General features: G+C 37.9%; 1 protein-coding gene across 1 annotated transcript; it reads right to left on the bottom strand.

Moving 5' to 3' along the window:
- Positions 1–23387: 23387 nt before the first annotated feature.
- Positions 23388–54866, bottom strand: LOC108702720 (receptor activity-modifying protein 2). The gene is made up of 4 exons (XM_018238355.2): positions 54696–54866; positions 30054–30131; positions 28146–28239; positions 23388–24838 (listed from the first exon to the last, which is right to left on the bottom strand). Exons 1-4 carry the CDS (start codon positions 54754–54756, stop codon positions 24583–24585), a joined length of 489 nt encoding a protein of 162 aa, XP_018093844.1. The 5' UTR covers positions 54757–54866; the 3' UTR covers positions 23388–24582.
- Positions 54867–72089: the final 17223 nt, after the last annotated feature.

The following is a 72089-nucleotide window of genomic DNA, read 5'->3' as shown; positions in this document are numbered from 1 at the left end:
ATACAGTCTTTTCGAAAGTAGCCCCCGGATATCGAATATTTAATCCAAACGAATTATTCTGGATTTTTGCATACTAAATTTTTTCTAAAATTTTTAGACAGCATTTTCATTTTGGCACAGTATTTATATTTGAGTCAATATATTTGTTTAACATCTGTATCTCATATAGCCATCGAGTCTGTATTTGTATTCCCCCCCTGGTTCATTTGGATTTATTTTTCTTTCGTAGACTGTACTTACCACTGTTGTGGATCTAAGAATTGGGAACTAATTGACCCATTACTAGCACTGGGTGACATTTTATATATATTTTTCCAAGACAGGATTTCATTTTATGTAGATGTATCAATATTATTCTTGTCATAAACTTTATGTTGTGTACTGGAGTTAAATGACACGTCTATGTACCTAAAAGAAATTCTAAACAAAGACTGAATACAACTCGGGGCACATTTACTTAGCTTGAGTGAAGGAATAGAATAAAAAATACTTTGAATTTCGAAGTATTTTTTTGGCTACTTCGACCATCGAATTGGCTACTTCGACCACCACATCGAATTAAACAATTCGAACTAAAAATCGTTTCGACCATTCGATAGTCGAAGTACTGTCTCTTTAAAAAAAACTTCGACCACCTACTTCTCCACCGAAAACCTACCGAGCATCAATGTTAGCCTATGGGGAAGGTCCCCATAGGCTTTCCTAGCTTTTTTTGATTGAAGGAAAATCGTTCGATTGATGGATTAAAATCCTTCGAATCGGTCATTTTGAATGATTTAATCGTTCGATCGAACGATTTTTCCTTCAATCGTACGAACGAAGCAAATGCGGTAAATCCTTCGACTTCGATATTCGAAGTCAAAGGATTTTACTTTGACGGTCGAATATCGAGGGTTAATTAACCCTCGATATTTGACCCTAAGTAAATGTGCCCCCTCATGTCGACGGTCCACAAGGAGGAGTCATAACCAGTGAAAGAAACCCTGCAATTTTGTGAATAACACCAGAGGTTTTTGCTTCTTTTTGACCGGAATGAACTTCCCCAGTTACCCAGATAATTCCCATTGGGCCATCTTAAAGGGTTCCCACAGTACTTCACCATAGTAGCTTTTCATTGACAGGTGTAATTACCTTTGGGGTTCCGTGAACACTACACACACTATATATGCTGTTACCATCTTAATCCGAATGTGAATAGGTTTGATTCTAACTACGGCTAACATATTAAAGGATAAAACTTCTTCCTCTATCTTAGGAGACGCACAAAATCTTAGAAGAGCACCTTAACCCTCACTTCTTTATACGTCGACAAGTGGGTCCAGAAATTTTATGTGTGTGCCTCTACTGAACAACTAACTGCACTGAGCGCAGAGTTCACCATTACTATATTGACTTCTAGGTCATGTAATGAAGTTGCAAAGTTTGTATACCAGTTTTATTCTACCATTTTTTCCACAACTCATCTTTTCCCCCCCCCCCAGAATTCCAGCATCATTGTAGTCGCAAGGGGGCACTGTGACTGATGTGTGTGATTTGCTAATAGTAATGTAACTGCACACACATTGTTTTGCAAATGAGATGCAATTGTGCAGAAGACCATCTGGCATCATTTCCAGGGCTCATAGTGCAGTTGAGATGTGCGCGTTATTCTTTAGGCATATTTGGCTGCGCCTATTGAGGCTGGGCACAAAGGGAACCCTGGAGGTGAACAGTAAATGCTACCTCATGACTGCTTGCTTTGGGTTACTAGAGCTGTGTGCAATCAGGAAGGGGATAGGATAGAATGTTATCAGGGGCAGAGTTTGGATAGGCAGATCAAGGAAGTGTCAGAGAGGAGTAAGGTCCCCATAATTACTTACCTGTATAGCAATCATGTACCAAAGATCTACATTCTTTGTATGAATACAGCAGGAAATCTGAAAAGAATGGTTGCTTCAAAAGTTTGCATTGTTTAGTCTATATGATAATAATGATATCATCAGCATCTACCATAATTCTTGCATTTAGAACATGGTGGCTGAATATCAGCTAATGTGATATGTGAAACAGGAACCTTTATGTTACATTTTCCCCAGATTTCAAGGTAATATAATACAAAAAAGTTGTCATGGCTTCACATATGGTGCACACAATGTAGCACAGGGATGCTGATAAGCCTCAACAATAGTAAAACTGGTAGAGGTATAGGATCTATTATCCAGAAAGCTCCGAATTACGGAAAGGACATCTCCCATAGACTCAATTTTATCCAAATTATCCAAATTTTAAAAAACTATTTCCTTTTTCTCTGTAAAAATAAAACAGAAACTTGTACTTGATCCAAACTAATATATAATTAATCCTTATTGGAAGCAAAACAAGCATTTTGGGTTTATTTAGGGGCAAATGCATCAAGGGTCGAATATCGAGGGTTAATTAACCCTCGATATTCGACTGGGAATTAAAATCCTTTGACTTCGCAAATAGTTCGATCGAACGATCGAGGGAATATTAAAAGGATTTTAATCCAACGATCGAAGGATTATCCTTCGACCAAAAAAAGTTAGCCAAGCCTATGGGAACCTTCCCCATAGGCTAACATTGACTTCGGTAGCTTTTAGATGGCGAACTAGGGGGTCGAAGTTTTTTCTTAAAGAGACAGTACTTCGACTATCGAATGGTCGAATAGTCGAACGATTTTTAGTTCGAATCATTCGATTCGAAGGTCGAAGTAGCCCATTCGATGGTCGAAGTAGCCAAAAAAACACTTCGAAATTCGACGGTTTTTTTCTTCTATTCCTTCACTCGAACTTAATGAATGGGCCCCTTAATGTCTACATGATTTTCTAGTAGATTTAAGGTATGAAGATCCAAATTCCAGAAGGATCCATTATCCGGAAAACCCCAGATCTCTGACCATTCTGGATAACAGGTATATATATATATATATATATATATATATATATACAATATATACATATGTATATAAATATATATGGATTAAGCTTCCCTTATGGCAGTCATTTCTACCTATGTTTCAGTGGTTTTAAAAAAAGGGATTATGGAAGCATGAGTGGGAATAGGTGTAGGCCTATGCATGCTCTGTGTGTGGTGGGAAGATTCACATTGGTACAGGCATGTTAGGTGGTTTCCTACAACTGATATTTAATGTATTAGGCCATATTAAGGATTATATGATGCTAGTACCACCAGAATTTGGATTAATAGTTCACCTTGCAACTAACTTGCATTTTGTAGCCATTTGCATTTATGTGTTTTTTAGCTATTTTACTTGTGTAGATCAGTTTTGAATTTCAGAAGGGTTTTTTTGACATCACAATGAAAGATAAACAATTTAGGGTCCCTGTAAAAAGATTAACAATAACAAAAAAAAAAAAAACAACTTTAGGCTAATAAAGAAAGAGTTTTGGTTGCCAGTACCAGTGACCCCCCAAAAACCAGATACGTAGCATTTTATACTGCAAGATGGGAAATAATGAAAATAAAAAGGATGACCTCGGTTGATAGGAACATGCTAACAACAGGAACATGCTAACATGGTCCTGAAGATTTTCTAGGAATCCTCCTTGGAGAGCTTTGTAAGCTGTGTCTTGAAGAAAATAATTATTTAACATCTGTACCACAGCTGTTCAAGTCAAATTATCAAACAATCACTGGCATTCCGATTATTGTGTGGATGGCACAGTGTGATCCCTTCATAGCTAGGGCCTATAAGAACAACAGAGTCCTGCATAATGTGTTCTACTGGAGTTTGCCAGGGGTGGCCAAACCTGGGTTACATATGCTAAACAGTTGGTTTTCAGTTTTCATAGAATAAACTCTGAGAAAACACAGTGAATGTGCTAGTGTAGTTAATAATCAGTGCACTGCAAGAGCTCTTGTTGGAGGTCAATTGGGTAGCACAAGGTTATAGAAAAGCATACCTAAAGCCAGAGTAGTGGTTTTACGCACTAACAATAGATATATATAGAATGAGACAAGCACAAACTTTATCCAAAATTCTACCACTATATTTTGGAAAGTATCACAAATTCTGGAAGACAGTAGGTTTATAGAATTCTCTTAAAAAATAGATTGTAGTGAGCAATACAGTCATAATACTTGATGCCCTTCTAGCAATACATTAAGGGGCAGAATTACTAAGCTTGAGTGATGGTTAGAATTTCAAAAAGTTCGAATTTCGAAGAAAATTTTTGGGTACTTCGACCATCAAATATGCAATTCGACTTCGATTCGAACAATTCGAAGTAAAAATCTTTCGACCATTCGATAATCAAAGTACTGTCTCTTTAAAAAAAACTTCGACTTCATACTTCGCCAAATAAAAGCTACCAAAGTGCTATGTTAGCCTATGGGGACCTTCCAGAGCACTTTTCTAATTTTTTTTTGGTCGAATAAAAATACTTCGTTCGATCGCTAAAAATCATTCGAATGAATACGGTAAAAAGTCAAGGGATTTCAATTCGAGGGTCGACTTTCAAAGTTTTTTTAACATTCGAAATTCGACCCTTAGTAAATCTGCCCCTAAGTGTATGTGTATGCGTGTGTGTATATATATATATATATATATATATATATATATATATATATATATATATATATATATATATATATAACTTGTTAAATTGTTATGAGGACAGGACTTAAAGCACAAGGAAAGAGTAAATCAATTTGTGAGATTCTACTCAGTATATTAACTTACTTAATACTTACTGAAATTAACAAAAATTGCACTGAGGATCTGAGCTGCAGTACAGCTCTATAAGTAAGAAAGATCCGTTGTCCCTGGTGTATTAACCTTATGAAGTGTGACTCATGATTAAATATACTATAAAATTACATATCAACTCATGTCACATTACATATCAATTCATATCATATACAGTACATATCAGCTCATATTTCTTTATTATATTTATTATATTCATGCTGCACAAAAAATTAAAACCTCTTTTACCATTTTTACTCTTTAGCCATTACCATATTGAAATTGGTGAGTAATTAGGACTCTGCTGGACCCTCTACGTTTCCTGAGCTCCGTGCTGCTGCAGGGTCTGCTTCCTCTATAGCTATACTTCTGCCTTAGTATATAGATCAAGTACGATCTTAAGAGAGGGTTATTGAGCAGGCTCTTGACAAAATTCTCCCATCAGTATTGAGCAGTTCATGATTTCATAAGTGTAGGGGTTAGTGTCTTATTTAAGCAAATATGTGGGAGCTGCATTCAGTACTCATTCAATTCCCATATAGTTATGGGCAGAAATATTGGTACCTTTACAATTTTTAAAAATAATACACCAGTGCTGCCAGCAAATTTCTAAAAGAATGCCAAGGCTATAGTATTCACATATTTCTTTTTTTGTTTCCAGTATAGCAAAAAAATCTAGATACTTGTACTTGCTGGGTATTTGCACTCTGAACTGGACATTCACAAAGAGCAGTGTGCAAAGTGCAAAACAATGGCTGATTGTAGGCTTTATTTGCATTTGGATACAAAAATCCTTATAATAGCTTTTATGCATTGGGAACACTGCACATTCTATTCCAAATCAAAACATGAAGAATTTTTTTTTGTTTTATTCCTTTACAGCAAGTAAAGGACATTAGACTGTTCCAAAAATAGCTTTCTTCTTTACAAACTCAAACATTCACTTTATAAACTGAAAAATATTACAAGATTTTGCATTCCTTTGAATCACTGAACTAATAATTAGTTGAATAACAACTTTCTGAGAACTGCTGCACATCTGTGTTACATGGAGTCGACCAACTTCTTGCGCCTGTTACATTCCACAATTCTGTGATCCCTGGTCCACAAAGAGTTGCGGCATTTCACTTTAGGCCAATCAGTGTGTTCTTTGGCAAATTGTAACCTGTTCAAAACTTTTTTGTTCAACAATGGGATTTTGCGGGGGCTTCTTGCCAATAGCTTAGGTTTCACAGGCGTCTTCTAATTGTAACAGTACCACAGGTAACTTTAGACATTCTTTGATCTTCCTGGAGCTGATCATTGGCTGAGTCTTTGCCATTTTGGTTATTCTTCTATTCATTCGATTTTCCTGCATGTATTTCATGTTTTTTCACAGAATGAATGACCTCACTAATTGAACTCCACACTGCTATTATTTGGAACAAGCTAATATTATTTTGAACACTGCTGTTATTTGGAACAAGCTTCAATTAATGATTAACTTACACAGAATCAGCAGCATGCATGTCATGACTGTTGGTTTTCTATTACTGTATTATATTTACAGTACTATTGGACTCATGTTTTATTTTTAGTTTAGAACAAGAAGAAAATTCAAGAAGATACTGGACTCTTATCTATTAAGTGGGTCATTTATGTATTTTCATAAAAACATTAAAAATCGCAGATAAACAAATTATATGGTTAATTCAGTTGTCCACCAAAATGTTCTCTGGCACAGGATTTGTTGACAGTTATTTTGTCCGTAGAGATTAGGATATCGGCTCCAAGTTTTCAGGCTACTCCCGCTCATCATCAACAAGTTCTCGTCATCTCCTTGTGCTGACATATTGGGGTGTGAGGTGCAAACTAAATTGGAAACACCCTTTGCAGTACTGATGTCACCTGCAAAATTATTTACTTGTATAAAGCTTGTTGCACTATGCTTAATAAACTGCTTTCCCCCCATAATTCACTGCAGCCATAAGGTCAATTTCACTTCAGAACTGAACTGCTTTCCCCAAAATTGACTTTAGAACTTCTTATTCTTATTATTAACTGTTTTAGGGCACACACCAAAATGATGGGACTTTGTGTAACTTTAGAGAACTCTTGTAGGCCTGTCTTAATTTTTTAATATAAGACAGGTAGTTTACTTTCAAATGCAGCAATTTGACTTTTTAAATGTGTAATTTAATTTACCCTTGGATAATCTTTCTTTTTTAATAGAACACTATACAATTTATTTTATTTATGTATGATTGATTGATTAATTGCAGGACAAGGTGCAAAGTGCAAAAAACAGGCATACAGTCTGCCAGTGTTTTGCACTTTGTTATTATGGCATTATCTGCCTATAGATACAACTGTTTGAGCCAAAAGCTGCACCAGTCTATATGTAGCACCATATGTGGGTGAGACATAGGTACTGGCAAGTCACCTAAATATATTGCAGGGGCACCAGAGGCACCTGTGTCGAACACCAGGTATGGACTGGGATTTAAAATAGGCCCTGGCATTTAGGCACAAAGAGGCACAAACAGACCTGATCATAATATCGATGGGATCTTACATCTTATGGAATTTTGAACCAACCAACAGGCGGTCTGTTTCAAATTAGTCTTATATCTTCTAATTAACAGTCATGAACTTATCGAAACAAAACGTCCCCTGGCTGCTAAAAAATCTTTTCATTATTGCAATGTACTTTGATGCCCAACCTGAACCTTTTAAAGAAATATGCCACTTCAGAAAAAGTCCGCCATTTACACCACTTGTGTTCCCTCCTCAGGTGTCTGTCCTTATTACCTACTAAAATGGTTTGCCTGGCTGCCATGTACCATTTGTTCAGAACTGTGAAATATGCTTGTGATTTATAAATATATGTAATAATAATTGAATTACGAATATCCCATTTGTTTATTTGCTCCAGTTATGTCAGGCTATCGATTTTCAAATATGAATTACTGTATATCTAGCACAGTTGTTGGCAGCCCGCTTGGTAATAAACAGGGGTCTTGCAATATTCATAAACAAGGTTACAGTACTGTATGTCATAAACAAGGGTTACAGACTGAAGCAGTTGCATTAACGAATTCCTGCTTGAAAAAGCATACGTTTGTTTAAAATAACTGATGATTTTTTATGTTATGGCATGTTGAATCCTGATGATTCAGATTGTGTCAACGTGAATTCAGGAAGATCTTTAGGGAATATTTGGAGATGAGGAGGGAAGAGAGGAGTCTGGTTGTTGGTGACAGGGAATTGTAATGATATTCTGCATTCAAGATGAATTGATGAGAAGAGAAGGTCAGAGCATAGGTAGTAAAGCAGTATGTATTGAAATCAGATATCTGAGACATAGAGATGGGGTTTTGGTTAAGGGCCTTGACTTGACTTGATATGGCATGAAAAAAGATCAGAATAAAAAATCACTGTGTCTGTGTAGTTGAATGAATAATGACACTGATAATTAGAATTTAAAATCTGAAAAATACAATAAATTCAATTTTGAATACAGGAGGAGATAGCAAACTGTGATTCAGGTTAGAACAAGAGGATAATGGCCTGGTGTTAATCAGTAGATGTTGTGTCAGCTTAGAGATTGGAATCCAAAAAAAGAAATCCTTTTTTTCTAGAGATGGGGTGTAGTATGAGAAGACAAATGCAAATTTGAAAATTAAGGAGAAGTTGAAACAGAAAAGGAGCAAGTAGTTAATAGTGATTTTTAGAGAGAAAGCCATTAGCTACGTTTGCCTGTGCAGTTTCTGTTGGGAGGGAACCAGGTTGCAGGGGGTCAAGAACCAGGTTGTGGGTAAAATGCTGAAGAAGACATCTTTAAACAAATCTTAACATTTTTGAGGTAAAAGAAGAACTGGGAAATGGGATAGGCTTATTTGCATGTGGATAGAAAAGAACTAGAAGAGAAAAGGTTAAATGAGTAAAGTCCAGGGCAAAGTGTATTATATAGTCAAACTGTATGTTCATAGTCAACTGAAATATGAAAAAGTTAATTTATTGGCTTAACAACAGCAATTCTGAGGGAATATTACCCTGCAAAGAATCATCACAGTCATGGCACATGCAGAGGGTCATAGCCTCATTAGGAAGAATCTGTGTTTCACAGCAACTATCACACACTTTCCTCAGAGACATTTCCTGCTGTTTTGTCCTGTAGACTTTTGCCAGGGTGTCATGGGGCTTGATAAAGGGGCTGGTTGGCTCGAAACGTTGCCTTTGTATGCTGTGGGCTAAATAAATTATGCACTTGAGCACTTTGGCAACTTAACAGTGTGCTGCTATTTTTTGTCTATGGATTGATGTGACCCGAGGACAGGATTGGGTCTTCTAGTTCAGCACCGGGCACTTCAACGGTGTTTGTTTGAGAGGTAAGCGCTGCAATTTTTGTGACAGGGTGTCATGATTGTGTGAAATATATTAAACATGTTTATTACTATAGTTGGTGCATAAGATCCCAAGACCAGTGTTTACTGAACAGGAATACCGGCCTGGAGGAAATTTTATTTTCACTTTTCTTAGTAAAAAAAATTATGTTGTGGCTACCTATTCCACAAATCTAAGCCAGCAAAGCAGTCACAATAATATGAGTCATGGAGTAGAAAGATACAGCGACTAGGGATGGGCGAATTTGTTCGCCTTGTTTCGCCGCAAAAATGACGCCCATCCCTAACAGCGACAAAGGTGCAAATTCACTAAAGGGTGAATATTGACCTGCGAAGGCTTTGCCACACTTTGCACCACTTCGCCAGGCGCAAATTTGCTACCACTACGCTAATTTACTAAAATGCAAAGTTGTGTCTCAGCAGAGGAGAAGTTTTGCTAGCATTAATTTGTCAGTGCGAGCATTTCATAGCGAACTTTCACCAACGTTCGTTTCTGCATACTGTAGCTAAACTTCATTAGTACACTTACGCTTAGGTCAATTTGAATAGGGCGAGTACTTATATATATCTTTATTAGAGATGTTGGTGCAAATGCTTGAATTGTCCAATTATTATTGAATTATTATTAAAAATGTCCAAGGAAGCAAAATAAAGGCACAAGCCCACCCTAAAACAAATGTTGCATGCCCCTCAAATGGTAAAAAAAAAAATTAAAATAACATTTTTTATAGTTACAAGTTTTAAAGACAATCCCACTTTAAAATATGAAAAAACACTAGTTTCTTTTTACATTTTTGTGACTTTTTGGCATACAGGATATGATGTCGCTGACATAAGATTGAGGAGGATGTAGCTTCATCTTGTCAGTTTGCAAGGTCTAAGCTGGCAAAGGAAACTCTAGCAAAATAGGTAAAGTTATGTAACTTTCGTTTTTTAATGAATTTGTACAAAAATTCGCCTGGCGATAGGGCGCAAAAATGTCCTCTACGCCTGTTAGTAAATTGGTGATGTCCCTGCGCATGAGATTTCTGGCAAATTTATGCTAGCAATGACCACTTCGCCCTTTAGTAAATCTTCCCCATTGACTTGCCAATATAGGGTAATTTGCTGTGGTTGGCAAGATAAATACATACAGTGTTGGACTTAGATGCCAGAGGCCCACCAGAGAACCTTAGTCTATAGTTTATACTTTCCACATATTTCCTCTCTTTATTTTCCTAGTTTTTTCACTTTACCTGTTATCATCTAGCTTTTTTATCTCAAATTCTTTTCTTTGTTTTCATACAGGATTGATGATTGACAAAGATAGGCATACAAGGCTAATTACGCTTACGCTTAGGCCCACTGGGATTTTTCCCTGGCATCCCAGTGTCCAGTCTGTAATGTAACTAAAACATTGGGATTATAGATGCATGCAAATGGTCATAGGCTCTTTAAGTAGTTACAGCCTAGAGAAGTAACAAGTTTTCCAGACATGGATAATTAAATACAAATGCAATGCCAGCAATTTCAGGGCGATGCCCTGATTTCCTGTAAGAACTTTACTTTTTTTCAATACTTCTTGATTCACAGAGCCCAGAAAGTCATTGTGGTCCATTGTTCTATAAGTTACAATATGCAGGAAATAAGATTATTATGAAAGAGTATAAGTGCAAGTGTTTAGAGCAAGATATTGGGCAACATATATGAGTGGAATTTAAAAATGTCCTGATTACTTAAGGAGGGTGCCTAGGCTTGGTGACACATCTTCCTAAGTGAACATAATGGGTGCCAAGCTATTATTCAGCTATTATTCAAATAATAACAGGCAGTTCCATACCATTTAGCTTTGTTTTAAACAGAAAATTAAAAATAATGAATTAATAGCTATAGTGACATTGGTAACATTCTAATCCGATACATTTTTCAGCTAAATTGTGATTTTATCCAATATTTTAATCTTGAGGCATGTGGGAAAGTGGTTATGCATGGGAGGCTAAGTAAATAACCAATCTGCCATTACTCAGAATTCATTTCACTGCGAAAATGTACAGCACACTTCTTGTTAGCAATAACGTGCAGAGAGATATGCAAAACATTATCCAGTGTGTTGTTATGCCTTGGCAGGTAAAGCTTTCTCCTTACCTTAAATACTACTTCACCTAATATTAAGAAGCTCTTGTCTTTCTCCCTCTCCTTGAGTTCATTTATAGCTATATAAACACTTTCCATGAATACATTCCTGGAAGAGGACTTTTTTTTAGTTTCAGGTAGGCATTCTGAATTCATCGGTTAATCTGGCCACAAGTGCTCAGGATTAACCACCAGTCTGGCTATAAAATCCCCTGCTCTGTGCTCATTCACTGCCTGTTGTAGGTCAAGCTTTCTTGTTCGTCTGGGCTCCAATTCCTGTTGTTGGTTCCCAATCCTGTCGCTTGTGTTGTTTCCAGTTTCTGACATGGCTTGCTCCTGACCTAGAGTTGGTCTCACGATTCTGCTGTTTTTTTGCTACTGATCCAGTATGTCTAATCCTGCCCTTACTAGCTCCTTTGATGCAGTAAATGGCTCCCTCGCTTGCCCCTCCATAATGTTTGGAACAAAGGCAAATTTTTTTGATCTACCCCTCCTAAAATGTGATCGATGTCTTTAATTGTTTTTCAGCCTCATAATACATAGTTACATATAGTTACATAGTTAAATTGTGTTGAAAAAAGACAATGTCCATCAAGTTCAACCCCTCCAAATGAAAACCCAGCATCCATACACACACCCCTCTCTACTTTTAATAAAATTCTATATACCTATACCTATACTATCTATAGAGCTTAGTATCACAATAGCCTTTGATATTATGTCTGTCCAAAAAATCATCCAAGCCATTCTTAAAGGCATTAACTGAATCAGCCATCACAACATCACCCGGCAGTGCATTCCACAACCTCACTGTCCTGACTGTGAAGAACCCCCTACGTTGCTTCAAATGAAAGTTCTTGTCTTCTAGTCTGAAGGGGTGGCCTCTGGTATGGTGATCCTCTTTATGGGTAAAAAGGTCCCCTGCTATTTGTCTATAATGTCCTCTAATGTACTTGTAAAGTGTAATCATGTCCCCTCACAATTGCCTTTTTTCCAGAGAAAACAACCCCCAACCTTGACAGTCTACCCTCATAATTTAAGTATTCCATCCCTCTAACCAGTTTAGTTGCACGTCTCTGCACTCTCTCCAGCTCATTTATATCCCACTTAAGGACTGGAGTCCAAAACTGCACTGCATACTCCAGATGAGGCCTCACCAGGGACCTATAAAGAGGCATAATTATGTTTTCATCCCTTGAGTTAATGCCCTTTTTTATTTGCTGTAGTAGCCACAGAATGACACTGCCTAGAATTAGACAACTTGTTATCTACAAAACCCCTAGATCCTTCTCATTTAAGGAAACTCCCAACACACTGCCATTTAGTGTATAACTTGCATTTATATTATTTTTGCCAAAGTGCATAACCTTTCATTTATCAACATTGAACCTCATTTTCCATTTTGCTGCCCAGTTTTCCAACTTAGACAAATCACTCTTCAAAATGGCAGCATCCTGCATGGAACCTATAGTTCTGCACAATTTAGTATCATCTGTAGTTGTACAGTAGCTTCCTTTACTTTCGTTGGCACAGCTTTTCTTGTCATTGTTGAACAATGGCAACTACAGTACAGACTCCAAATGGTAGAAGCAAGCCTAGGTATCCTACCCCTGCACTAATAAAGCAATGCAGCACGCCTGAGTAATTACAAACACCTGTGAAGCCAATCGTCCCAAACATTCCCGTGCCCTGAAATGAGGTAGACTATGTATAAAAAGTGTTGTAATTTGTACATGGTAAAACTGAAATGTATGCCAAGTCTGGAATGAAAAGAAAATGTGTCTTTGTCCCAAACATTATGGAGGGCACTGTATCTAATGTTTATGGCACATGGGACAAGTGTTTGATTCGTGTGGGTTTTTTGACACTTACATCAGCGTCAAATAGTCAAAATTGCCTCCTGTGTTGTCACTTATTAGGGGTCATTTGCAACCACAACATTCACACACATTTCCCCACAGTCAGTTGCATGGAAATCCCCATTCATTAAAAGTACTTGCATTAAAACACTGTATAGTCATGCTTGGCACCACGCCGTCCTTCAGTCCCTTTTGCAATTGAATTCTAAATATAACCTGCCTGCAGACCTTGCAGTAACTCCAAACCTTCCTGGGTCAATGGGGCAGATTTACTAAAGGCCAAAGTGGCCATCACTAGCGAAAATTTGTCAGAAATACCTTCCTGCAGGAACATCTCTAATAAAGTCAAATATAAGAGCCATATGTACCCACCCTATTCAAATTGACCTGATCTGAAGTGAACGAAGTTTCGCTGTGAAATGCTCAGGCTGACGAATTAACACTAGCGAAACTTCGACATCGTTCGGCAGGCGAGACGCAACTATGCATTTTAGTGAATTAGCGCAGTGTTAGTGAATTTGCGCCTGGCGAAGTGGTGCGGAGTGTGGCGAAGCCTTCGCAGGTGAAAATGTGCCCTGGACTTCGAAAATATTCAGAGCAGGCAAAGGGGGCACGTTGCGACTGGATTCCCATTTTTGCACCTTGTCTAACTGAAATTTTTTTTTCTGCTCAAGTTTAAGCTATTCAAAATTTTTCTTAAATATAAAAATCTCTAAAAAAATCCTGATCTCATAAAGAATTAATAAATCAGTTGTTACTTGGCCTAAAACACAATTGACTACTTAAACCCATCTTTAGATCGACATTGACCTTATGCTACAGTTCATAGGATGCCATAGGATTATTTCAGTTTGGATAATGAGCAGCTTTATGTGTAGCCGAGCGGTTGTACAAAATAGGACTGCATTGTGTCTTTGTAACACAGTGATGGCATTACGCTACATGAATTGCTGCCAGATAATCACCAGTTGCAGGAGGTAAGAGAAGGTAGATGAGCAAATTACTCTGGAGACGAATTGGCCTAACCAGTGACATTTATTTAATTTAGACAATAGCCCACAAGGTTTCTGCCACCATTTTTTTACTTAGAAAACATTTCACCTCTAGTTTTTTCAGCCAGAAACCGTTTTCCTCCACTAAAAGCAGATGTTGTAAGAGTTAGGACCGAGCATTTGGCTTCCAAGGGCAAGATTAACTAACCCAATAAATAACTCTGAAGCTGCGACATATCAAATACAATATAGCATGCTTTTCCCTGGCTCCTCTTACAGGTTTGCAGCAGAACTGATTGATATTTCCCTAAAGGAGCAAATATTTTATAATAAATTTGCCGTTCAACAGCTAGACCAAAAAAATAAATACCACTGGTTCTAAATTTCCAAACAATTTAAAACTGGCTACAGCTCTCCGAGAGGTAAAGCGAAGAATGCCCTTTGGAAACAATAATGCAATCCTCTTGCGGTTTCAGTGGTTAAGTGTTCTGATTGTTTCACTGTTGGCCCTAATCTTAATTGGAACAGTGCCAGTTATATTGGGTTGATCCATTACTCCCAGAATGATGAGCTTGGCATTCTACCAGGCTAAAGTAGGATGTGTGCTGGTTTAGATTCATGATTGCTTTTGTACTATTTTTTTACACTATGTTCTTCTTAAAGAGTAACACATATAAGGGGGTCAATTTCAACTGCAAGGGGGTTATTTACTAAACTCTGAATGCAAAAATCACGAAAAATTTGTGATTTTTTAATATAAAATCGGACTTTTAAAAAGTCACAAATCTTTCGGAATTTATTAAACCCCGAGGATGGAAAAGTCAGAATCAGAAAATCCGGCATCTCAGACCTGTCGTGGTTGCATATAAGTCAATAGGAGAAGTCCCAATGATTTTTTGATGCGCACTGGGTTTTCGGCAATGCCCCGAAGTTTTCGGAGTTTTCAGGCAAAATTCTGAGTTTTCGGGTGAAAAATCGTGAAAATCTGATTTTTTTGCGATTTCTACGGATTTTTTCCAGCAAACAAAATATTCGTGAAAGTGTAGGGAAAGCCCAGGATGTACCTATCAAGTCAAAGGATATTGTCATCCAGTTGATTGGAGGGAATTCAATAGGATGGCTAACACAGGTGTCATTAACTGTGCAGATACTCTGAATAAAAATCATAATGTCCCCTTTGTTTCAATATTATAGGTTAGAATATGAGTATCCTCCAAGGGTGCCAACATAAACATTATATGCACCCAGCGATGATGACACTTAGCACTTAGAGATGCATGACTTGCAAAACTGGAGAATAAACATAATGTAAAAAGGTTGTCATTAAAAAAAGTCTTTTGGGGGGTTGTTTTTTTAACGTTTTTAAAGGTTTTGTTTCTCAGTTACAACTAACTGGTAGTTAGCTCGCAGACTGGTCCATACAGTAACATTTGGATGGTTTTGGGTTACTTTCCTTGAATAAAATTTCCATCTGATATGTGTATTTTCAACCCCCCTCTTCACAAATGACTGATGTCAGGTTTGTGAACTTGGAGCTGAATATGCTTTGGCATTTCTCACACTACATTCATGAATTTCATGTGATTTTTGAAAAAAATAACAGCGATTTGTCATTAAAATTCTTTTCCCCTTCAACTGAAAGGAGCCATTGTTCATGCTAGTGTAACCCCTAGGGACCAGTCAACATCCAAAGTACTATATAAATATACAGTAACTGGGCAAAATAATTAATAGAAACAATATGGATTTGTGTATTACATGATAGTAATATGCAAGCTTGCACACGCATGGAGTACAACGAGCACATTAAACAGACAAAAACTACCCTTTTGTATCTTTTTATGATGTATTAAAGGAGAACTAAACCCTAAAAGTTAATATGGTTAAAATGCCATATCCTATATGCTGAACTTGCACCAGCCAAAATTGTCAGATTCTCAACAGCAGCAATGATCCAGGACTTCAAACTTGTCACAGGGGGTCACCATCTTGGAAAGTGTCTTTGACACTCACATGCTCAGTGGGCTCTGAGCAGCTGTTGAGAAGCTAAGCTTAGGGGTCGTCACTAATTATCAAGCAGAAAGTAAGGGTGCCATGTAATATCAACTATTGCTACAAGGCTGATTTTTAAATTCTGATGCTAATTACACTGGTTTATGTGCTGCCATGTATTACTTAGTACTAATCAGCCTTATATTGTGACCTTTATATTCTATCTATATATATATATATATATATATATATATATATATATATATATATATATATATATATATATATATATATATATATATATATATATAAGGGAAAGCTGTGCTCACCACTAATCTTTAAAACCATTAGGCGGGGGTGCAATGAGGCTGTGACCACAAAATACATATAGACAATTACAAGAGTCCTCTGCACTCAACCCATTATCAATATATTTAAGACAGAGACATTTTGTGCATACTGCTACTGAAAAATGCCTTACCCTTTAAACAAAACAGGGATTGTTTGTCCATATATTGCAGTATATTTAAGATGGCCAACTACGTCAAAGTCATCCCATATCTGGCCAATCCTACACTCAATTTTCATCTGATTCATTAAGAATTCTATTGCTTCATTATACATTTTACAAAGGGATTAAGTTTTACCTGCAACTTACTAGCTGCTTTCAAAGTAAAACTCCCAAACTTGGCTGCCCTTTTATTAGACACCAGTGGGATCACCTGACTATAGCTGGGAAGGGTGGGGCTACAACATGGAGCTGGTCACGGCTCTTGTATTACTATAACAAACAATGGAAAGTTGTGCTCACCACTAATTTTTAAAACCATTAGGCGGGGGTGCAACGAGGCTGTGACTACAAAATACATAGTTGTCCCTTTGTAAAATGTATAATGAAGCAATAGAATTCTTAATGAATCAGATGAAAATCTAACCAGATATGGGATGACTTTGACGTAGTTGGCCATCTTAAATATATTGCAATATATGGACAAACAATCCCTGTTTTGTTTAAAGGGTAAGGCATTTTTCAGTAGCAGTATGCACAAAATGTCTCTGTCTTAAATATATTGATAATGGGTTGAGTGCTGAGGACTCTTGTATTTGTCTATATATTGTACAGGACTCCAGGGGTGGGTCCTAGACAGCAGGTATATTTCCCCTTTATTTAGGTACTTGGAGGGTGCACAGCAGGACTAATTACTGCAGCAGTGCAGGAGTTAAGAGAGCTCTGAGAGTTCAGGAAGTTGGTTGGTAGACACACGTGAGGTCTGCAAGAGAGAAGTGTGTTTGGAAACTGCTCTCCTGACTGGGAATCAAAAGCTTTGTAAGGCTAGGTGAGCCTGATCCCTGAATGGGAATATGAACTGTTTTCTTTCAATTCTGATGTGCATGAAAGTGATTGTTGCTGAAGACTATGTTTAAGTTGACTTACTTTACCTGCTGAGGATACAGCTTATTTACCTTGTTAATGTTACCTGCTGAAGATACAGTTTGTTTGTTTGAATAAGGAATAAAAAGACATTTATTCTACTACTGTGTTGTGGCCGTAGTGCATGGGCGATCCCACTCCCCCTGTACTTTACAAAATATATATATATATATAAATATATATATTGTGAGTGGGTCCTTAAGTTCATTAAGTGATAGCAGCACAGAGCATGTGCAGTGAATCAGCAGAAAAGAAGATGGGGAGCTACTGGGGCATCTTTGGAGACACAGATCTTTACTGCTAAAGGGCGGTGGTTGCTGGTACAGAAACCCAAAACATAATGTACAACATATCTAGCTACTTTTTTAGTTAGGCTTTAGTTCCTTTAAATACTAGTAACAGAACTGACATACAGTGCAAGTGCCAGTAATGGCTGTGGCACACGTGGCGATTCTAGAGAGATTAGTCGCTCAGTGACAAATCTCTCTTCTTTGGGCGACTAATCTCCCCGAAAAGCCTTCCCGCCGGCAACAATATGAATCGTTTCAGAAAACGAAGAGATCTTAGTGCCATCCCGCCAGCAATTCACATTCTTGCCGGAAGAAGAGAAGATTAGTCGCTGGGTGACTAATCTCCCCAAATCTGCACTTCTGCCACCACCCTTAGACAACCGGGGAAATAGATAAGGGGAATACCGATGGTACTCAGAAGCAGGGTTAAGTCAGATTATCTCGGCACACTAAACCACTCTCTCCAGCAGAACTGCACTGCATATCAAATAAGATATAGTATGAGAATAAAAGTTTTTTAGGTTTCTCAGACCTCACCATATAATTTGTCAGAAAGCAATCCATACGTTGTGACTCAAAGTTTGGCTACTGTTGGGATATTCATATCAATTCTATTGAAAATTGGGAGCACATTGTCTCCAGAGTCATACATTATGCACTGTAACGTAATAAGTAATGTAATAAACATTATTATAATTATTGTACAGATATCCAGAATGCTCAGGATCTGGGGTTTTATGGCTAATGGACCTTTCCATCGTTTTCATCTTCATACCTTTTAAATTTAGTAAAAATAAATCCAATAGGGATTTGGCCTCCAATATGAATTGATTATATCTTAGTTTGGATCGTGTACAATGCACTTTCATTATTACAGAGAAAAGGGGAAAAAAATGTAATATTTGGATAAAATTAAGTCATATTTTTGGACATATTTGCATTGGTCTTACTGGCAAGTCTTTGTAAGTCAATTATTTGTATGCTGTCAATTGGTGAGCACTGTGCATAGGTCCATGTATTTTTAGGGGCAAATTCACTAAGCGCCGAAAATGCGCTAGCAGCGTCTTTGCTGCACTTTGCCAGACGTAGTTTTGCCAGGGCTGCTCAAATTCACGAAGATCCAAAGTTGTGCACAGGTTACCGAACGCTTGCGATAATACGATAAGCAGTTCAAAGCTACGCTAGGGATGCCTAATTAGCATACGGCGTGCAGTTAAAGTACAATAGACGTATATGCTGCAGCAACTACATTACACTACACAAGGCCAGGGAAACTTAATAAGATTAAATATATTATATTATTATATTATATTGCCCTACACATGTGCCCACTATATAGGTTAGGTGCCAAATGTAAGGGGGAAGGAGGGTACCCCAAAAAACATTTTCGATATTTTTCAGCCTATCACCCAGTAAAACGTAAATAACGCCAGCGTTTTTTGGGACTTTGGGAAAATTTCAACTATTTTTAGAGAAACTCCTATCTACTCTATTGCACTTCGCCTGGTCTGAGCTGGCGAAGTAAAGTCTGGCGATAAGAGGTAATGTTCAGTAAAATCCGCAACTAGTGAATTAGCGTAGTTACGTCCCTTCGCCAGAGCGCAACTTCACCTGACGTAAGGGTGCGAAGTACCACTGGAGTCTGTCTACTTCACTAGCGAATTTACGCCAGGGACCGTTAGTAAATAGGTGGCAAAATGACGTCACGCTGGCGAATTTTTTCTAGTGTTAGCCACTTCGCCCTTTAGTAAATTTGCCCCATATACTCAAAGAAAAAAATGCATGCACAGAACCTCACATCAAAGCATTTAATTAACAAATATATCAATAAACAGCCATGTGGTGTATTATGCTATGACATTGTTTATTGATATATTTCTTGAGACAATGTGGTGCATTTGCACAATTAAATGCTTTGTTGTGAGGTTTTGTGCATGCATTTTTCTTCTTCAAGTCTTTGTAAGTGTTGCAAGGTATACATGTGCTGGCCAGCATGTGTTTCATTAGTTCTCCGAGGGGGAGGGTTTGTCTGCACGGGGGCCCCCTAAACTCTAGTTACGCCACTGCCCCCCGTCTTGCCACGGCCCAGTGGACATACTGTGAATTTGGATGTAGCTCCACGAACCGTAAATCATTCAGTTCATGTGTACTTCCATTTTAAGTTGAGGAACATCCTCAATCATCCATCTTTGATATCCCTCAGATCTGTATGTCTGCTGAGTGGATGATCTATATTAAGAAACCATATTCTTTATTTTATCAGTAGTGATCCCAACATTACTACACATACCACCTTAACAGAAAAGTTCAGTGCCCATTAAGAGGGAAAAGATTCTTGGATCTATTCATAATTCATGCACCAAACTTCTTGGCTAGCACCAAATCTCTGATATACCTTTGATATACTGTGTGCAAGGTGCAAAGTATAGGGCGCCAAGACACAAGGGAGCCCGGTAGTAACAGCTGCCTTGAGAAATCCAGAGTCTTTTTGGACTCCCTTTGTGTATTTCACCTAAATACAAACAATGTGCACCCAGTCACACACAAATTCTGTTTCTGATGGCAAGCACATCAATGTGCCAGATGTCATACCAGCTGTGCCCAAAACTAAAGCAGATACTACTAAATGTACCCACTGGTAAATCATGCACATGCTATTTTGTGGGGATCCCACTAATATGGTGGAATTCTATAGAGAAAAGTTGCATTGTGGATTAACATATGGATACATACAGAGCCTGACCAATGGGTACTGTGGCACAAGGCAAGTACATTATAATATATACAGTTAGATATATATATATATATATATATATATATATATATATATATATATACATACATACATGTACATTTTTTTTTTTTTGGAGGGCGGGTAGAATTATTGGGATTAAACAAATTATGAAATAAAAAGAAACAGAATGTACCACTAAGATAAAATTTTTTCAAAATGCCTGATGCATCTGCTTAGCATTGCACATAAGAAAACATCATCCATAGGATCATATGAAGTCTTTGATGTGTTTTTTCTTTCATTTTTCTTACAGATCTGTGAGAATGGAGCACTTCAGCCGGCCTTCTTGGCAGTATGCAGCTCTTTATGGTGGTCTTTCTTTTATTATAAATACCATAAAGATTTGCCCACTCCAAGTTAAACAAATCTCTGTTCTACTTGAAGTTTTAAAGGCATTTAATACCATAAGATTGATTTATGGGCTGATTTATGACAGTTCTGCCTGGGGGATCCTGAAGGATTCGCAGCAGTTGGAATTTCATTAAACTCACTAACACTTTCGTGACAGGAACACATTTCTGATCAGATGAGTATGTGACCAGACCCGGACTGGCAATCTGTGTTTTCTGACAAATGCCAGGGGGGCTGCTGCACGGCTCCATAGAAAGTTACCACTAAGGGCTGGTAGGAGGCTGTTTGGGCTTCTGTGTTCTTCGAATTACAGGGCCTATATTGACTCCCAGTCCAGGCCTGTATGTGACTGAATGTATTTGACCACTTTGAGTGCCATATCCTCTCCAAAACATTAAATCCCAAAGATGAACAAATTCTAAGTTAACATAAGCGCCATGCAAGTTAATGGAAAGAATTAATGATCCAGAAGAATTTTAATCATTTTAATGCTTGATAATAAAAAAAAAATCTAATCTATCATCAATCAGCCCACAGCTCTAGGATAGGACACATTTTTCAAATTATAAATAAATCTATAAATTCAGAGCTTTGTCAGTTCACTAGAATGTTTGTATTATCGCCTATGAAATATATTCTTATGGTGCAAAGAAGTGTCAGGCTGTAGACCCTTTGACCCACTGGATGACCGGGGTTCCACTGACTTCCACCCCTTCCTACAAATGCCAGGGACCACTCAACTCACAGCCATTGTCCCTCAAGACAGTAGGATAAATAACCCCTTTTCTTAATGGCCCATTACATTTATTAAAGTGCTACTAGGAATGAATGGGGCTGATTAAACAATGAGGGGCACATTTACTTAGCTCGAGTGCATGAATAGAAGAAAAAATACTTCGAATTTCGAACTTTTTTTTTTTTGGCTACTTCGACCATCGAATTGGCTACTTCAACCTTCGACTACGATTTTGACTTCAAATCGAATGATTTGAACTTAAAATCGTTAGACTATTCGACCATTTGATAGTCAAAGTACTGTCTCTTTAAAAAAAACTTTGACCCCCTACTTCGCCAACTAAAACCTACCGAACATCAATGTTAGTTTATGGGGAAGGTCCCCATAGGCTTTCTAACAAATTTCTGATCGAAGGAAAATCGAAAAACGAATTGCGGGAAATCCTTCGATATTCGAAGTCGAAGGATTTAATTTCTACAGTCAAATATCGAGGGTTAATTAACCCTCGATATTCAACCCTAAGTAAATGTGCCCCTGAAAGTGAAAAAAGATAACTAGATTTTTTAAAGGGGATGATTACCCTCTGCAAAGCTCTATCAAAGTGGTAGAACTTTGCAAAAGAAAAATATGTTTTTCCTATTGCAGTAGTTCAGCAAAAAATTATCCTTTACATTTTATTAATAAACAAAGTAGCAGCCTATTATTAGGCACATTTGGTCTTTCCCCTCTTGATTAGAGGCATTGTTGACATATCCATTTCTTCACCAAGTAATGCTGAGAACAGGTAGACAGTGTCATGAAGGAACAGAACAGTTTTAAGTGGAACTATGTATACATGGTCTCTATGTCACTGCTCAGCAGCCAGTTAAACAAATGCTATACTGGTAAATCATCATTTATTTATATAGCGCCAACAAGATATGCAGTGCTTTATCAAGGGTGCCATTTGAGCATGCACATTAGTGCTTAAAGCCTCGGTGTGAAATTTTCTACCTGCTAATGATCTCTGCAGATTGACTTTGGGTAAGCGCAATTTTCACATATAATAATTAACCATTTGCAATATGATTGGATGTTGGGCACTGTCCATTCTAGTGCTATCAATTCTTAGTGGCATAGATGATGAATGTTTGGAATGAAGCATTCTAACTAGAATGCACTGGGCCCCGCTGCCAAAAAATCTTCAGAGGGGCCCAGCACACTCCAATCCCCATCATCCTGCCCACTTGCCATCCCCACCCACACCCCGCCCACTCTCCACCCAGACTCCGCCCACTCAGCCCTGGTAAGCAGGTAAGAGAGCAGCTGGGGAAGGGGGGTTATTGTTAACTATAGAAGAAGCAGGCTCCCCTTTTCCCCAGGCTCCCCTGTGACTGCAGGATCTGCTTCCTCTATAGATACGCCACTACCTATAAATGGTGGACCCTTCATTTTATTTAGGTCAGATTGGTGTTACCACTATCCAGAATAAACTGATTGCAGTTAACCTGCCAGAGTCCTTTTTCTTTAACTGGATTTTGCTGATTGATTTGGGTGCAGCACAGAGCACTAACATGGAAGTTAGGAAAAGGTTTTTTTTTTGTTTTTCCATACAGCTCACCAAAAAATGCATTTTTTTGAACTTCATGTCAGATTCTTTTGTTAATTCTATGACAATCCTGCATTTCCCATTATATATACATAAAATCACCCCACAGGACATGGTGAGGGCAGAGTATAAACTATTAAGGGAACAATTTCATGGACAAACATATTTAATAGCTTTTTAACAGGCCTTCTCCTGACCATCGCTGATCATGTTTTTCATATCTCTTTAAGCACAATAACTAGAATAATCTGAACTAGACCTTCAACATCCAAAAGTTCATAGATATTCGTTACATACATTTGGTTTATGTATATTTTCACCAATATTGAACAATTATTGCAGACAAATAATCATGTCATTTGTTAAAATGCAAAAAGCTTTTCTTATAGTTAAGTATCCACTAAAAAAAAAGTCCTTCTGAAATCAGTAAGTGCAAACTTAATAGTTCCCCTGTGCTCATTTGATTTTGTGGCACAACACACTCGCATTGTTGTTTAATCAGAGAGAACAGAATAGGAAGTATTGCCCATTGGCTATGATATAGGTAGTTCGACAAGTTGAAGGCCATCCAGTAGAGGCATTTTTCATATTATAATAAGGGTAAAGGATTATGGTGTTACCCACGCTATAGGTTTCTTTTCAGAAAATGACAGTAGTATGAAATGTACATATATAAAAATATATTTCTTAAACATTTCATTAGCTAAAGGTAACTAAAACAATAGATGATGCACATACACACACACAATCTCCAGTTTGCCAAGTCAAAAGTATTTTCCCCCATTTTATGGGTAATTCTGTCTTTACAAAGACAATCGTTTTATAAATTATGCTCTAAAAAAAATGCCACATTTCTTGGTTTAATCACAGTTTGTGTCCGGAATCATGTTTCTTGCCTGCCCGTTAGGAGTGTTGATTATCCTCTTAACGTCTCATTAGATTGCACATCATCGATTCAGCAATATTTATCTCCCAATCCTGTAATACTACAACAGTTTTCTGGAATAACCAGTTTTCTCTGGAAGGCAATTTCACGAACGTTGCTAAATGACTTATGAAGAAGCAGCCGTTGGTCATGTATACTGAAAATAAATCCAGTGGGTATCTTTGGTTTCAATTCACATTGGTTGAATCCAGTGAAATAATGTTATAAAAGGTTTACAGATGATAGATTATCAGTAATATGGCCATTGGACATATCACAAAGTAGCAGGAATCAGACTTCAATATGAAGAGCAAGGGGCCGGCATGATCATAAAATAAGCTTGGGTCCGTCCAAGCCAAATTCTGGCACATTTACAGGCAGTTCTGGGAGGAAACAACAGTATTTTGCATGCCTGGCTTTAGGTGTGTGGCTTGGTAGTTTTACTTTTGCAAACCACGAGAGTGACCAGAAATGGGATGATGCTTATGGGGGCTAGTATTAAGGCCAGAAGAATATGTTCTGGAGGGTCTGCAAGCTCTTGAGACTGCAGGGTGCAGTTTACAAAGTAAGTCCTGTGTCCTGTCATGATGTAGTGATCGGCTATCTCATTTGGGAATGGAATACTCAAAACATCAGCCAGGGTCTCCAGGCATATTCTTAAATCACTGTAATGTCTAGGATAGAAAAGAAAAACTAGTTACACAATATCTGTTCACAGTGGTAGAGTATCATCTAATGATGAAGCCAGATATATACAGTACACTACTCCAGCAAGCATAAGTACAGCAAAGCAGATAGGAGATAGTAAGCAGACCCTGCAGTTGCAGGGGGGCCCGGACTGTGGGGTCTGCTTCATCTAATAAAAAAACCCTCCTCCCCAGCCATCTCTTACCTGCGGAGAGGAAGGGGGACGCAAGTCGGGTGGGAGTGGGTGGAGTCAGGGTGGGACAGAGGCAGGACATGGGTGTATGTATGCAGAACGGGAAGTGGGCGGGAGGAAGGGGATAGGAGTGCGCCAGACCCCTTTCCAGATTTTTTTGCAGGGGGGCTTGGCGCATTCTAGTTACACCACTGTTCACAATCCACATTTTTACTAGTTAATCTGTTTTTTTTTTGTGGCAGATACAATGGGGCAGATTCACTAAAGGGTGAATTGTCGATGGCAAATGCTTTGCCATACTTTGCGCCACTTTGCCAGGCGAATATTCTTTACCACTACACTAATTCACTAAAATGCGAAGTTGCGTCGTTGGTGCCGAATGATGTTGACTTTTCACCAGGGATGGGCGAATTTGACCCGTTTCGCTTCGCCAAAAATTCGCCGCCGGCGAAATGTCGCAGACGCCCATTAAAGTCTATGGGCGTCAAAAAAAAATTGTCGCGCGGCGAAATTATTTTGTCGCGCGTCTTTTTTTTTTGACGCACGGCTCCATACAAGTCTATGGGCGTCATTTTTTCGGCGAAACACTAGAGTTACATCGGCAGTGTGAGCGTTTCAAAGTGAATTACGCTAGCAATCACTTCTGCCTAAAAAAGCTTTGTTAGTCGTCTTATGCTTAGTTCAATTTGAATAGGGCGGGTACATTCATGTCGTATGGACGTCTTTATTAGAGATGTTGGTGCAAAAGCTTGAAGTGGCCACTTTTTATTACAAATGTCCAAGGAACCTGAATAAAGACAAAAGAGATCCTATAATGCCCTAGACATGAGCCCACCCTAAAATGAAAATTCCATGCCCCTCAAATGTCTGGGGAAAAATGTTAACCCAAATGAGTTTAATAGCTAGGACTTTTGCAGGCAATCCCGCTTAAAAGTCACTTGGCGATGGCGTGCGAAAAACGCCTAAATTTGGCGATGTCCCTACTGATTGGATTTCTGGCAAATGTCGCTAGCGCTAGCCACTGCGTTCTTTAGTAAATCTACCCCAATATCTTTACTGTGGTATGTAAATAACACTTCTAGGCCATAGTTCAAAGAGTGGAATGGACATGATTTTGACTGATGACAGCTTGATAAAAGGCCGCAAGGCCTGAAACGTTGCTGTGATGCCCCTATGCACAATTAAAGGCTTTTAAGAAATAAGAAAAATACGATGGTGCTGTTTCAAATTTCATCTACCTATGATTTTGGCTGGTCAACTATAGCTCCAGTGGTGAATGCATGGGCTCCCTGGTGGTTATATGCACAAAGTTTCAAATGTCTCTCTGTGTATGGCCCGATATAATAGACGGGGGCTGTACCAAAGTTATGTATCTTATGGTGCTGCAAATGATGGTGTTATTGTGTTTGGTGCTGTATAAATGCTAATTAAACTCAACACAATATAACAAAGCCCACTAAACCTGTAATGTGGCTGCAGTACCACAATGACTGCCAAAGACTTGATGTTTGAAAGAAAACTCATATTACAATAACATCCTAACAGCATGATAGCTATCTAACTGAAAAGCCACAAATTAACTGATCAGTCAGAGTTTGAGTTGTGCAAAGCATAAAAATATTGGATTACAGTGGCTTATTGTTTTGCCAAAATGTTTTCTTTCTTTTTTTTTCTCGAGAAAAGACCCACCCCTGATATTGAAGAAGCTTCAATGTATTACACAACGAAGAAACACAGGTTAAGAATCTGCTCCTGCACTGCTATTGTCCTGATTGATCCGAATAGCAATGGGCAGTCGGAGTGCGGGACCGCATCAACGAATAGATGTGGTCGGATCGCGGGACCGCATCAACGAATAGATGTGGCTGCAATCCAACGGGATTTTTTGTCCCATCCGATCAAGATCTGGCCGGCTTTTATCGGCCCTTGTATGGCCACCTTTAGTGTAGTCCTTGCCTAAAGTTAATTGAGGCATGGAGAATGATTTAAGATGGCCATAGATGCAAATGACTTCCCCATCTCCTGACCTGCCTCTAACCATTCAGATCAATAAAGTAGTAAAAGAATCAGATCAGATCAGCCGTGCGAACGGATCTTTGCGTCTATGGCCAGCTTAAGGGAGGGGAGGGATCAGGGACAGGGGGTCTTCAGCTCTGCATTGCTTCCTTCGTTCTTAATTTACCCATTTTTTATTGGGCGTATAGAAGAGTTATTAGTATGTTCATGGGGGTTAGCAGCGTAAAAAGCAAGGTAAAAGCCCTGTTTTGTGCCTAATCCTAGAATGGTAATAGATGTAAAAAACCTAATAAGAGCCTAGTATTTTATGCCATTGTCTATATAAATGTAGCTTATTGCCAACATAAAATAGGGGACAAAAACATTTTGCTAGTTATTTGAAATAGGGATGCACCAAATCCAGGATTTGGTCCGGGATTCAGCCAAGATTCGGCCGAATCCTTATTCCTGGCCGAACCGAATCCTAATTTGCATATGCAAATTGTGAGGAAGGCGGGATGACTATTTGTTATAAAACAAGGAAGTAAAGAAATTCTTTTCCACTTTTGCCTTCCCTGTCCCTAATTTGCATATGCAAATTAGGATTCAGATTTGGTTTGGGATTTGGGCGAATCTTCCAAGATGAATTTGGGGATTCGGCCGAATCCAAAATAGTGGATTCAGTGCATCCCTAATTTGAAATACGTGCTCATTATTACAAGGCAAATGTACAGCTGAGAGTCACCTGATGAAAGACTGACAGGTTTAGGCAGAGCAAAAGACAAATTTGGGGAAAAAATATCTCTTCAAATGTTGCATGAAAGAAAAGTTAATGAATTGGCCCCTTAATATATGAAGAATATACAGAAAGTCCTCTTATCCGGAAAAACACCAGGTACCTAGCATTCTGAATAATAGATCCTGTAATAATTACAATGCAATAATGGTCACACTACAATAGCGGTAGTTCACATGTCAAGTACAAATAACACATGGTGATATACAATATATCTGTGTATGCAGATATAAGGCATGGATCCCTTATCTGGAAAAAACAATTATCCCAGAATTACAAAAAGGCAATCTCAATTTTTTCTTCTGTTTACCTGTTGATATATAGCCATTCGCACCAATTATCTGAGTTTACTTTGGACATCTGCTGGGTGTAATTTAACCAACATATCTGTGCATAATAAAGATCTGCAAGAAAAAGAAAACATAAATATACACATTATTATTAATAACACTTATTTATATGGTACCAACATATTGAAAAGCGGATCATCCATCCCATATGTATCAGGCATGTGCATACAAATAGTAAAGAAGCTGAGGCAACCACTCATTACGGGGCATATTTAGCAAGGGTCGAATTTCGAATTGATACAACTTCGAAATTAAAATTCAAAAAGACCAACCGAAATTAAGTCAAAGTTTTTTTTTTTGGTCAAATAAGTCTGTTTTCGATTGAATAGGTCCGTATTAGGCCGAATTCAAATCGCACGAAGAAAGGAAAAGCGCATTCGATCGAATTTGATTCAAAGTTTTTCCCAAAAAAAATTAGATTTTTCAAAGTCCACCAATTGACTCCAAATGGACTAAAACAGCAATTTGGCAGGTTTTAGATGGCGAATGGTCGAAGTCGAATTTTTAGACAGTGCATGATAAATTTCGATATTCAAATTTTTTCATTTCAAATTCTAATTGAATTTGGACTATTCCCTAGTCGAAGTATACAAAAAAGTAGCTTGAAATTCAAATTTTTTTCATTCGAAAATTGACCTTTGTTAAATCTGCCCCTACGTGTGTACCCAAGCACGACTCCTTCCCAAGGATGGGTGTAATTCTTTTTCAATTAATATTATTTCCAGAATACAGACTGTGGGGGAGGGGGAAGAGGTTTTTCAGTCCCAATTCATTAATCACTTCAAATTCAGTACAAATCTTACCCTGACTGGTCTTTAAGTTTGACATTCCACCACCCCCCTTCCAATCCTTCACAAAACTCAGAAAGAAAATGTATTTCCAAAGCAAAAAACACTTAGGGGCACATTTACTTAGCTTGAGTGAATGAATAGAATAAAAAAATACTTCGAATTTCGAAGTTTTGTTTTGGGCTATTTCGACCATCGAATTGGCTACTTCAACCTTCGATTACGAATTTGAATCGAACGATTCGAACTAAAAATCGTTCGACCATTCGATAGACGAAGTACCGTCTCTTTAAAAAAAACTTCAACCTCCTACTTCGCCACCTAAAACCTACCGAGCATCAATGTTAGCCTATGGGGAAGGTCCCCATAGGCTTTCTAGCAAATTTCTGATCGACCATTATTCCTAGCGGTAAATTCTTTGACTTCAATATTCGAAGTCGAAGGATTTAACTTTGACCAATAGTAAATGTGCCCCTTAAACCTTTTAATTAATTTTACATTAATAAAATAGTTCATTACATTTTCTTTATTATGCAAAATACAGGTCTTGGGTGGTGATCCCTTTTAATGTGAGCATTGCAAAGGACTTTTGTACACATCAAACACTTAGGGCAGATTTATCAAGGGTCACATTTCAAGTTAATGGGAGTTTCTAAAAACTCCCATCAACTCCCATAAACTCGAAATTCGAAAAAAAAAACACAATTGAAATTTATTTTTAAAAAAACGATTCTTTTTAAAAACGGGTGAATAGGATCGAGCTGCAAATTAGATCTAATTTGATTAGATAGGAGGAGGTCCCCCATAGGCTAAAACACCAATTCTGCAGGATTTAGATGGTGAATAGTTGAATTTGAATTCTTAACGGGACAGTACATATACATTTCAAAATTCAAATTTCAAATTTTGTTTTAAATTCAAATTGAATTTGGACTATGCCCTAGTCAATTTACACTAAAATAAACTCGAAATCCAAATAAAAAATTAGAAATTTCAATTCGACCCTTGATAAATCTGCCCTTAATATATAACTAGGCCTCTAGAAATCTCATGACATATCACATCAGAATCAATACTTACATGTAACTATTGCATTGGACATGGTCTCGTTATGAGCAGTTTCTGTGAGGTTCTGCTGTACTGCCACTGAACAGGCAACTGTGGAAAAAATACTGGCTTTAGAAAAAAAGTTCTTTAAGGAGATATCATTTCAGTGATTTCTGTGGAGACGTAGACCCAGTCAAGCCAGACTAGTTGAATAGCTGACTTGCCAACCCAAGGTATAGAAATGGGGTTTGCTATGAACCTGTACCAAAGATAGATACTCCCTTTATAAACCAAGTTATGCAAGACAGTCCAAGGGGGTTATTTATTATCAAGCGTTTTTTTTTTTCGTGGCATCCGTTTTGCAGATGAAATACCAAAGAAATCACGGTAAAAAGACAATTTATTTTGCAATTTATTATGCCGCGAAGCTGTTCCAGGTCCAAATTCCAAACTACACCATCTAAAACCTGCCAAATTCATGTAAAAGTCAATGCCAGATGTCCCCTTAACCATTTGAAGATGTGTTAACTCTCACTATGGGGGTTATTTACTATGCTCCGAACACCTGAAATTCCCCGAAATCCCAAAAATTTGTGATTTTTTTTTGTGTTATAATAGGCTTTTAAAAAAAATCACGAATTTTTTGGAATTTATTACACCCCGAGGGCTAAAAAGCCAGATTATAAAAAACACGGCATCTCAAATGTGTCGAGGTTGCACAAAAGTCAATGCGAACAATTCCATTGATTTTTGGTTGTGTCGGGGGTTTCGGGAAATTTCAAGTTTGCGGAGCTTTCGGGTAAAACCTTGTACACGAGTTTTCGGGGAAAATTCACGAAAAAATCATGAAAATCTGAGCTTTTCCCGCATACCTGTAGGTAATTTTCGGGAAAATTTAATAATATGTGTTAAAAACTCGAGCGGCTTAGATCGGAGTTTGTAGCAGCCGATATTGAGATAAATTCGGACCTTGATAAATAACCCCCTATATGTTTGGAGTTTTCGTGGTTTGATGCTGTTTTTTTTTTCCATTTTTTTCACGTGCCAATCGGAAAATTTTCCCGAGTTTTTTATATTGATAATTAAGGGCAAATCGTCGATTGTAGTTCGGTCAGACTTTTTTAAAAAAAAAATGTTGAAAAATTCGGATTTTGATAAATAACCTCACAAGTGTTCAGGGGCCCTTTAAGCAATCCTAGATACACACAAAACGTGCTGTGGGATCTCATATATCACCCTTCAACCATAAAATTCCAGGGTATAATGGAAACTTTTCAACAGGACGTGTTTGCTGGAGATTTTTTAAAAATAAATTTGCTCCACTGAATTGGTGGAAGTCGTTAGCTAACCACCTAGAACAAGAAATCCTCAGCGCAGTAAGCCAACTTTTAACAGCTGTTGTTTGCACTGAGGAACATATTAATATTTCACGAATATTATTTGACCATTTTTTCAAAGTTATGTAAAAACTGGAAAACTTGGATTTATTGTTTATTTGATGAGCAGTTTTAGACGGCGAAAGAAAAGAGGGATTAGACTGCAGCCTAGGGACAGCTGTTTTTGTGAAAGTTACTCTAACAATACTCAATATGTTAACATATAAAAAAAAAAGAACAGACGATGGGGAGGGGCAGTATGTAAAAAAAAACATAATGTGGCCCCAGAACTTTCTCTATGCTGGATGACTTTGCAATGCCCAGACACCTTACATCTTTGTTTTGGCAAGAAAATGCAAATAAATTCCCTGTAACTTCAAACTACAATCTGGTTTCGTTGTTCCAAAGAAAATAAAACCCTGCAGCTTTTGTAAACTAGAAGAATAAAATTCATGCTATCTTTATTCTGATGGCAAACAAAATATTTTTCTGGCTCAGAAAACAAAAAAAGAAACCTTCGGAGGGACAGGGTAAATATGAACAGAAGGGGGTAAAGGAATATGTTGCGGCAGGAAATACTGATGGGGCTGAAGCTGCCTGTGTTGAACTTTTTTCAATGCGAAAGTAAGTTATAAATATTTTATATGTATATATTTTATAATATATATTTTATATTTGCTGCCGGACCATTTTAAAGGTTATTAAGGACCCATCCAGAAATGATGTTGCATGGGATCTAGTGGTGATCCTTAACAATCCAGAAAGAATGACAAATGTGCAGGAATAGAACACCTGGGTAACTGCCACCGTAATATTATAACACTACTAAACATACAGGTTAATTGGCTCCTTATTAAAGGAAAACTATACCCCCAAAACAAACACTTAAGCAACAGATAGTTTACATCATATTAAGTGTCATATTAAAGAATCTTACCAAACTGATGTATATATTTAAGTAAATCTTGCCCTTTTACATCTCTTGCCTTCAGCCACCATTTAGTGATGGTCTGTGTGCTGTCTCAGAGATCACCTGACCAGAAATACTACAACTCTAACTGTAATTGGAAGATGTGTTGAAGCAAAAGAATCTGTCTCTTAATTGGCTCATGTGACCTAGCAAGTATGGTTTGTTGGTATGTTTGTGTGCACAGTGAATCATACGATCCCAGGGGGCGGCCCTTATTTTTTAAAATGGCAATTTTCTATTTATGATTACCCAATGGCGCATACTACTAGAAATGTATATTATTATGAAAATGGTTTATTTACATGAAGCAGAGTTTTACATATGAGCTAATTTATGTAATATATTTTTATAGAGACCTACATTGTTTGGGGGTATAGTGTGTGTAATGGTGGCCATACACAGCGAGATCTGCTCGTTTGGCAAAGTGGCCAAACGAGTGGATCTCTCTCCGATATGCCCACATTGAGGTTGGCGATATCAGGCTGTTCCGATAGTGGGCCCTAGGGCCCAACGATCGGATCAGAATGTAGGCAATGCGATGGTCGGATTGCGGGACCGTATCAACATACTGATGCTGCTGCGATCGGATGGGATTTTTTACCCTGCCCTATCAACATCTGTCCGACTTTCAGCCAGATATCGATCAGGGACGCTTGTCGGATGACCCCCACACGTGGGCCAATAAGCTGCCGACTCAGTCTGTCGCCAGCTTTTATCGGCCCGTGTATGGGGGCCTTTACTGTGATAGGACACCTTAGGGACCCTGGGGCACAGATGGAAATGATGTATATAAAATTACTGGTGCTAAATAAATAATGTAATATCATTTGCCAAAAGCAAACTCGGACAACAAATGCACTAAATGCATAATTCTGGAAATACAAGGTATTGTGGCATCAAATTACATTTTTTTACCAAACGTAAAATGCAGGAATTATGTTGGTTTTGTAGTAGCTGAAGTGACAAGCTTGTAAACGGCAGGCTATGAGGTTTTTTTTCAAAAATATACAAACTTTCAGGGGGGTATTTACTAAAATCCAAAAATCTCTCGCTTTTTCCTTAAAACCACTCCAACCAAACTCATGTGCACATTTTTATCGTATTTATCAATAAATTAACTCGAAAAAATCTGGTGCGGGAAGAGAAAAGTAAAAAAACAATCTGAATTGTTTGTTTGGATTATCGCACAAAAACAATGAATTATTACTATTATTGAACAACACCCAGTGCAGATCAGGATATCTTCCAATTGTAAAAGAGACATCTGCCATTGACTTCTACATGACCTCGGCAGGTTTGAGATGGAGTACTTTTTTATTTGGCCTCTTAGCAGCATCTGGGGTTTAATAAATCACAAAAAAATTGAGAGTTTTTTTCCTCAGAAAAAATTGTTTTCGCCTTTAAAACTCTTACCAGAAAAAAAAATCGGATTTTAATAAATAACCTCCGATGTAATGAGTGATATTCTAAGACAATTTTCAATTGGTTTTCATGTTTTATTATTTGTTGTTTTACTTATTTAGCTTTTTATTCAGCAGCTGTCCAGTTTGCATTTGTAGCAATCTAGTTGCTAGGGGCCAAATGACCCTAGCAACCATGCATTGGTTTGAATAAGAGACTGGGATATGAATAGGAGAGGCTTGAATAGAACAATGAGAAATAAAAAGTAGCAATAACAATAATTTGTAGATTTATAGATCATTTGTTTTTTTAGATGGGCTCAGTGACCCCCATTTGAAAACTGGGAAAAGTCAGAAGAAGGCAAATGATTAAACCACTATAAAAAATAAATGAAGACCAATTAAAAAGTTGCTATGTGGCATATTTATGATGCTGTGTAGTTTAAAAAAACTACCATACACCAACATCACCATGCTTTGTCATGTAAAAAACGGTGTAAAATTTTTATGTGTTATATTATGTGACTTCCGTCACTGTAAGAGGCAATGTAAGAGATTGACGTCAAATTTAGTGTTTGCTTCAAAAATTCGCCATTTATTTTACACCGATTTTTACAAAGTTCTTTTGACAATATTCTTTTTCATAATTAATATGTGCCTTACAATTAGCCATTCTATAACACACTACAAGTTAAGTTTAAGATGAACCACGCTTTTAAGCGAAGTTTGTTTGTTTGGCATAAAAAAACATATTTACCCATTTTGGTTTCAGCATAATGTGTACATTTCAAAAATATATGGATTTCTGTAAGTGAAACTAAGGGGCACATTTACTAAGGTTCGAAGTAAAATCCTTCGACTTAGAATATCGAAGTCGAAGGACTTACTGCAAATACTTAGATCGAACGATCGAAGGAAAAATCGTTCAATCGAACGATAAAATCCTTCGAATCGAACGATTCTGTAGCTATAGATATGGGATATGGGTAGCTAGATATGGGTTACTGCTCCGGGGCAAAGTTTGTGCATTTTATTATAACATATAGAGGTTAGAGTGGTGCTTTGAAAATTTGATAGTAGATTACAAGTAGGAATCTCTATAGAACTGTGGTGTTTGGAGAAGCTCCATTTGATGAAGGACATTTTCCTACTCCTGATGTCCTCCTGCAATAAGCCTGAAGAAAGTGAACCTATAAGGCTAATCAGAAAACTACCTGCATGGACTTTGTGATGTGAAGAATGTATAATATTGTTTTAAAATGCATACTGTTTAATTGTTGCTGCTTATTATAGTTGTCCAAATGCTTTCCTACTATAGGGGGGGATATGTGGTGTTTATACAAATGGCCTGTAGATGTCACTGTGCTCAAGACTTATACTGTGCATACTTTCTATACAGCTTGTGGTGTTAGCGTTGCTTACTGTTGTGTAATGGCTGCACGAGCCAGCTAATAAAGCACTGTTATACTCTACTCATCCTCGGCTACCAAAACATAACAAGAACTATAGACATTTTGCATTGGTATGCTTGGGAAATATTAGACTTTCAAAATCACTTGTTTTTCTGTTCATAAAATAAATATATTTCTGATATGAATCTTACATGTTTTGGTATTTAGAAAATTCTAAAATGTCAAAATGTTTAAGCAGTTAAACACAGAGGAAGTGCAAAATTCTGCTGGCAGTGAAAGAACTGGAATAATGTTAAACCATTACTGTTCTCAATTTACTCCCTTACTAAAGAATTGTAAAAAGATTAAGCACCAAACTGCTTGGTTAAATTCAGATATAAGGAAGTTAATAGGAAGGAAGAGGAAAGCATTTAAAAAAAGTCAGAGGGGACAGATTCATCTTTAAAGACCTATAATTACTACAACAAGTGTTGTAAAGCAGGCGTCAAGAAAACAAAAATAGAACTCAAGGAACAGACCACTTCACATGCAAAGACAAAGTGCCAGTAATTGTTAAACATCTCAGTAGCTACAATATGCCCAGTGAAGGTGTGGTTCCATTAAAAACTGAAAATATATTAATTTCAGAATTATAAATGTGTCAGTTGTGCTTAAAGGGATTCTGTCATGATTTTTATAGTGCTGTTTTTATTTCTAAATTACACTGCAAATAATTCACTCTACAATATACAATTTCATTCCTGAACCAGCAAGTGAATATTTTTAGTAGTAATATTGGTGTGTAGGCAGGTAATTTTGCCTGGTCATGTGCTTTCAGAAAGAGCCAGCACTTTAGGATGGAACTGCTTTCTGGCAGGTTGTTGTTTCTCCTACTCAATGTAACTAAATGTGTCACAGTGGGACATGGGATTTTACTATTGAGTGCTGCTCTTAGATCTACCAGGCAGCTGTTATCTTGTGTTAGGGAGCTGCTGTCTGGTTACCTTCCCATTGTTCTGTTGTTAGGCTGCTGGGGGGGGGGTGATATCACTCCAACTTGCAGTACAGCAGTAAAGAGTGACAAGAGCAGAGCACAAGTCACCATTTCTGTGAATACAATTCATAAACAAATATTACATTTTAACCTTGTGGCTTTGTCTATATTTTGATTCTTTGGGGAAATTCACTAAAGGCCGAAGTGGTCGTCGCTAGCAAAAATTCACCAGAAATCCAACAGGGGTAGAGGACAATTTGCTAATGAAAGAGTACATTGCTAATGAAGTTTTGCGACGTTTCGCTCAGGCAAACGATTGTTACTCTAATGAATCTTTGCCAGTGTTCGGCTGCTGAGACACAACTTCGCATTTTAGCGAGTAAGCGCAATGATAGCGGATTTGTGCCTGGCAAAGTGGCGCGAAGTATGGCAAAGCCTTCACAGTGGAAAATTCACTCTTTAGTGAATTTGCCCCATTGATATCTAGACCCTGGCGATCTGTATCAATCAATTTTATTTTTTGAGGTATCTCCTTTGACTAATTTTTGTCACCATAGATCAGCTAACTGTAATAAGAATACCTGTGCGGCGGGGTTGCCCGCCGCATGGTTCTCAGGCATGCACCATCTTGGATTATTAGGGCGCGCGCGGCGCGCCTCTTAAAGGTACAGGCGCGCTGGCATGATTGTGCCAGCACGCATTGGGCACGTTTTTGGCGCGAACTTTGTCCCATAGCAATGAATGGAGAGAGGCAGTATTTTACTCTGTGGACTGTGGAGATCTCTAACTTCACTAGATAAATCTACCCCTCAGGGGCCCTCCGCCAATGAGGCAAGTTGAGGCATTTGCCGCAACCCGGAAATTCGTCTCTTCCAGTGCAGAGAGCGCAATTGCGCTCTCTGCACTAGCGACGTGGAACCCCTGTCCGGTGCTGAAGGTGAGTGCCGTGGGGAGGCGGGGGCGGCAAAAACCAAGGCCGCCTCGGGCGGCAAATTAGGCAGGATCGCCCCTGCTACCCCTTAGTTACTAGATTCTCAATCCAAAGACCTCTATCCACACAAATCTATTAATTGTGAATTTGTAACTTTATATTTCGGATTTGCAAGAATCAATTATTTGTAACCATGGGCCCCAATGTCCCTGGCTTTTATCCAGTTGCATTCCCTTCACCACATCTAGTAACAGCCCTTAGCAGTGCCTTTATTTATTTAAGGTGCTCCCGTTTGACTGTTAGCCGCTAGATAAGAAGGAAGCGTTTCCTGTATTAAAGCAAAGTGCATTCTGTCACGTAAGATAACAAAAAGCAAAATCTGGAAGAGGAAATTACATTGGCTCCTGAAGGGTGAAAACTCATTGGTGAGGGTAATACTATTAAATAGCCAAAGCATAATTTACTATTGTGAGCATACAGCTAGAAAAGGAGAAGTTTTAACATGCCAGGTTAACAATTGGGACACAATCCTTTGTAGGTTTACTACAAGAAAAATTAAGGCCTAAGGGAGGATATGGTAAAACTGGCCAAGGTATTGTATATAAAATGTTCTTTATTAAATATTATTGAAATGTTACGGGCATCAGTACTGGAAAAATATAGAAGAATGTGGTTCGGTGAGACAAATAATTAACATTAGAGCAATATTCCCCCGAAGCTGACTGCTCACATGCACTCACACACATAGGGACATGCAACAAATATAGACATAATGCATTGCGTACTTGGTGATTATTTCTTGAGAGGCTGGATATTCTTTGTCACGTAGTGCAAAGGAACAATAGACAAGATGCTGCCCAGCAAATCTACAAATAGCAGCTGGTGTATCCTGTGCTTTATCTGGTCTCTTTTCATTTGGAGATGAGCAACGGAAACATTTCTATTGCAACTTGGATGCAGTCCTAATAAGTGCTGGGCAGTTTTTAATCTACTGGTAATCCTGTTTAGGGCTCAAAATTCTACACTACTGTAAAGAGAGAATTTCCGATAGGATGGATATTAGACAGATTAGAATTGGCTTTCTAAAGATAAAACATAGCATATTGTAGAAATATAGTTGTGTAGAACGGCTGCTTTAGGAAGAAAGGAGCAGGGGAACCACTAGTTATTATGGAGCCCCATACTACTATGTAGCTAAGAACCTCCCTTCAGGGGGGACCAAGTATGTCCTACAAATTACCTAGACCGCCTGGTTGGTAGGCCCTACCAACAAGTAACATGGGCCAGCTATGGAAAAAAAGCCCCTCACATGCACAGCCATGCCACTTATTCCTATGCTCCATACTAATAACATAGGGTTGATAATACAGGCTATGTGACCTGATAAACCCAGGGGTGTAATCCCAGATAATGCTCCTGGGGTGAACTCCTGGGGTGAAGTTGAAACATATATCAGTTACTTCTATGATCAAAATAGATCATAAATGCTTAAAATAGATCCCATGCAGGGTTTCCTTAAAAATTACATGTGCCGAAAGTACAAGACAATCTTAAATTGGCCACCATAGTCACATTGGACACCTAATTAAATATATCATCTATCTTGTGTGTTCTTGCCATTTTTGCAGAAGCTTTGTCTCAGTAGATAACATGAGCAATATCTGGTGAGTTTTTCCTATGGTAAAATTACATGGGGCCAATGTTTCATAATAAAAACATTTTATTATATGAATCAATTAGCTAAAATGAGCTATACATTAGCAGGTGCTTCTTTCCAAACATTCCTTCTTGATCTTAATCATGATTTGCATATTTTCACTTATATGTCCCCTACACATCAGTTTCTTTAACAGGTACATATTATATTTTGCTGACTTAGAATCCCCAAACTGCATGTAATTGGATCCTTTTTTATTGAAATATTTGTGGTTCTTAAGGGAACTCTGTTCCCGAAAAAAATAATTTCTTGTTGGAGCATGTTCCCTCCTGTTTCAGATTACTTGCACCAACAGAAAAACCTTTTAGATTGTGGGAAAAGAGAGACGAGGACCTTTGGGGCCAGATTACCATGAAATCTAATAGGAAAGGAATGTGTTCTAATGAGCACCTATGGAAATAAGTCCAAACCCAGTTACCAAACAAACCTTCAGACCTGTGTTAGAGAAAGAATGTGGATTTTCTTCAAGCATCAAATATTAAAAAAATTAAATCAGAATATTTTATGCTGCTTTTAGCATAATGCAATGTGTATTCAAAGGCTTCAATTCTTGATGTTGCTTTATTTTAACGTTTTGCCCTCAAGGGCCCTATGTATTGTATTTTTCCATGAGGATTAGTGGACTATATAATGAATGACTCACATCCACCTGTGAAAATGGCATTCTGCTTTCATATGAAGATATCTAATCAGGGCCGGGCCAAGGCGACAGGGTGCCGTAGGGACCCGGTCAGCAACCTTACCCCCCCCATGTGCGCTCACTTCTCATGGCACTCGGGGGGAGAGTAACAAAGGGGAAGGGCAGGGGAGGGAGGTAGGGGGGAGTGACGGAGGCAGGGGAGAGTAATAGAGGGGAGGCGAGAGGAGCGAACCACCCAGACTAGGAGTAGGCAGAAGACTTTTGAATAGGTACCTGTTCATCACCCCTACATCTTTGCGCCCTAGGCAGGTGCCTCTTCTGCCTTCACCTAGTATTGCCCTGTATCTGATAAACGTACTGAGAAGGAAATAATGAGTTGGGACAGATGTCCTGCCTAGCTACTGACTCATATTACAGTCTTTGATTTTCACTTCAAAAACTGCTAATCTATGGGAATTGCTACAGGTAGTGAGCACACAAGTGCAAAATTGTAGTTTGAATTGAAAACTGAACACATTTTGAAGTTATTTACAAAAGGCATTTGTACCCATTTATGCGTCCAGCAACTTTTGGCTATGTCAATTCACCAGTCTACCTAGAGAACCCCTGGAAATGCTGCAAGCGTGGACATGGCCATGATCCTAGTGTTTCCATAGGGGGCTGCATTAATAGACGCAACTGTTTTTTTCAAGTGAATTGAATGCCAACACCATTATTAACACATGCACTGGAAGCGACAATATTCTAACGTATAAGCAGGGGGAAAAGCTTCTGCTCACAATTTACCAGAATGGATTCAACAGTGGATGCAACTTAACATGTGCCACCATTTACCCTTGAATTCTGGGGTAAACGCTACAATTCTGTGAGTATACAAGGATTTTTATATCAAGACATAGCACCAACTGTAATGCTGTACGCTAATGCCAAGTTTGTCAGTTGAGGCTACTTTAGTGCATGAGGTAGAAGGTGTCCCGGTGCAAGGTCTTGGCCAGGTGCTTCATTTGCATGTTTTGCCACTCAAATTCAAATAAAAGTTGTATTTTTCCCCCTAATTTTACTTTTTCCAAATTTTTGGCCATTTTTTTCCTGTTTGGTGTTTTGCTTTAAATCTGTTCACAGCTGTAAGGTGGCAATAAAATGATAAATGAAGGCCAAAAAGTATCAAAACTGTATGATTTTATTCATTCCAAAAATCAGGGAAAAGTTATTAATTTCTTTTTGAATTCCTTACAATTGCTCTCTGTGGGAAAGTAGCAGCTTGCTTTCGAATAACTGGAGATGAGGATGCAAATAATGTGGAAGTATAGGAAATTGAACCTATAGTTTATACCCGTAAATGAACATTCATGTATGTTAGGTGAGAATTAAAAGCTATATTACAAAATAATGTTACAGCAGAGTCTATTAGTGCCTGCCCTTGTGTGCTTATTGGACCATTTAGTGTACCTCTCAGCATTACAGGCCCGCATTACTTAACATTATCTTTGCCTCACCCCGCACTAATGTGCACTGCTATTTATTATAATGCTGTCATTGACGAAATAAATGAAAACTAACCATTTCATTTGTTTTTCATTTAAATACGTTGAGGTCTATAAATGTATGCAAATTGCTAGAAAGCAATGTAGTGTGGAAAATGGATAAAACGATGCACATTTTTGCTTTGTAAATAGTCATATATAAAATTTTCTCCAAAGTGTGTCAGATTTTTAAATCGTCACATACATTCCCTTCATTTATTCCTCTTATTTTCTTTTTTCACAAAATGCCTTTTTTTTTTTAAAAGAATCTCTTGTCTATGTTCCTCTACTTCATAAAAGCCTGACCTCTTTTTATTTGCTATTAGAGAAAAGATTTCTCACATAAGACCTCGGGGTCTGAGTTTGCTGTAATGGCACACGGTGCAACAGCCAAAGGAAACCACAGAGTTTTCCTGCAGGCCTATCAGTTTAGCTTCCCTGATTGCTTTGGCGTGAGAGCAAAGAAAGGCTGCTCCACCAAAGATGGCCAACTCAGCTGCAGCACTAGAGAGACCTCTGCAGCTCAGCATATGAAAAGTATTAGTTGCTTTAAAGGGACCCTTTCACTGAGATAGCTGCCTGTAACACACTGCAAATTATCATGGTGTTTTGTATTAAGTGTATCTATTGTGCAACGTAGGAAATGTTTCTAGCAGCACTGAATCAGCCAATCTTCAAATACAACATCTTGCTCTGTTCCTCTATGTTCTGTCTACTTCTACATTCACATAATAAAAATATGTATGTTTAAACATACATATATTTAAACATAAGGGATGTCAATTATTCAAGAAATAACTACCAGGAACTACAAAGGACCACACATTGTCCTGATGCTTTCCTATAAGGCAGAGAGTATTTCCCAGTACTGCTTCTATCCCTTTTAAAGGAAAAAGATACCCCCCGAACAATGTATGTCTCTATATAAAAAATATTGCATAAAACAGCTCACGTGTGAAACCTTGCTTCATGTAATTAAACCATTTTCATAATAATATACTTTTAGTAGTATGTTCCATTGGGTAATCCTAAATAGAAAATTGCCATTTTAAAAAATAAGGCTGCCCCTTGGGATCCTAGGATTCACGGTGCACACAAACAAACCATATACTGTATGTTAGGTCACATGAGCCAATTAAAAGACAGAGTTTTGTCTTTTGGTTCCACACGTCTTCTTGTTACAGTTAGAGTTGCATTATTTCTGGTCATCTTATCAGAACAGAGACCATCACGAAATAGCAAGAAATTGCCCCATTATACCTTCAGTCCACCAGCCAATTACCTTGGGTGTCCTAGCTTACTGAGGATCAAAATGTCCACAACAGAACAAAAACATGATGATAATTTAAATAAACATGCTCAGTAGATATTCCTTTGGTGTAGAGAGGAAGATAAACCATGCACTTAAAAGTCATAAAACCAAAGGGAATAAAGTGAGCTTAGATTCCCAGAGAAGTAGAAGTGGGAAAGGGGGGGGGGGTGTCTGCTGCTATCTACAGTAAACTGTCATGCAAACAGTATGGGAGAAACTTTGCAAAGAACAGCTAAATCGTAATAGTCACCTATTAAAATTCATGTAATTTAAAGGTCAAAGAACACAAATTAAATATTTCTTTTGAAAAATGAGCTTTTCATTGAGAGGATTATTTGATAACTTGTACACTGCCATGCAACAGAGTTAATCTGGGTTGAAAAAACACAACTATCCATCTACAATTTTTTAGTTTAACTCCCAGCATCACTGACACACACTAGGTCAAGAAAACAAGGCCTAGCAAACCGTGCCACCCTCTGAAAATACACACAAATAAATCACATTTATTTTAAGAGTAAAATTCGCCAGGCGCAAATTAGCCACCAGGGAATAAATTCCCGAAACTCCAGTGAAAATTTACTGCCGTCAAAAAAATTGGGTCACGCGGCGGAATAGTTGTTTGCGTCAAAACAGTCGTGCATCAACACTATTCGTCAAAATTGACCTGGGTGTCAAAAGTCGAGTTTTGCAGATTTTTAACAGTTTCGTGAATTTTGCGGGAAATTCGTGAATTGTTCGGCAAAGCGCGACGGTAGAAATTCGCCCATCACTAATTAAGAGATTCCTGCAAACTTATACATATTTATGCATAGACATACCTACACATATACATGACGGAATTATCCAAGTACCACTTAATGTCATTATGGCCATGTGACACTACAATGTCACCATACAGAGCATTTAAAAGCTCAACTCATTGTCTACAGCCTCATTGCCTACAAGCTAAAGAACTGTTAGATTTGCCTTAGGTGAAAAAAACTTTCCTTTAATCAAAAGGGGTGACATTTTTTTATTCATTTGTAATTGTTCCTCTACAAAGTTTCCTAACTTACCTGTAAAGATCTGTGTCCCTTCACAAGGGACTTTGCTAACGAGGAATCAAACCCAACTCTGATTTTCTATTTTTCACATAAATTCTTTGTTTCTTTCGACATATTCCTAATTAATTTCCCTTGAACAAATGCGACTATGCTACATTCTTAAGTTTAGGGCTTACCCCAGATCTCTAAAGAGGTAAAAGTATGCATGTTTATATTTTCTTAGCTTTAACAGACACTGTCTGACATTGCATTGAGTTGGAAAGCTATTTATCAAAGACAGAAAATAGCTCCCAAATGTTTCTCATGTAAGACGCTCACCAGAACAATTACATTTAGTGCATAATTAGCAACATTGAACCTCATTTATGAATTCGCTGCTCAGACCCCATATTGTTAAATTCCTCTAAAAAGAAAATGTCGTGTTTGTTTTGCACAATTAAATATAAGCAGCAAACACAGACAGTACTTATAATGTTAACATCGAGACCATTCATGAGTAGTTTAAAAAGCAGCGGACCAAGGTCGGACTCCTTAGGTATTCCAATAACAACACTGGTCCAACTAGAAAACATTCCATTTATCACCACTCCTTGTTATCTTTATCCAAGTACAAATAACATTTTCAAGGCCAATATTCCTTAATTGAATTACTAAAAATGGTTTACTGTATAAGATGCTTTAACAAGATCTCAGAAAATCACATTCAATTCATGCTACCCTCATCATAGAAGACAATTAGATTTATCTGATTGGATATATTGCACATCAAACTTTGCCTGACCTATATTCACAATAATGTGATTTAAATTGTGTCCCAGTGTTTTATCCCTATAGCTGAGAAGTCAAGTTAACAGATCTATAGTTCCCTATAGTCTTGCCTGCAAAACATCTTATATTCTCCAGCATATATCTTTATTGCAACCAGGGCTATGGAGTCGGTACATAAGTCATCCAACTCCTCAGTTTAGGGTACCTCTGACTCCGACTCCTCTGCTTTTAAAGGAACAGTAACACCAAAAACTTAAAGTGTATCAAAGTAATTAAAATATAATGTACGGTAGCTCTAAATTGGTAAAACTGGTGTGTTTGCTTCAGAAACACTACTAGAGTTTATATAAACAAGCTTCTGTGTACACATGGGGGCTGCTATTCAAGCTGGAAAAAAGGAGAAAAGGCACATGTTACATAGCAGATAACATATAAAACACCATTGTATTGGACAGGGCGTATCTGTTACGTGCTATTTAACCTGTGCCTTTTCTCCTTTTTTCCAGCAGCTAGAAGGGCTACAACCTTTGGTAATCCATAAACCAAAAACATTTTTTGGGAAACCTAAAATAACTTAAATATTAATTGAATCTGGCATATAGCTGTAGAATAGCTGTTAAATACAATCCAAAATGAACTAAAGTATTGTTCTTAGTATCAGAATTGGTCGTGCCACGTTCTCCTTTATAGAAAGTCATATCTGATTTGATTCATTTCAGTGCTTGTATTTAAAGTTATCAGGAGTGGGAGTTGTTACGTCCCACTCCAGACTCCGACTCCAAAATTGCTTCTGACTCCACAGCTCTATTTGCAACACTGCATGGCATATTTATCAAAATTCAAATTTTTCTGAGTATTATAATAAAAAAGTCAGACCAAACTAGAATCCACGTTTAGACCTTATTTATTATTAAAGAAGTCACGATTTACTTGGCAAAAAGTCGGAAGTTGGGGGATTTCAGACAAAAATCCCCCAACTTACGACTTTTTGCCAAGAAGCCCGGAAAAATCGAGCGTTTGGGGAAAAAAATCGTCTCTGATCCGATTAAATCGTGACTTCTTTAATATTTCCAAAATTCCAAAATAGGCAGATTTTTGGGCTAATTCCAGCACAGACCACAGAAACTTCCAAATAGGATAGGGACCTCTCCCATTGACTTATATACAACCTCTCTATAGGTCTGAGAAGCCAGTTTTTTGGATTCTGACTTTTTCCATCCTCAGGGTATAATAAATATCAATAAAAACAATTTCACAAAAAATGCAGATTTTATACTAAAAAAACAAATTTTTTTTGAGTTTTTGGCATTTGGAATTTAATAAATAACCCCCCATGAGGGTTTCACCTCTGTTTTGTGACTTTTTTTACTCTAGCTTAGCAGCAAATTACAGTTTAATTCAATTCTATAGAATCTGTTGTTGCTCCTTTTAAATAAATTTTCTCAAACTGTTGTTGCTGTGAGTTGTTTGTCAGCCACGTGAAAGCAGCATGAGACTGTTTGCTTCTATGTGGAAGAAAGCCCAGCCCAGGAGTAGCTAAAAGCACAGTTCTCTATCTGCTGACACAGCTGCAAAAACCAACAGTTTTAGTGATCCTGACAATTAGCCCCAAGCCACTTCTGCTCCAAGCAAAACTTCTTCATGAATCAATGTGATCCTATGGAAACTGGGTTTGCAGATCATTCATAGTTTTCCTTACGATATGTTTATCCTTGATAAAATGCAATTGTTACTAAACCGTCAACTTTGTGAATTAATACTCAGTCCCAGTATGCACTTAAAGAATTTTCGGTAGGCAAAAATGAACGCTATCGCATCTTTGCTATAGAATGTTTGGACAGCCGAATCGAAAAGTCACCAGCGTTTGACTCCTGGGATGAAACTTCGCATTTTAGTGAATTAGCGTATTCATAGAGCATTTGCGCCTGTCGAAGTGGAGCTAGGGGTGCGAAGCTGACGCTGGTGAAAATTCGCCCATTAGTGAATCTGCCCCTATATTAGAAGTTGGTGCATTTGACAAGGACGATAAAATATAAGTACACTTATGAGCATAAACTGTGTGCTGCAGGTAAACAGCACCTGGAAAAACCATACAGAGAATCTACTTTTTGTGTTATTGGTTTATAAGTAGTTGTGGAACCAGCCACAATTACAAAGGGGGACCTACAGGATTTAAAACTCTTCAATCTTATTTACATTTATTGGACCTGTATTGGCTTTTCTCTAAGCCATTTACATTGTTTAGCATTGCATAAAGTACTGTCGTTTAATCTTTTTCTTACTGCAATTAGGTGTTTTTACCTATAGGTGTCACTGTAAACTTGAGATACAAATACAATGGATCTACTTCTTAATACTATTGTACAGAGGATGAGTAGCCTTTGATTAATTTCATTTGAAGTCAGCAGCTCTCTTACTCCTTTATTTATGATTGTCCTATAAATTGTGATGGCTAAATAATCTACTAGCTATACCATAAATAGAAAATTATGTAGTGGCAACAACATATTTACTAAAACTTGAATTTTTCGAATTTTTATTGAAACTAATTTGACCTAATTCCAACCACGATCTGGCTTAATGTACTAAAAATTCTGAGTGATATGTGCGGCAAAAGTTGTGCAAAATCATGCAACAATTTGAATCGTCAAACTTTTTTGAAAAAATATGGATTATAGAACGAAAAGTACAAATTATTCAGATTTTCGAAATGAAGACTAGCTCGACATCATGAAGGCAAAAAAATGTCTTCTAATTGTTAAAGGGGCCATCTGCCAATGCCTTTTACATGACTTTGTCAAGTTTTAACTGGAGTATTTTCAGATTTTTAGCTTCGTCACTATACATAAATCTAGAAGAAAAAAAAAATAAAAAATTCCCTCATAAAATTCAGATTTTTTTTCCCCATAAAAATTTGAGGCTTCATAAAATTCACCTAAAATTGCAGTGTTGATGTGCGGTACTGGGGTCCTTGGCCAAATTATATTGGTAGCTTAATTGGCTGCCAGTGCAATGGGGATGCAAATACTAGTGAGTTGAGTCAGTAGGAGCACAGATTTGCATCCATTTTTACATGCACTTGCAATTGAGGTTGTAAATTAAGATTATTGTGCCTGCGTGTGTTTGCATGGAAGGGCCTTAAACTGTAAGCTCCACAAGGCATAGGTAAAATAAAGGTGAATGATAAATTCAGTGTAAAATGTCAGAGCCACATAAAGTATAAAAATGCTAAAATATGTCATTTTAGTACATCAAGTATATTGTGGCTTTTAATTGATTTCACTTTTTTGTTCTGCAGCTAGTTTGGAATTCCAACTCTTATCTGGTTGCTAGGTTCCCACTTACCCTAGCAACCAAACAGCAGTTTGTAAGTAATGTATTTGGGCTGCAATACAAAAAAAAGAAAAAGAACATTTCCAAAAAGAGGTTTTGGGGTTATCAAATAATCCCAATACATAAATGGCTACAAAGCAGATCTGCTCAGTGCCCCTGCTCCATTGATTTGAATTCAATCAGCCATAGCGGAGCTGAAGCTGAGGTCAGTGTGTGACTACACACAGGCTTAATGCACTCTGTATATCTGGTACAGGCTCATATTACTTCATGCACAAACCTTCTAGCGCCTCAGGCCCAGATCTCTATAGTATTGTCTTTTGTGTTGCCTGGAGGAGCCCCACTGTTCTGCGAGGCCTCTCACCCATTTCACTCTCTCCTTCGTTCAGAGAAAAACATCTGCAGGGACATTTATTTTATTTCTACCCTCAGCTCTTCCACGACAGGACTCGCTGCCAGACTCAAAGAGACTCCTGCTTTTCATAATCCCTATCTTGTCTGCAGTTCTGGGAGGGACCAGTGTTGTTCAATGCAACATGATGTTTTGCTGGCACAGGAAAAAATCATGATTCCATTTCAAGTGTGTGTAGGGATTTTAAAGACCCCGGTGTCATGTTTTACTCATTCAGGATTTTATTCAAAGTAAGTAAGTTAATAAACATTCTAAAATATAATGTAAGTTTATAACAGAATCGCTGCCCCACAAGCCTAAAAACTACAACAGTTAATAACTGAGAAGTGTGATTGTTTTTTTATTTGGGCACCCATTCACATTTCTTTATGCATAACTAACCTAAATCCCAAGTAATCCAATGGCATCTTGGCCATGTTTGTCACACCTCTGGCCTCACCCATGCTCTGCCCTTGGGGCAAAACCTGTTTGATGTCCTAGATATTTTTTGGAACTACGGCTGAAAGAACAATACACCATTTATATTCCTATATCTGACCTCCACAGAACATAAGCCCTATATGGAGGCCATGCTGTGTATGTTTTTCCAGTTTCCATTCTGCGAAAGAGTTAGGGGCTGATTCACTAAGCTCGAGTGAAGGATTCGAATGAAAAATACTTCGAATTTCGAAGTATTTTTTGGGTACTTCGACCATCGAATTGGTTAAATTCGTTCGAATTCGAACGAATCGAACGAAAAATCGTTCGACTATTCGACCATTCGATAGTCGAAGTACTTCCCCTTTAAAAAAAACTTCGACCCCCTACTTCGGCAGCTAAAAGCTACCGAAGTCAATGTTAGCCTATGGGGAAGGTCCCCATAGGCTTGCCTGTGATTTTTTGATCGAAGGATTTTCCTTCGATCGTTGGATTAAAATCCTTCGAATCGTTCGATTCGAAGGATTTAATCGTTCGATCGAACGGGAAATCCTTCGATCGATTGATCGCAGGATTAGCGCTAAATCCTTCGACTTCGATATTCGAAGTCGAAGGATTTCAATCCGAGGGTCGAATTTCGAAGTATTTTTAACTTCGAAATTCGACCCTTAGTGAATCGGCCCCTTAATGTCAAAGAACAGCCACTATCAGCTTTTGCATAAAAAACAACTCAACCACAGTTAATTTGTGTTCCACAGAAATTGTAAAGGACTTGTTGCACATAGATCTTTTTCCGCATATACAAAAAGGCTGTTAAATGAAAGCGGTGGGAATATGTCATCTTTATTCAATGCAGATGTGAACCAAGGTAACATACTCTAGGCCTGACCTACTCACATGGGTATAGTTAAAGGATTTCCAGCTCTAGTCCTCAAGGAACACCAAAAATGGGACTGTTTAGAATATCATGACCTAAACACAGATGGATAGACCAGTTGTTGAAACATTCTGATAGTTCAACCTGTACACACTTGAGCATATTATGAGAATCAGAGCTATTGGTGTTTCTTTGAGGACTTGCATATTTAGTTGAGGTTGCGCACATCTATCAAACCCTACCAGACAATGAAGTAAAAAAGTACATCTGTAGTTGTCACCAATTTACTTCAGAAGGGTAAAATTCCATCCAGACTTCAGAATCAGACTCAGACCAGTCCCTTGTCTTCCATTGAAAGATAGCCCTTGTCTTCCATTGAAAGATACAAAAAGGGGGGTTGTGGGTGCACTCCTAAGGCCATATAAAAACATATTTAAGTACGTTAATCCCCTGTCTAAATAATTCAATGAATATGCAAGTGCATGTATTTAAAAAAGAAAAACAGGGTTTTTTGTTACAAAGTTATGATCAGAAAGTTGATAAGCCACCATACCACGTCAAGGTAAACACCATACGGTGGACCCTAACTTGTTTACTAAATCACTGGGCTTTGCCAATTTTTTAGGCACCTCCCAGTGAATATATTAGCTAAGCTCAGCCCCTGAGCGTTGTTTCTCTTCACCAAATCATCTTTTTAGTTTTAATAAAATATACATATAAATATCTTCTACTGGGCTGCACCGGGTTCAACAAAACCTAGCAAACTCCAAGCCTCGGGAACTCAACTGGATGCAGTCGCAATCCTCTGTGCTACACAGATTTCCGTACAAAATTATTTGATTTGATTACTTGCAATAAATAGGTTATATGATGTGGTAGTTCATCATGAGCACTGATCATGGGCACACATAGTACACTGCCAAATGTTTGTCACACTCAAGTCTTCATCACTTAATACTTTGCCAGTAGTTTTCCCGAGGTTGGAAATCTCTGTCTCCTGGTGACACTTTTCTCTTAAGTTCAGAACTCACAAGTAAGCATAACTGAAAGAGTAGGAAGGATGTTTATATCACTTTGTCTGGCAAAAAGAGGATATTCCTATTATTTTGAATTTCTCGCTTCCTTTCGATGTCACTCAAGTTAAATAAGAACATCCTTTTAATAACAGTGGGGGTTTCAAACAACATTATTTAGGTCACTTTCATCAGAAATTAAGCAAAACCAAATTCATATGTCATACTCCTTCATCAAATGCTTTTCATGAAATTGTGGGAAATGTATAACTTAGCGAAGCTGCTGATGGATTGCTATGGGCAACAGTGCTAGGGAAAACTTAACGTATGTTTTTGCATAAATCCACAAGTGTTTTGGGGTACCAGGAGCAAAAATGATATTTACAAAAGTGTCTGAATTTAGAGAGCCTGGTGTGCCTCTGGTAAATAGTAGATGTAAATCAACAACAGCTCTAATATTTCATTTCCTAGTAGACCCTAAGAAAAAAAGGAGAAAAAGTCTTGGGTGTATATGCCCTTCAAAAAGCTAGCTAGTGTGTTAAACAAATATGTCATTCTTGAATTTCAAAAAGTTATCAATCAATTCCTCAAACATGTATGTAAAAACATGTTGCATTGGCAAGGACTGAGAATGTGTCCACAAATCTTTTTTTGACACTGATGACGCACAATGCAAAAATTCAGGTTAACATTCCGGCATAAGAAACTTGACTATGTTTCCTTATAGCAATTTCCTTTTCCCGATCCTTGATACAAAGATCCCCTAAGAAACTGAGATATGGATAAAGGTCACCAAAACTTTACTTTCAAGAATGTGAGATAAAAAGGAGGGGTTTAAGAGAGAAATGCCATACTACCTTTGTTATTCATAATGACTTCATTATGGTTTGAGTAGAGATAATTGTGGCGAATCCCTGCAGCCACATAGTTTGTGACTATTTAGGGAAATGTTTGGACTAAACATTTTTTCACTCCTCAGTGTCCCTGAAAGTAAAACAAGAGGACCAATAGACAATTTTGTATATATGTAACCATATTATGAAGTCCTGATAAAATGTTGGATTGGAAATGTTGGATTGAACGATAAATAACTAAAAATCACTGGTTTTCACAGCCCCTCTTTTCTAGTCCATGTACATTTTAATTGAATGTGTGAAAACCCACACGAGCAAAATATTTCAATATATACTGTAACATGTAGCCAAAGTATCTTGGCAAATGCCTGTTCAACATCCCATTCCCAAACCAAAGAAATAAATATCAAGTTGGTCCTTCCTTTGCCACTAGACTTTGGAACTGAATATTGCTTGCATTCAACCACAAGGGCTTTAGTGAGGTTGAGCACTGATGTTGGGGCTCACATCTGCCATTCTAATTCATTTCACCGGGGTTGAGGTCAGGGCTGAGTTTAGGCCAATCAATTTATTCCTCTCCCATTTCATTTAAACCATTATGTACAGACCTCACTATTGTGCTGAAACAGGAATGAGCCTCCCAAAATTGTTGCCACAAAGTAGGAAATATCAAAATTGTCAAAAAAGTAACTGTATGCTTAGCCTCAAGGATTGCCTTTCAGTGGAACCAGAGCTCTTGCCCAAACAATCCAGACCATTATACCGCCATCAAAAAACATTACTGTCTACATTATGCATTTATGTAGTTATCATTCAACTCAAACGTTTCCTTCAGCCTGCCAGTGAAATTGCATACATCGCTCCAAAAGCATGTGTATCCACTGCCCCTTTTTCCAGTGTCATCTTTACACCACTCCAAGCAAGTGACGTTGCACAGGGTGATATTAGAGTTGTTTGCCTCTGATCATCCATATAAACCTCACATTCCCATCAAATAAATTGTGTGCTAACTTTGCTTCTGAAGACAGTGAAAGTTAGTGTTTCACTAAGATGATACCTGTCAAAAACAATACGTCTTCCCTGGCAGCCAACCTAAATTACTCATCAGCATACTGATGGTGGAACTCTTCATACCCTACATTTACTTATGACACACATTTATACAGGAGCAGAGTAAATTTTGTCTTAACTACATAAGTAGAAATTCCTAAGCGACAAAAAATATTTTTAGCCCTTAAAAACTTTGGTAACAGGGTTTCAAACCTATACTGACATTGCATATCAGTCAGGATCTCACATGAATATGTCATTGTCTGTGGTTTTTTCTGAAAAATACATTTTCATAGAATTAAATCTTATTTAAATTGCTGTATCAATCATATTACAATTTTTAAGCAATGGATATCCCATCTTATTATTATCCAGCTATATATTCTCAAAAACACCATTTTCCCCGACAAGTTATACTCTGTGATATGGTACTTTACTACAGCTGGAGCATCAGAAGAACCAGCAAGTAATTCCCAAAGGGCAATTTATTTCTATGGTTACTTATGTAAGACCAATGTCCAGAATAAAAGGATGGTGGTGTAAATTAAGATTTACATACTGAATCTTCATACCGTAAGTCTGCTAAAAGATCATTTAAACATTAATTAAACCCAATAGGATACTGATGTCGCCAAATTATTTGAATTTGAATTAAATTGAAGTCTATGGATATAGCCTTCCCATACTTCAGAGTTTTCTGCATACCAGGTTACTGGATCCCAAATCTGTAGTCGCAGTTGCGATTTATTTTTTCAAGTTCACTCGCATATTTATGAAAACAATCAAATCAGAAAAACCCTGTCATCGCAACAATTGTTCCATTTATTTTTCCAAATTCCACTATTTAAAAGAGCAGTACAGGTCCGTCATCATAAAAGAGAAGCACAACAGCCCTGTACGTTTATCAGGGTATAAAGCTTAAGGTTTGTTATGGGGTTTTTCTTGTTTTATATCATTACAAAGTGTGCTGGTAGTGCAACAAAGAAACAAGTCAATCAAGACTAATATTTCTAGGCAGATTTTTTCTCTTTAAGGGCTTTGGGCTTTGATTTAAGTAGCACACACTCAACACAATATATATATACCTTCCTATTATCAAATCAAGTAGACTTGGCTGTATTTACATGATCACTAGAAGTTCAATCATGAATGGCATATTCTACTTAAAGGTACATCCAGGTATAAAGCAGTGACACCTCCTCTAATTATTAATGACCATAATGGCCCTCTTGTTACATCATGACAATGTATAATTTTTTGAGAGCCTCTTGTATGCCAAGGTTGTTATGTGCATGTGATGTGCTGGTTCAGGTAGAACAGAGCTACTAATCATGGACCTCAATGTCCTGTCCATTGTACTCAATAAGCAGTCTGTCATCCTGGGCCAAACCACTGCAAATAACCACAAGTCATTTTTAATGTCTCCATTAAATCCTTTATGGAAGTGGAACAGTATCTACAAACTGAGGCACTATAAACTGGCAGTGTTCAATCATATTGCAAAGCAGTTTACTAATCAGAATATAGTTACACAAAGCATGGGTACCTGGGGATCTTCCAACTCTGTATATAATATAATCAAATGATTTCAGCAATGTTTTTCTAATGCAGGATACTGTATTTCACTGTATGATATTTTGCCTGCAGAATACTCATAATCATATAAACAAACATGCTGTGTCTTACTTTTAAATTATACTAATCAAAAGCAGCTTTGTGATTATATTTCACAAGATTAGTGGCTTCAGAGAACAATACAAAGTATAATTTATGTCAGCTTGAATACAGAAAGAACTTAAAGGAACAGTAACACCAAAAAATTAAAATGCTTTAAAGTAATGAAAATATGATGTACTTTATGCTGCACTAGTAAAATGGGGGTTTCCGAAGCTCTGCTATACTTTATATAAACAAACTGCTATGTAGCCATTGGGGCAGCCATTCAAAGCTGAAAAACGAGAAAAGGCACAGGATATACAGCAGATAACAGATGAGCTCTATAGTATTCAATAGGATTCTACAGAGTTTATCTGTTATCTACTGTATATCCTGTGCTGGAATAGCTGCCCCCATGGCTACACAGCAGCTTCTTTATATAAACTATACTTGTGTTTCTGAAGCAAACACACTAGTTTTACTATATACATTATATTGTCATTCCTTTAAGACACTTTCCTTTTTTTTTTTTGGTGTTACCGTTCCTTTAATGAGCAAAAATAAATAAATAAAGTCAAATCAGTAAAGAAAATATCACATTTTCCTGGTACTGCGTTTGAATGCATGGCTATTACTACATCAAAACTCAGATATGCTTAGGGTCTCAGAAGCAATGCATTGCCATTAAGATATCCCTTTCTTTGTGAATGACTTTGACTTTGATTGCTGAGGTTTAAGAGGATGCTGCTAGGTAAGAAAATAGTATATGTGGGAAAAAGAGTGCATGCTCGTTCAACAAGCAACACATGCAGACATGACAAAGAGCTAGCATAGTGCTGTTAAACCAACTTCAGAACAGCCCGTGGACAAACTTCAGATAAGTTACTTGCAAGGAAATTAGTTCAAGAAGTACAATAAAAAAGTTACACTAAACAGATGTCCTGCCATTGGAACTGCTAAATGAAAGAGAAGTAAGTGCAGAAGGAAAAGCTTACCCCAAGAGCAGAGCAGAAGCAGCAATGTGTGTGCGAGTGTCCGTAGAATCCTATACTCCATCCTGGGATTTCTCTGTGCTATTGACCAGCTGAAGCAGCAGAGTGGGAAATAAGCGAGAACAGGGGTTTCAGGAAGCGGAGCTTTTCCTGCACAAGTACAGAATCCGTGTAAATAATGAGATTACTCAGCACTGCCTTAGCAACAGACCTCCCACCGGGAGAACCGTCACACAACATATATGGCGTGACGTGTAAAAAGGGTTTCTGAACCAGGAGAGTGCAATAAGACCCTTGACTCTGACAGTTATCGTCATTAAGCAAAGTTAGCATCTGTGTCAAATAGAAGGAGCAGAGAGGTCTTTTTATCAAAGTCCCCCGACAAAGCCAAACCACTACGAGCAAATTTATATTTTCAGCCATTCTCCCAAACAAATCACAGGATGTGATTTGTTGTTCAAAGGACGTCCAATTTCTGCCATTAAAGTCTTAGCTCTGAACTCTTGAGCATCATGGATCCGATTAAATATGCATAGTTTGTAAAATATCCGAGCCACATGAGGGAACTTTTCATGTTCAATTAAGGTTCAGTAGGAGCAGGAACATATGTTGGGCTTTCGCAACATTAAGCTTGTGTGACTCCCCATAAATCTAGACAAAAAGAGCCCAAATAATGATTAGCGGTCATGAAAAGTCCCAGAGTGTTTAAAGTTGTGTTGTCCTCCCAAACCAACCCAGTTTGAAAATGGTCAATAATGTTTGAAACATGTGCAATTTTATTCTGTGTCATGGAGGGTACAGCCCCCCCCCCCCCCCCATCCCCACAAACAAGTGCTAGCAAATCCAAAATTTGTCATAAGAAATTCAGTACTGGTAACGAAAAACATTTGAACTCACTGTTACAATGGATTGTGGACCTGGAAAATGTGGCTAGATTCTCAATTGCACATGAAATGGTTGTACAGTTATAGGACCCCTTATCTGGATACCTGTTATCTAGAAAGCTCAGAATTACAGGAAAGCCATCTCCCATAGATGCCATTTTAATCAAATACTTTTTATAAATTATTTCCTTTTTCTCTGTAATAATAAAACAGTACCTTTTACTAGATCCCAAATAACATATAATTAGTCCTTATGGAGGCAATACAATCTTACAGGCTTTATTTAATGTTTAAATACTTTTTTTTGTAGACTTAAAGTATGTAGATCCAAATTACGGAAAGACCCTTTATCCAGAAAACTCCAGGTCCCGAGCATTCCGGATAACAAGTCCTACACCTGTTGAACTGATCAGCACAGACTATGCACTCAGTGGCAACCAGCATTCTAAAAAGATGAGGCTTGACAGACAAGACTGGTGAAAAAATGGAAGGTTTCTGCATTTATCCTATAAGGAACAAATACAGTCGCAATTGGGCACTGTATGTTCAAAATTACTAATGGATGACACTGCAAAAAAAATGGTAAACTGAAGGTTTATATTGCAGTGGTACTTAAAGGATGAAATATTAACACACAACGACACTTGAACATAAACTCACAGTAATACACAGGCACAGTGACACAGGTGCACAAAGAGAAAGTCACAATCACATATGGCTGCTCTGATGCACAATGGCAGTGATATACATAGAACGACACAAAGACATGCTCAGTTTTATGCACATAGTGGCACACGCTGAAGCTACAATTATCAATAATAACTATAGTAATAACACATATGACATCGCTTATCTGGAAACCTGTTATCCAGAAAACGCCAAAATTGCAGGATGGCCTTCTCCCTTAAGACTCCATTTTAAGTAAATAATTCAAGATTTTTAAACATGATTCCCTTTTTGTACTTGAGCCTAAGATATAATCAATCTTAATTGGAAGCAAGACAATCTTCTTAGGTTTAGATTGATCAGGTATGGGGATCCAAATTATGAAAAGATCCCTTATCTGGAAAACCTCAGGTACCAGCATTCTGGAAAACAGGTCCTATTACCTGTATATACAAAGCTTATGGCAGACTTTAAATACAGAGCTCACAAGTGCTTGACACCCCCTCACTCTCCAAGTCAGTGGCAAAATTATAGAGGAAGCAGAACCCACAACTGCGGGAGGGGGGGCACAAGGTGGAGTAATGGATGGCCCTCAATACATGCATACATCATATGCACTCTTAATAAAGTGCAAGGAAGAGACATTCATGGGGACCACACCCGTGTCCTGGCCACTGTCCATGCAGCACGAAGGAACAGTGTATACAAAGTGAGACTCAACTTTTTGCTCTTCATTGTTGGAGTACAATGAACTGTATCCAGTTCAAGGTAGAGACATTCATGGGGACCACACCCGTGTCCTGGCCACCACTGTCCATGCAGCACGGAGGAATGTTGTATACAAAGTGAGACTCAACTTTTTGCTCTTCATTGTTGGAGTACAATGAACTGTATCCAGTGGCGTAACTTCAGAGGAAGCAGACCCCGCGGTCGTGGGGGGGCCTTGGGAAAAGGGGGGTCCGGACCTTGGGGTCAGCTTCCTCTATAGCTTGGGGTCAGGCACGAATGCGCTTAAATGGGTGGGAGGGGGAAGCTGGGAAGCTGCTCCCTACAGTCGACACCGGGCCCCTTTAAAGATTTTGTGGGAGGGGCATCAGGAGTTGTTAGCAGACGGGAGGTGAGAGCCTGGGAAGCTGCTCCCTGCAGTCGAGCCCGGCCCCATTAATGATTTTTCACCGGGGCGTAGAGCCTGCAGAAGCTGCTCCCTTCACGCCTGGCCCCTTCAGCGTTTTTTTGCCAGGGTTGGGATTTGAGTTGGCGGAAGCTGCTCTATTCTCACCAGGCCCCTTCAACGGTTTTTCGCTGGGGGGGGGGGTAGAGCCGGCGGAAGCTGCTCCCTTCCCGCCCGGCAAGATCAATGATTTTTCGCGAGGGGATAGCTGGCAAAAGCTGCTCCCTTCAGTCAGCCCCTCCATAGATTTTTTGCAGGGGGGCCCGGCCCAGAGTTTAACTTCGCACCTTGCCTCATGATGGGAAATGAGCTCAACTGTCTGCATTATAAGCGTCATTAGACCAATAAGTTAACTCCACAAAGCCATATTGTTTTTGGAAAATGAAAAAGTCTGAAGAATGCAAAATGATTAAACAAAGGCGCTGTAAAAGTCTGCTAGAATTTGTGGTTTTTATAAGGTTTCCAGGCAGATAGCAGCAGTTGTGCTTTATAACATCTTTTCTACCACAGACTCTAGAGTACAAAGACAAAATGTTTAAAAATAGAAATTCCATATTTCCTTAGTAAACATACCTAGATTGAATTTCTTTTCTGATTAGGAGTTAGTGTTTAGCACTATTGCGGAGCAGCACTGAGCATTAAAGTCCATGTGTATATATATGCCTCTGAAGCTGCTAGTCCAGGCACCAGCCTATGGCTTACCATAAAGGAAATATGGCCCATGGGTTACCAGAAACAAAATATATGGCCCTGGCTGCCGACTCCTTCTGGAGGAAGATTAATAGATCTAGTTCCATTGTAGCTTATGAAAGAAGTAAGGGGTACTTGAAAGGAAGAAAATTGCTACAGGAAATTTAACAGAGTAGCAGACTCTTCTGAAAATCTGTTTCAATAGATTAAAACAAGCTGTCTGCCATATTTGGGAGATAGTGCAAACGTTATCCATTGTAAACCTCATTTTTGTTTGTATCATAAAGCTGACAAAGTATCATAGCCTGAAAATGTGCTGATCTTGATAATACTGTATTCCACTTGTAATAACTCTTGAGAGCAGCATCTCCCAAAACTGGAGTCTTTTCTGTTTTGTCCATCAGCCAATGGAAATAGTTGTCATTAGTTCAAATAATGATGATAGTTGCTATTTCTTTGATGCTTATTTGGTCATTCTATGACAAATACATTGAAGAATTACTTCATTCACCCCTTCCTATGCCAGCTATAAGACATATTGGGGTTTGGGTCCTTAGCTGGTGGAACTGATGCGCATATTTCCAGAGAGCTTTGCCACTTTGAAAGTCTTTAGCTGATTATCTTATATAGATTCTTCATATAACGTTTTGCAGATATATGAAACCCAGTTTCGCAGTTAAATTCGCATCCCAGAAGGCCAGTAATGTTTGCAAGCTCACATCAAAATTGGTGGAGGCAAAGTCAGCTGGAATTGCATAATTTGAATGTAGTTTCTACATGTGGAAGCACTCAGGTTATTATTGCTCAGTGAAATCAGTTATTTATATCTTGTAAATGTAAGTGTCTTTGAGTGGCAGGGTTTTTTTCTGTCCTGTTCTATGCATTAATGTATATTTTAAATCTTTAAAAAAAAGATTAAAGCTTTGTTAGTTTTTTGCAAGCAGATGGCAATTTTTATCCAGGCTTTAATTTTCTTATCACGTTTTAGCTGCTAGGCCGAATAAAATACATGTAGATGGTTATGTAAGGTTCCCTGTACTTTTTCATGGGGTTACTTTTGGATGAGTCTGCATCAGTGCACCTCTTCTAAATATCTAAAGGCAAAGTGGGATTCATATTTCATATTATCTCAATGTAATGAAACAATTCAGCATAAATTCATAACATTTTCAAAAACACATTTGTACACTGTTCCATACCTTTTACTCATCCAATTCTTTCAATTCCTATTAGAAATAACCACTCTGAAAGTTTTTAAGCTTGTATTGCTGCCTTTTTTTCTTTTCTATATAATCATTTTTTCTTAAAGGTGTTTCTGTGGAACAGAGGAAGAGACCTTTTCTGCCTTGGAGTAAGTGTTGGCTGTCAGGGAAATGACCTAACAGAAGCATGCCAGAAAACTGGAGAGAAACCACGTAACATTTTCCACTTTATTCTGTGAAGATCAAATGCAGCAACAAATTCTTCTATGGAAATAGTAAAAAATTAAAAAGACAGTTCCTATGTGTCACAACAATATATCCACATTCCAAAGTAAATGATGGCCATTCCAAAGTAAATGATGGTAAATGACGCGTAACTGAAGCAGAAGATATGATGTGCAGAAGTGCTTTCCTTTATCTCTGAAGTCTCTCCTGGGGGCTGGGAGACTGGATTATGTTCCACTGCTATTGTTTCTTGGTTTTTTACTTAATAACGTTTGAATTTTTAGAGTATTTTTTAGAAAAATAGGAAAACCAACATTTTTTCAAGATTTGTAGAAAAAATTGCATTTTGATTATTAGTAAATAGGCCCCTTAGTCTCATCTTAATGGGGTCATTAGAGGTGTCCAGCCAATAGATAGTCAGGAAAGTTTATAGGAAATCAGATCAAACTGCTTGGATCATTTCTCAGTTTGATCTATAATAAAGCTGCATCTTAAAGAAGAACATAAGCTTAACTAATGAAGTAGGCTAGAAATGTTGTACGTAATCTATTAGGGTTCTGTAATAGCCAAAGGCAACCACAGCCCTTTAGCAGTAAAGATCTGTGTCTCCACAGTAGTCCCAGTAGCTCCCCAACTTCTTTTCTGCTGATTCACTGCACATGCTCTGTGCTGCTGTCACTTACTGAGCTTAGGGACCCACTCACAATATACAGTACACATGTAAGATATTCTTATGGATATCAATATCAATATTAATGAAGACGCCAATTTCTAACACACAGAATATAAATGCCACAATATGAGGCTGATTAGTAATTAATACAGATAATTACTACACGGCAGCACAAAAACCAGTGTAACTAGCATCAGCCCTGTAGCATCATCTTACAACTTAATTTGCTGCTTGATAATTTGTGACGACCCCTAAGCTTAACTTCTCAACAGCTGCTCAGAGCCCACTGAGTATGTGAGTGTTGCAGACACTTTCCAAGATGGCGACCCCCTGTGACTAGTTTGAAGTCATAGATCATTGCTGCTATTGAGAAGCTGAAACTTTAAGCTGGTGTAACAAGTTCAGTATATAAAATATGGCATTTTTAGCCCTATTCATTTTTCGGGGTTAGTTCTCCTTTAATGTTTGCAGTTGCAACCTTGATTTTATAACATTAACAACCAATGGTCTGTTGTTATTAGGTCAATCCAGAGAATTAGCCTGGGAAGGGCATCTTTTGCTCTATATTCAGGGATTCCTTTGGCATAGGAAGTCATACAAAGTTAATAGCATAATTATCTATACCAGTAATAGGAATGTGCTTAGGGGTGAAATAATGAATGAGGAATTTAAAGCAAAGGGACGTAATTATGAATGTGGTAAAAATCAGGATGAGATACATTCCTTAGAATCTTACCTGCATAAGCCTGTTTTTCTTGAGCTAAGGATGGTGCATCACTTTTGGCACTCCCAAAGCAGAAGAGGATTTGATATATGTAGCTATCCTAAACCAGTAGACAAGTGAGTCTTGTGACACTTCTAAAACAGGAAAGGGACTGTTGGTATCTGTAGCCTTTTCAGTCAGCAGGCCTTAGATGCACAGATATTAGTCCTTATATGACGACTGGTCGGATAGCAATTGTACGTTTCAATGCAACAATCTAAAATTAACCATTCAGATTTAAATTGTTGGATTGAACTAGGGTAAAATCAGACAATGTTCTGATTAGGGATGCCCCCAATTCAGGATTCTGCCTTTTTCATTAAGATTCGGATGAATCCTTCTGCCCGGCCGAACCGAATCCTAATGTGCATATGCAAATTAGGGGTGGGGAGGGAAATGCGTGACTTTTTGTCACAAAACAAGGAAGTAAAAAATGTTTTCCCCTTCCCACCCCTAATTTGCATATGCAAATTAGGATTTTGTTCAGTATTCGGCCAAATCTTTCGCAAAGGATTCAGGGGTATGGCCGAATCCAAAACAGTGGATTCGGTACAGTCACGAATCGGCACCCTAAATCCAGAACCCAAGCTAAGCTCCCTGGTCTCGGCTCTCACTTCTGCCTATAACCGTCGCCTTTCACCTCGGGAGGAGCCCTCGGCTAAACGGATGCTGCCAGGTCTTATTTGAGAGAGGAGCAAAGCTAACAGTTCTGGATGAGCAAAGGGGCACAATCGTCTCACCAAGGATACTGGATGGAAGATGCCAGATAAAAAAGCGTGTAACAGGCAGGCTGGGCCAACACAAGCAGAGTAGAAACGTCAGACAGGCCAGAATCGGGATTGAAGAGTGAAGAATAGTCAGTGGACAGGCAATTGGTCAGGGTTGGAGAGATCAGAGTAGTCACAGCAGGCAAGGGTCAGGATAGGAGAGATTAGAGCAGTCACAGGCAGGCAAGGGTCAATACACAGAGGATCAATTGGAATCATAAAGATTAAAGCACCCAGGAACAATCAAATAGAACCTTACAATGGGCAAAGTCCTAAACACATAAATCCCCTTTTATACAATTTCAATTTTGCGCCATTGCGCGATGACGTCATCATGCCTGCGCAACTGCGCCTATGAAACCCGGAAGTGCACAACTGGTGCAGGAGGAAAGAGGACGTGTGTGGCGGGCATGCCCGCTGGAAGCACGGCGGGCATCACCGCTGGCCACTAGACCACTAGGGTAAGCCACTGGACCACCAGGGTAACTTATCGTTAAAGGTGCATCCCTAGTTCTGGTCATTATTGAAACTGAAGTTATGTCCCTGAAATACCCGACAAAAATGTTCTAACCTGTGCAATCGATTAAATTGTCTTCCATGTTAAAAAGTAGTCTGAAAACTGCTAATTTAAGGTTACTGTACTGTATAGAGAATATAAAACAAATAGAAGGTTCTCTAAGAGCAAGGAACATTCTCTATTTATCATTCAATTGATTAGTGCAAATTATGTGTTACGGCTATAGAAGCAATATTTCTTTTTTTGTGTTACGCTTTGTATATCACTCTAAAAGAGAGAAAGTGGACACTCCAGTACAAACATTGTGCAAAAATGCTTTGGACATGATCAGAATATTGCAATGACAACTGAGTGTAAATGATCCGTTACAGCTAATATTTCAAATAATTGACTTCGTTTTGAAGTGCAAGGAAAAAACACATTTTCCACATTTATTTCGCTGAATAATCTTCAGTTCATTTTTACCATGCCGTTGTGTACTTCCAAGACAATAACTCCAATTATGGACTTAATATTTTAAGCACGCTCAGAACTGATGCAGTGCAGTGCTATTGTAAGCAAAACAGGATTTAGGCATAAATACTGTACATTTGAGGAAGTTAGCTTTGAAGAACTGAGAGGGAGGTTAGGGAAAAATTACTGACAGAATTGGCAGCTGGACACCATCTGCCTAGAGCATACACGCTCATTTTCTTTTATTAGTAATTATTTATACACACCAATATATTTTGTAGTGCAGTGAATTTAACAACAATAATTACAAACAAACCAGCAGAAATATTTGAGAGCCCCTTGCTGGTATGTACTTTCAGTCGAGTAGGATTAGATGTTAACATAAAACACAAGGTAAACTAGCTATTTACAAAACACTCCAAGGGGCAGATTTATCAAGGGTCGAATTTCGAAGTGGAAAATACTTCGAAATTCGACCATCGAATAGAATCCTCCGACATTGGAATTTGAAGTCGTAGGCGAAAGTATTGAAGTCGAAGTTTTTTTAAAGAGACAGTACTTCGATTATGGAATGGTTGAATAGTCGAACGATTTTTACTTCGAATCGAAGTAAATTCAAAGTCGTAGTATCCTATTCGATGGTCAAAGTATTCAAAAAATTACTTAGAATTTAGAATTTTTTAACTTCGAAAATTCCCTCGAATTCACTTTGACCCTTGATAAATCTGCCCCCTTATAGCTGACTAGCTAAAATATTGTTTTTTCATTTATCCTATATCATTAAAAAGGCAACAACTATATTAGAAAGCAGCATAATTTACAAATATAAATATAAAGCCTTCAAATTTTTATAAGCAAGGGTTTGACAAGAAGAATAGCAACCTTGACCCCAGATCTTGTTATCTTAAAGTATCTCTAGGAAAAACAAACCCGACCTTCCATAATTTGTACCACTGTGCACCTCTCTGCTTTTTTTTTTTTTTTTACAGATTATTAATATGCTTCCTATGGATTGGGCACAAACCTGCACTACATAAACAAGATCAGCATTACCAAATGTAATAAAGTAATGCATTCATCCCGTGAGTCAATGCCTTCCTTTATGCCAAACAGAAAATGATTAGTCTTAGGAGTCACTGCCCGTCATCCCCAATAATCCCAAATTCTTTTTCAGTCAAGGTCACCAATTTATTTAGTGAATGACCAACATTCATGTTGATTTTGCCAAGTGTGTATAATCTTGCATTTATCATTACTGAGCGGTGTAAATAAACTGATGAAGGGACATGCCCCCAAAATATTATAGTGTGATGTAATAAATGTGCAAGTGGTCTTCCTGCTGGTTTAATCTTGTAATTAGGTACATTGTGGGAGAAATGCTGACTGCTCTAAATTAAGCACAAGGCTATAATTTGCAAAGAGTTCGGGGAACAAACTCTTTTGGAAGCAGATCTGCTTCCTCTATACAGGGAACCCGAGAATGTGGAAGTCACAGGTGATCTGCAATTTTGCTAGTGGCCCATAAAGCATGCAAAATCATGGATAGAAAAAAAATTGTGTGTGTGTGTTTGGGGGAGGGGGGGGTGTTGGGGTTGGATCAGGCCTGTAATGTTATGCCACTATTTTGCACAATTTAGCATCATTAGCAAATAGCAAGGCAGTACTTACAGTGCCAACCTTAACGTTATTTATGCATTAAATAAAGTCAAAAAGGAGAAAAAAAAAGACCTCACAAGTACTCCACTAAAAACATTGATCCAACCTGAAAATGTTCTAGTTATCACTGCTTTTTTTCAAATCAATCTTTCATTTAGTTCGTTATCCCCATAGAGGTTTCCTGGAATTGACAATGTTTCGTCACGACCCCATTCAGGCAAGCTTTATTTGACCTTTTCCTGAAATTTCTGATTTTGACGCATTTCCCCTGAGAAATGCAGTATGTTCTTATCCATCCAATATTGTAAAATGTTTCAGTACATTACATCCAGTGCAGCTCTAAGGTTTCTGCTTACCTTCTCATAGAAGGCACTTAGATTTGTCTGGCAGGATCTATTAAATCTAAAACTATGCTTGCACATAATCATAATGTGATTTTGATTCCAATATCATATGCCTTTATATTTGCTTCAATGCATTCCTACCATTGACAAAACCAAAAGGCCTATATTTCAGCCCCCTCCTAAAAAGCTTTCTGAATTCATTGCCCAGCCATGTGTTTTAGCCCACCCGATCTCAGTAATACTAATGAAATCATAATTCTCTGCACACGTAATAAACTCTATCCCCCTATTTTGCCTAACAAGCTCAATCCATTGGCAGACAGAGTACAACACAACTTCTTTTACATATTTCATTGGAGATTTGTCATTAGTTTTTAAAAGAATTACATGCAAACTCAGGAGACATTTCACCATAATAATTCACAAATCAACTTGTTCCAGGTGTTCAATTATAATGTAAACGTCAATGAAAAAATGTTTTTTAATTATGACTTCTCAGAGGAGCAGCCACACTAACATGTACTTTTATCCCCATTCTCTACATCACCATGAACCACCTAAACAAGTAGCTACAACTGATGTTGCTAACATACAGTCTATCCAATTCCCAAAATATTATCATGCACTTTAAGGCATATGGTTTGTGTAAGATGTAAATATTATTTGGTGGAATTTTCTCAAAGATGGAGCTTCTCCAGATTAATGATTATATTCTGTTATTCTGCCAAATATAAACATAAATAAATCATACTTCTATGCAGCAATCTATGCATCAACCTTTGACTCATATTAAACTAAATGGAGTAGCTGCTCAGAATGAATCAACGCTACATGACTTTTTTCATTGTGTCATGTTTAGTGCACAGGAAATCATATAAAGGAGCCAGAGACATAAAGGCAACTAATGGAAACCATTAAGCATTTGAAGACAGATGTTTATCAGGAAACAATGGAAATGGTCTGTGGGAATACAAACAACTGGCATCAAGTTTTAAGCAACACAAAACAAACCCCTTTCACTCTCTATCATTGTCCTTGTTAGTGACACTTCCTCTCTGATTAGGGGCCCTGTTAAAATCCAGTTCAATGTTTCTTCAAGGAAAAGTAACACGGAACATTGGCTTCAATACAGATTTGTAAATAACAGGACAATTATGGCAGGTGTTTGGTAACCTCAACTGAAAGTTGACAGGATAATACAGATAATTGGAAAGTGTTGCCCAATCTACCTGCTAGGGCAAGAAAGATTAAGGCTAGTAGAGGCTTACTACACTTTGGGCCAGATTCAATTCAATGAGAGAAAGTTATCTCATGGTTTCATTTCAAGGAGAAAACATTTTTCTCTGAAATAAAGTTTTCACTCATTAAACTGTGAGATAAGTTTTTCTGAACTGAATTGGAGTTTTCACATGATAAACCTTTTTCTTGCTGAATTGAATCTGGACCTTTTCCCCAACTTTGAACTCTTAATTAACACCAATTCTGAACAGCAAAAAAAAAGACCATAGTTTGTTAAAAATGTTGACTGGCCTGCAGTAGAAGGTGAGCATTATTATCAACAGAAGAAGGTTAGCCCAGTTTTCAAAGTAAAGCATCTAAGATATAGCTCTAAGGTTTTGTGGACTCTCTCCTGGATCTGGCCACTAGTTTGTGGGTAGTAAGCTGAGGATATGGATACTTTGCTTTGTAGTGATTTGCAAAATGCCTTCCAAAATTGTGAGGCAAACTAAACACCTCTATCACAAATTACTTTAGTTGGCACACCATAACTCCTGACAAATCTCAAACATTGAGGCAGCAAAAGATAATTAAGGTAAAAGTTTAAATTATGACTTCTTAGAAAGTCTGTCTTCTCTTGAGATGGGGACAATTCACAGATGAGTCCTCAGAAACTGAACCTAATTATCTTGAGTAAAGAATGAAGCAATCCCATAGGTTTAGGTGGGAATCTTTGAATCTGGTGCAAGTCACACTAACACAAAACTTGCTCAAGGTTGTTGCAGAAAATGAGTGTATCGGGGTGTAACTATTGTCCCCTGGCCGAGGGAGGCAACAAGGTTCACAATGGGGAAAAACAGGTCAGGAATTACAATAACAGCAATCAGTGGAGTCACGTACAAAGCTGACTCAGAGCCATTGAGCCAGATTAATACAAAAGACCCTGGGCACTTAGGAACAAAACCAAGATAACCTAGAGATTGGCGAAAGTTACTTGCCATCCAAATAAAGGCCGGAGGCCCCAATGTGCAGTGACTCTTGTCAGCCATGTCAAAACATCCTTATGTAGATATAATTGCATCAATTAGCAAGCTTGTACATACCCAGTAGTTCATTAGAAGAACTTTACACAGAATTGGATCACTTCACACACCTCACCATTGAATCATATATTTCCAGTATCCTTAATATACTATACTAGATATACTTCATTCATATCATTCTCTTCCTAACTTGTATCTAATAGCCTTGTCTTAATAATACATACCCCAATTGATCTGTTGTGTGTTTCACATTTCCAATTATTTTGCCTGCATTTCGATTGACTGATTTATTTTTTGAAACTTTTTTGTAACTCTACTGTGATAACCTAAATAAGGACAAATACTTTAAAGGGGACCTGTCACCCTAAGAAATAATTTCAAATTATTTTCTATCAAGTTAGTTGAGCAAAATAAACTTTACTTACACTGTATTTATTATTTAAATTTTGTTTCCTTCTGTTTTGGAATTATACAATCACAGCAAGCAGGTAGCTGCCATTTTGTGGACACGGTTATTAAGAGAAATTGTGTATCACCCCAAAATCTTGTGTATGCACCAGAATGGGGGACCTAATGTCCATGTGCAGTGCCCTACACAATTATAGATCCTGAGGAGGGAAGGGGGAATGTGAGGAGCAGTGACATCTAGGAAGTGCTGAATGGAAATGAAAGTAATTGATTGCCCCTCCTCTATGCCACGGGCATAGAGGCGAGGCAGGTAATATTTGATTGACAGTTTAAATATTTAAACACCTTTATAACAGGTATGGATGTTTTAATGAAAAAAAATTTGGGGTTCCATATTTAATTTGGAAAGGACTTTCATTATGCAGTTTTTTATGTGTAGTTGACAGGTCCACTTTAATATTTCACAATGCAAATTATATATATACTCCACAAATTCATCAACTGATCCTAAACATTTTATGCTCAGTCTAGCAGATATGCTGAACCATCCCATTACCACTGACATAATTCAGTTTGATTAAGGTACCTAGTTCATTTCTAAAATAAAACTCAGCACTGCAACGGTCTGTGAACAGACCAATATAGTGAGTCATCAGTATTTCGATTTGTATATTACCAAGAAGTACATTGCTGCACTTGGTGTTTCCTGAATTCCTGGAAGGTATTACTATAATATAGGAACCTCACACCCTTTAGATGAAAGGCACTTTGCCAGATTTATTGCAGCCCACAGTATTGAGCTATTGACAAATCAATGTGTTGGGTTGAAACTACCTACATTCTTTTAAACAGGCAGTCTCTTGTTTGTGTTTTTATGCTAATGATGGCCCTGTGGGTATCTATGAAGTAGTATAAAAGAACATACGTGGCACTCCCAAAGAAGCAAATGGCTTGAACCAGTGGATAACAGAAATGGCAAATCAAAAAATATATGTGTGTGTGTTCCTATCAGCACTTAACAAGGCAGCATCAGCTTGGTACCTCAAATGCATCAATACCATATTACATGTGTGTGACCTATAATGCAGAATACTCAGTGCCTGGTGTTTTCTAGATTTTTTCAACCTCTAAAAATGAATTAAACCAAACAGGATTGTTTTGCCTCCAATAAGGATTAATGATATGTTTAGTTAGGATTAATTACAAGCTACTGTTTTATTATTACAGCAAAAAAGCAAATCGTTTTTAAAAATGCCAAGTATTTCATTAAAATGGAGTCTATGGGAGACGGCCTTCCCATAGGTTAATGTGTTTCCGAATAACGGATCCAATACCTGTATATTCAGCAGGATGCCCACATTTCAGCAGGATAGCCACATAGCATGGATTTTGAGTATCGTTCTTTGCACAAGTAATTTCCTTTAATATGATGCGTTTTATATATAGGGAGTTCTTACTGTTATTTGGCTGGAAATATAAATAAACCTTTATGGTTTGTTGGCCTTGTTTTAAGATGTATAAAAAAGGTCCCATTCCTAAGGTAAACATGATGGCTCTGATGTTTGCCCCACTTTTAATTGAAACTGTGTGTGATAAACATAAGTAACAATACATCTATTCAGTTTACATTCTCGAGAAGAACATTAAAATATTTCGGCTAGAATTGGAGTAAAAGGGAAATCCCAGTTCCAACCCTACTGTATACTGTCCCATGTGGGAAAGTATATTCCCAGGCCCTTATTCTTTGTAGTCCCATATTAAGAAAGGATGCTCTGGAAAATTTAAGGAGAACTAGTTCTTCAGTGCTGTTTAGGTTATTAACTTCATAAGACATCATGTTGTAAGAAACATGATGGACATGGGCATTGTTTTGCTTTAGGTACAGCCTATTATTAAGTGCCCACAGGCATCAAACATGTAAGGCTATGTATTAATTTACTCTGTGGCCTAAAATAAAATTCTCAGTCTTTTTACAAGCCTGGTTGTGAGATCTGTGAGTGCCTGCCATTTTGCTTTGGTTGGATACCTCCACCTCGAGCTGTAGGTCTGGGGCATGATCACCCGGACCCCACCTACTACTGGTGAGATTATAAATGGCTTTACACTGGGATTTTTTCTTTAAATGCATTGTTTTGCTTTCCACCTAAACATGTGTGGTTTCTTCCACACATTTCTGATTTTTAGATCTCGTCGGGGCAAATTCACTGGAGGGTGAATTTTTGCCTGCGAAGGCTTTGCCACTACACTAATTGACTAAAATGTGACTTTGTGTCTTGGCAGCCGAACGCTGGCGAAGTTTTGCTAGCTTAAATTCATCAGCACAAGCATTTCATAGTGAACTTTAGCTAACGTTCGTTTCTGCCTAGAGAAACTTTGCTTATGCTTAGGTCAATTTGAATAGAGCGGTTACATTTAGGTCATATATATGCCTTTATTAGATGTGTTGGTGCAAATGCTTTAATTGGCCACTTATTACATATTTCCAAGGAAGCAAAGACAAAAGAGATCTTCTATTGTCCTAGACATGAGCCCACCCTAAAACAATTGACATGCCCCTCAAATGGTTAAAAAAATATTAACACAAACAATCCCGTTTTAAAATATGGAAAAAAAACGCATGCTTTTCGGCATATAGGATATTATGTCACTGACATAAGATTGAGGAGGATGTAGCTTCATCTTATCAGTTCGCCAGGTCTAAGCTGGCGAAGGAAAATCTGGTGAAGGGGGTAACGTCATGGAAAATTTGCACTTAAGTGAATTTGCGGAGTAACGATCGTTCGCTTGAGTGAAAATTCATCTGGCTAAAGGGTGCAAAACTTCGCTAGAAAGTTGTCCTCTACGCTTGCAGAAATGCAGTATACTAATGGGTGATATAGGACATCAAGGGTAGTCTTGACTAATCATGACTTTTCCTGCAATGAGCAAAATTTTACGATTTTTTGAATACTAAAGAAAAATCGCAGATGGGTAAACCATGATTGTGAAAACTTGTGGATACAAATTGCAGAAAAAGGTGCAAATTGCATTTGTCCATTCATTTTTAAGCAAGTTGCTAACATCTCAAATCGTTTGCTTGCTTTGTTAGGGTATATTTCCCATTTTGCAAATTGCAACTTTTGTTGTTATGATTGCGAATTAACTGATTCTAAGAAAAATCAAACCACAGGGATCACAAAAGCTGTTTATAGTGTCACCAACTTCCCCTTCTGTGGGAACAGAGATATGCAGTCCTCAACACACTGTAAAGTAGAATTTGCATGGGAAGTGCCTTTCAGCAGGGAAGTGAATTTTGACCATTATATTTCTCCCTGAGAATACTGAAGTAATCAAAATATCTATCTGAACTAGGAACGCTACGTTCTCTTTTACCCATTGTTTGAGGAGCAATAATATCATTCCTGATGATAATTAAATCCTTAAACAGAAAATAATTATTTGCAACTATAATTCAATCCCTGATATAAATATTACTATTCATTTGAGTCATATAAATCCTTGACCTATAGCAGCAATGTCCAGCTGAACAGCAGCTATAGTTCCTTGGCCTGACATCCTGTAGAAGAGTAGATGGATTTGCAAAAAATGTTGTACATACAAGACAGTAAACTAAACTAAAGCTCTCCCCTTTATATCAGAACACCACACCTTAATACAAAATTACATTTCCCAGTAGTGGTGAGCAAATTTTTTGCCAGCCAAGGATTTGCGGCAATATATATATATAGAATTCAGAATTCTTAATGAATCAGATGAAAGTTGAGTATAGGACTGGCCATACCAGGGATCACTTTGACGTGGTCATCTTAGATATATATATTGCAATACAGTAGAACCCCCATTTTACATTCCCTGATTTTAAGGTTTCCCTCATTTTACATTGTTGTCTTGTGGTCCCACCTATATATTATGCATAATACATTTCCCTTAATATAAATTTTCCTGGATTTTACACCATTTTTTTCTGGTCCCCTGAAAAATGTAAAATGGGGGTTCTACTGTATATGGACAAGCATTACATGTTTTTATTAAAGGGCAAGGCATTTTTAGTAGCTTATGGCACAACATTTTTAATGTCTTTAATACATTGATAATGGGTTGAGTGCAGAGGACCTCTTGCAATTGTCTATGTGAATTTTGTGGTCACAACCTCATTGTTTTTAAGCACAACTTTCCCTTGTTTGTTTATATATATATATATATATATATATATATATATATATATATATATATATATATAGGTAGTAGAGGATCCGCACTCTCATTTTCAAAGTATAACAGCTTTTATTTATCACATCACAATCCGACGTTTCGGTCCCTCAAGGTCCTTCTCCTTGAGAAAGGTCCCCAGGAGGGACCGAAACGTCGGATTGTGATGTGATAAATAAAAGCTGTTATACTTTGAAAATGAGAGTGCGGATCTTCTATTACCTATATCATAAACATTGATCAAGCACCTCCAATCAACTACCGTCAGAGGTGCGGGCACTCCAGGAAAAAGTATTCTGGTTGAAGCACATCTTAAGCAATAGTTGCCAATACCACCCCTAAAGAACAGAAGTCAGCAACTTATTGGCCTAACAATATATGGTTGAAAATTGAACAGATGTCTGGCAGCTATGTTTTTCCTCCTTGTTGTAAGTTCAGTGTCAGGGTTGGAACTGTCTCTTTCCAGTTTCCCTGCCACTGACTGTCTCTCTATGTTTTATGTGCTATA

The sequence above is a fragment of the Xenopus laevis genome, chromosome 9_10S, assembly GCF_017654675.1.
Source record: "Xenopus laevis strain J_2021 chromosome 9_10S, Xenopus_laevis_v10.1, whole genome shotgun sequence".
In the NCBI taxonomy this organism is placed as follows: domain Eukaryota; kingdom Metazoa; phylum Chordata; class Amphibia; order Anura; family Pipidae; genus Xenopus; species Xenopus laevis.
The sequence above is the reverse complement of the archived record's forward strand: the minus strand, read 5'-3'. Positions and strand labels throughout refer to the sequence as shown.

Coding starts and splice junctions, on each gene's coding strand:
- LOC108702720 (XM_018238355.2), bottom strand. CDS start 54,756: ATGGAGTATAGGATTCTACGGACACTCGCACACACATTGCTGCTTCTG. Junction 30,132..54,695: donor GCTTCTGCTCTGCTCTTGGG/GTAAGCTTTTCC, acceptor TTTTTTCCACAG/TTGCCTGTTCAGTGGCAGTA. Junction 24,839..28,145: donor GAATGGCTATATATCAACAG/GTAAACAGAAGA, acceptor TTTCTATCCTAG/ACATTACAGTGATTTAAGAA.